General features: G+C 36.6%; 7 protein-coding genes, 1 long non-coding RNA gene and 1 pseudogene across 8 annotated transcripts in view; 4 read left to right on the top strand and 5 right to left on the bottom strand.

The window, feature by feature from the left end:
- LOC141386991 (uncharacterized) overlaps positions 1-629 on the top strand; it is a 4657-nt gene extending 4028 nt beyond the window's left edge. The window contains exon 2 of the long non-coding RNA XR_012408455.1: positions 7-629. This is a non-coding gene — a long non-coding RNA (uncharacterized lncRNA). The remainder of the gene's footprint in view (positions 1-6) is intronic.
- A 666-nt stretch (positions 630-1295) lies between these two features.
- Positions 1296-7974, bottom strand: Nup75 (nuclear pore complex protein Nup75). The gene is made up of 7 exons (XM_073955972.1): positions 7809-7974; positions 6679-7386; positions 6145-6617; positions 5742-6087; positions 5479-5669; positions 1755-1911; positions 1296-1689 (listed from the first exon to the last, which is right to left on the bottom strand). The coding sequence occupies exons 1-7, from the start codon at positions 7833-7835 to the stop codon at positions 1564-1566; spliced, it is 2028 nt and encodes a 675-aa protein (XP_073812073.1). The 5' UTR covers positions 7836-7974; the 3' UTR covers positions 1296-1563.
- A 9478-nt stretch (positions 7975-17452) lies between these two features.
- Positions 17453-19760, bottom strand: krimp (krimper). The gene has a single exon (XM_073988152.1). It carries the CDS (start codon positions 19619-19621, stop codon positions 17705-17707), a length of 1917 nt encoding a protein of 638 aa, XP_073844253.1. The 5' UTR covers positions 19622-19760; the 3' UTR covers positions 17453-17704.
- A 10014-nt stretch (positions 19761-29774) lies between these two features.
- Positions 29775-43757, bottom strand: LOC141406827 (uncharacterized). Its single transcript, XM_073992882.1, has 2 exons — positions 43304-43757; positions 29775-30667 (listed from the first exon to the last, which is right to left on the bottom strand). Exons 1-2 carry the CDS (start codon positions 43419-43421, stop codon positions 29886-29888), a joined length of 900 nt encoding a protein of 299 aa, XP_073848983.1. The 5' UTR covers positions 43422-43757; the 3' UTR covers positions 29775-29885.
- On the top strand, positions 30849-34032 carry LOC141406048 (lysozyme 2-like). Its single transcript, XM_073991060.1, has 3 exons — positions 30849-30924; positions 32531-32691; positions 33732-34032. Exons 1-3 carry the CDS (start codon positions 30849-30851, stop codon positions 33870-33872), a joined length of 378 nt encoding a protein of 125 aa, XP_073847161.1. The 3' UTR covers positions 33873-34032.
- A 21239-nt stretch (positions 43758-64996) lies between the features above and the next one.
- LOC141406829 (lysozyme 2-like) lies at positions 64997-65430 on the bottom strand. Its single transcript, XM_073992884.1, has one exon. It carries the CDS (start codon positions 65426-65428, stop codon positions 64997-64999), a length of 432 nt encoding a protein of 143 aa, XP_073848985.1. The 5' UTR covers positions 65429-65430.
- A 292-nt stretch (positions 65431-65722) lies between these two features.
- LOC141406831 (lysozyme 2) lies at positions 65723-66219 on the top strand. Its single transcript, XM_073992886.1, has one exon. The coding sequence runs from the start codon at positions 65723-65725 to the stop codon at positions 66149-66151; it is 429 nt and encodes a 142-aa protein (XP_073848987.1). The 3' UTR covers positions 66152-66219.
- A 126-nt stretch (positions 66220-66345) lies between these two features.
- LOC141406832 (uncharacterized) lies at positions 66346-67584 on the top strand. The gene is made up of 2 exons (XM_073992887.1): positions 66346-66613; positions 67249-67584. Exons 1-2 carry the CDS (start codon positions 66447-66449, stop codon positions 67493-67495), a joined length of 414 nt encoding a protein of 137 aa, XP_073848988.1. The 5' UTR covers positions 66346-66446; the 3' UTR covers positions 67496-67584.
- A 104-nt stretch (positions 67585-67688) lies between these two features.
- On the bottom strand, positions 67689-68087 carry LOC141386846 (lysozyme 2-like; annotated as a pseudogene).
- Between the last annotated feature and the right edge of the window lie 2840 nt (positions 68088-70927).

The following is a 70927-nucleotide window of genomic DNA, read 5'->3' as shown; positions in this document are numbered from 1 at the left end:
CTACAGAACTAAAAAGTTTTTACAATTTTTACCACTTTTACACATTTTGCGTTCCCGTACACAAAATTTATATGAAAATCGTTTACGACTTTTACCACTTTATAAAGTACGGGAATAGGCCATTAGTTGAATTTAATGTAGTTTTTTATTTTTGCCTAACCTCAAATTTGATAAAAATATTTTTTGATTTTTTTGCGATTTTCATCTCTTCCAAATATTATAGCCAATAAAACAGTACTAGTAGTGTGTAATTGTGTATTGTCCCTCTGTAAATTTATTGCAATTTAATTTTAGTTTTTTTTTTTTTTGTTTTTTTTTTAATTTACCCTATATTATTTTTATCATAAAACAACAACAAGGAAAAGTATATCTGTATTATGAATTGATAATTTAAAACTCCATCTTTAAGTATTATATATCTATAAATTTCTTTTTTTTTTCTTTTGGTAATATAACCTTAAAAAAAGGAAGCAGCTATGTTTTAGAATCTGTTTTTTTTTATATTAGCCATAAGCTGCCTATATGAACGCTATTATTGTGTTTTAAGTATATAGATTTGCAACTTAAGAGATAAAATATATGTTATTACAAATCAAATAAAAAAACTATGGCTTGATGACCAACCAGTACACTTTTTTGTTTTTGTTTCTTTTTTGTTAAGTTGATTTTTAAAGAAAAGAAAATTCAATACTCTTAAATGAATTATAGTAGCCACTAGTGTCCGTTATGGAATGAAATTTAATCCGTTACGTTTGCGTAAAAGGAGATGCAATCCAATCACAATGCCGTTCAGATCCCATTTTTGTTAGCTAGATACCCAGTTAAGTAAACAAAAACAAGTTATGTTTGTTTCCAATTCGTTTTTATCAATATTTTGTATTAAGCCATCAACATTACGCACAGTTTGTTTTCAAAATTTGCGTTAATTGCAATCACATTTAATACACAAAACATTAACGAAAAAAAGAGTAATAAAACAAAAAAAACGCCAATATAAATAATTTTTGACAATGATTAAATCTTCTGCTATTTCCTAAATGAAAAACAATAAACCAAAAAAAAATATATATACATATACACATTTAACATTCAATGAGAAAGACTATAAACGGAAAACAACACATACATGTATAGGATTTTATTAAGGAAAAGAATATCCTTTTAATAATGAAAAAAAGAAAAGAGTTTTCGAAGTAGAATTAAAAAACAAACACTGTTGAGGCATCAAAAGAGAAAAAAACATAACCCCCAAAAAATGTCCTTAGAAAAACACACACATAAAATGTATAACATCGTTTTGAAACCAGAATAATTATATTTGGAAACAAAGTTTTTTCTTTTCTTTAAGTAGTTGTATACAAAAAAAGAGGAACAAACTCCACGATAATATAATTCATATAAAAATGAAAAATTAAACTTGGGACAATTTATTATTATTAGCCGTAACGGAAACAAGAAGAAAAATTGAAAAAAAATACATTACTATAATGAAAAAAATACCTAAATTATAAATTAATTATAAAAAAACCTTATAATAAAAAATGAAGTAAAAAACAAACTCCATTAAGCCATCATGGTATTTTCAATAATTAGGGCCCGCGACAAATTTCGGGCACAAGCTAAACGTAATAAATTAATGATTTCCTCAATGTTTTCTATGCGATAATCCTTTAGTATGTTAACAGGTTCCTAAGAAGAAAAATTAAATATTATAAAAAATATTGAACATTTTTTTGTAAAATTAATTCACTTACATCTGGAAACTTTTCCAAACGTTTCTTTTTCTTTTCAATCAATTTCACCAGTTCCGATTCCAAATGATGTAATATGGCAGTGGTTTCTTTGGATAATATTTTTGGATCTTTGGATTCTAATAGAGGAATGGTATCTATTAGTAGTGAAGGCCAAAAGCTGGAAAGAAAAAAAAAAATAAAGATGCATGATTTTCAATTTAAAAAATAAAAAAAAGAAAAAAAATAAAAAAAGTCTGATGACTTTGCCGAAGTATTTATTGATTTGCCTAACAAAAATAATAATTCTGCAGTTATTACCACGATTTCCGCCTATTAAAAATTCAACACGATTCGAGAAATGGGCTTTAACTGATCTAAAGCGCAATATTGTTGAACTTTTGCGGAAGAGGTCCCGAAGAAAGCGATTGACTAACTCCATCTTGAAACTGTATATAATTTTGGGTGTCTTTCCTTTTGATAGCTATCGTGCCCAACAGCCATTTTAGTTGGTGATCATAGGATTTTCTTTTCAAAGGAATACCATCGGTAAATCAAAAAATCCTCCCATAGTCATTAAAAGCGAAAATTTTGAACTTTTGTAAGGGAGGTAACATAAGGAGTTGTCCAATATAATAATCTATCTTCGCACTCGTCTTAAGTTTGAGAGGAATATTAAGATGTGCATAAGTTGGATCAATGTCAGTCACTCCTTTCGATAGTTACTGTGTCCACCATTTACTTGGTCGCCGTAAACTGCACTTGAGCCAACATTTTGAACTTTAGTAAGGGGGAGGTACCGAAATTAGTTGTCGATTTAGACCACATTTGAACTTGATTTATGTTTGAGAAAAACATTAGGATATGCAAAGGTTGGACCAATGTGTGTCACACTCCTCTCGATAGTTATCGTGTCCACGAGAAATTTAAATTTTCCCCACAGCCTTTTTTACAGTTTTTGGAGCTTTATATAAAAAGGCATGGGGTTGCCCACGAAAAAAAAACTATCGGCCAGATCATGAATGTCAACTCCCCGTGAGTTTTGTTTTTCTGCCAATGCAAATTAAAGGAGAGGAGACAACTCACGGGACCAAAAGACTGAGGGTATAATGAGAAACAAGTCCAGTTTAAGATCCCTTCGCTGATCTTTCTGTCAAGTCTCTATCATTGTTAGCTTTTGGACCCTGATTACGACAGTACACATTTTTTGTTGTGGAAGTCCATACTTCCCGATATAAGCACCCTTGTTACTTACACCAACAGACTGGTGGTAACTTTAAAATATGACTCCGGTTAGCACTCTGACCTGCATGTCAAAGCTCTTGTAATTGAAAACACACACGGATTTATGAAGGAAATATTTTTAGGCAAAGGAAAAATAGGTTTTATTCGAAGTATGGTTTTTTTCAGAATGACATGTTTTTCAAATACTAAATTATATATACATATCTAATGGCTTGCTTCGATGTGCATATGCTTACTTCGATTATGTACACATCATTGTTGATTGTAACTTGTATTACAACAAAAGCTGCCCTAGACAAAGTTTTCTGTGATGGGCCAGTCGTTTCTAATGGGCCTGTCGGAGTCTTCTTTCTACCGACAGCCTTTGATTTTGAAAACCTTATGCTTAAGCTGTCATTTAAAAACGGACTCTTTAAAAGTTGACACCTGCTTTCCCTCTGGTCTTTTCAACAAAATTGCCTTAAACGCAGGGATCTGTGATGTCGTTGCCACCTTAGCTTAAGCTGTCATTTAAAAACGGACCCTTTAAAAGTGGACACCTGCTTTCCCTCTGACCTTTTCAACAAACCTGCCTTAAACGCAGGGATCTGTGATGTCGTTGCCACTGGGCATTTTATATTCCAAGAGCCAGTCGAAGCTGATTTGATATCTTTGCAGCCATGTTCTGGTGTGGTTCCGCCATCCTCGCAGCTCTCTGACATAGCTGAGGCTGAACTGGGTCCTTGAAATGGTCCCTCTAAGGACTAGTCCAAGCTGATTTGATGTCTATGTTGTTGTTATAGCAGCATGAAACCTACGTTGGGTGGGGTGCTTCCAGAGACTCTTTCTGAAAGAAAGGGTGCTTCCAGAGACTCTTTCTGAAAGAAAGGGTGCTTCTGTAGACCCTTTCTAAAAGAATAGGTGATTCTATAGACCCTTCCTGAAAGAAAGGGTGCTTCCATAGACCTTTTCTGATAGTAAGGGTGGTCCTATAGACTCTTTCTGAAAGAAAGTGTGCTTCTATAGAATCTTTCTGAAAGAAAGGGTGCTTCTATAGACTCTTTCTGAAAGAAAGGGTGCTTCTATAGACTCTTTCTGAAAGAAAGGTTGCTTCTATAGACTCTTTCTGAAAGAAAGGGTGCTTCTATAGACTCTTTCTGAAAGAAAGGGTTCTTCTATAGACTCTTTCTGAAAGAAAGGGTGCTTCTATAGACTCTTTCTGAAAGAAAGGGTGCTTCTATAGACTCTTTCTGAAAGAAAGGGTGCTTCTATAGACTCTTTCTGAAAGAAAGGGTGCTTATATAGACCCTTTCTTAAAGAAAGGGTGCTTCTATAGACTCTTTCTGAAAGAAAGGTTGCTTCTATAGACTCTTTCTGAAAGAAAGGGTGCTTCTATAGACTCTTTCTGAAAGAAAGGGTGCTTCTATAGACTCTTTCTGAAAGAAAGGTTGCTTCTATAGACTCTTTCTGAAAGAAAGGGTGCTTCTATAGACTCTTTCTGAAAGAAAGGGTGCTTCTATAGACCCTTTCTGAAATAAAGGGTGCTTCTATAGGCCCTTTCTGAAACAAAGGGTGCTTCTACAGAGCATTTCTAACACAAAGGGTACTTCTATAGAACCTTTCTGAAATAAAGGGTGCTTCCATATAACCTTTCTGAAATAAAGGGTGCTTCTATAGACCCTTTCTGAAATAAAGGATGCTTCTATAGAACCTTTCTGAAATAAAGGGTGTTTCTATAGACCCTTTCTGAAACAAAAGGTGCTTCTATAGATCCATTCTGAAACAAAGGGTGCTTCTATAAACCCTTTCTGAAACAAAGAGTGCTTCTATAGACCCTTTCTAAAATAAAGGGTGCTTCTATAGACCATTTCTGAAAGAAGGGGTACTTCTATAGACCATTTCTGAAAGAAGGGTACTTCCAAAGACCCTTTCTTAAAGAGAACGTATTTCCAAAGACCCTTTTTAAAAGAAAGGGTACTTCTAAAGACGCTTTCTGAAAGAAAGGGTACTTCTATAGACCCGTTTCTGAAAGAAAGGGTGTTTCTATAGACCCGTTTCTGAAAGAAAGGGTGTTTCTATACAACCTTTTGAAAGAAAGGGTGCCAATCTCCTCTTATCCTTGTAGACGCGTTTTCGTTCCTAAGTGACAAAATTGCTGGGCCAGCACTGTACCTCCGGTATAACGCGGAGAACGGCTATTCATTGGTGAAAAGTACACATTAAGCAACACTACTTTGGTATTGTTGTTGTTGTAGCAGCATATAATGCTGGGTTGGCAGCCGCTGGCCGAAACTCTATAGTTTCGGGTCAATCCGGTACGTTAGAACCCGCTGCCGTGGGATTGTGATGTCTTTGCAGGCATATTCTGGTCAGGTTCAATCATTCTCGCAGTTTTCACTTTTTTTCTGAGCCCGAAACGCGTCCTTGGGAGTGTATTCAGTGCACTAGTCCTGACAAGTGAAATTCGGGTCATTTTGGACAGCCGACCCCCTCTAGTATAATTACTGAAAAAGCTTGTACTTACTATTCTGGTGTTATTTTGGAATCCAGCAAATTCACAAGCAACTCTGCTGCGGGAAGGAAATCTCGTTTTCTATAAAATTGATAGAAATCGAAATATTTCACCAAGAAAACCAATCGCGGTGAAATGAACATTTTGGCACCAATATTAGCAATAATGTCCGGACAAAGCATATCACCGGTTTTGGAATAATGCTGGAAAACAAAAAAGAAAATTAAATAAACACATAAATAAATAAAATAAAATAAAAAATGTTTTTAATCTACCTTCAAGAGAAAATCAGCTATAGATGTTACATATAACGTGTCCTTTGAACGTATGGCCCATTCCAAGGCATTACCATAACGTTCATCATCTAACGATTGTTTGGCTTGCACCTTGCAAATTTCCTGCTCGGCATTGGAGAAACCCATTTTATGGCAAATTTCCAAGATTTTCATTGCTTGCTTTTCAGTTTTAATGGGAATTTTTGTAAGACATAATTCCAGTGCCGGTAAACCTTCTTCCGAACAAAATTGCAAATAATCCATGCCCAGCTGCCACAAAGAATTGCGTGTCATTAAATTACTGCCGAATTCATAGAGCAAGGAGTCGCGTAACTTTATGCAATCACTAAAAAGAGAGTTAAATTTGTAATGACTCCAACTTGTAGTGTATTTGGTTACTCACTTCATTTGATGTTCACCCACAACCTGCAGCTGACCACAATTGTATAGCAAATCAGTCAAATGGGTTACAAACCATTGATTGTCTGCCATCAGCTGGATGGCATGTATAACTTGATGCATATCATTTTCCATAAGACTTAAAATGACTTTATCCAAATGTTTCAGTTGTGGTTCTTTGCCTTGTTGAGTTTTCATGCGAGCCCAACGATCTAACCATGAATTGGCTGCCGTACCCAATTCAAAATGTTTACATGCCGGATTGGTATAGAACAAATAACCAGGTAAATATTCATACCAATACTCCGAGTTGTCTATGTGGGAATTCCAGGTTTGGGTGTCACCAATAATCAACTGAACAAGTTCTTCTAGGTTTGGTTCAATGGCCAAAATATTGGCAGACAGTTTACGTTCGGTATCGGTTAGCCAGTACTGCCATTGTGAGCGGAATTTTTGTATGGAAAAACCACCATAGACCTTAAATTTAAAAACGGAGGAATGATTAGTATTTGCATAGCAGTATAATTACCATACTCACATTAAATGTTGGCATTGCCTTCAAAATCTGCTCCGTCATCTTGAAGGCCGCACTTTCCGCCTGGGGATGTGATTGCAAAATTGCACGTGCCACATCTACTTGACCCTGAAGTATTAATCCCTTTAAAGCTGGCCAATATTCTTCACTATCGCTGGCATCACGACCCATTAACAACAGATCTGTAGCCATACGTTCCGCCGCCGGGAAATGAAAACGTACCCATTCCAATAGTTGCGGCACAATAACATTTGATGGTGTTTGATCCAGAAATAAAATCTCACTTAAATGCCAAACACATTCAATGGAATAGAATATGGAAATATATTGTTGATACATATCATTCTCTTTGGTACCCTCATCAGCTAAACCAGCAGCATCTTGTAGTTTCTCTAAACATGCTCGTATAATACTACGATATGTTCTTGAAATTTTGGTATAATCCGCCTTGGAACCTTTGCGTTTAAGGGCTTGGAGAGCAACGAATGTTGAATTTGCTTCTGCTATAAGACTGCGCAGTATGGGATCATCAAATATAAATTCTGGCTGTAGTAGGTGTATTTGCACGGGATCTTTGCCAGCATAATCTGTGGGTTTATCTCGTGTACTGGCAGTGATGGGACGATACGCATGAACAGCAATTTTACTACCACACACAAATTGTCCGCTGAGGGTGTTGCCATAACGGGTGCTAAGGGGATCAACAATACCCTGGAAGAAATGTAGAAAAATAGATTAATGGGAACGTTTTCTTCTCGTATTCCAGGATAAAATGCTCTTATTCCAAATCGTTTTTGTTTAGTAATTTATTCTTTCAAGGTATTCGTTCTAACGAAACCCTTGTAGGATATTCGACAACTGAGCATCTCTTGCTAGATGCTGGGCTAAGTTCTTTTTTTCCGAACTTTCGCACTGTGAAAATACGCCCATAATATCGGTATGACAAGCACTGGCCTTTGAAAAGCATATCAGTTTCATGGTAAAGGAGACATGAAGCAGTAATTGGTCATAACATTTTGGTGTTTTCATGACATGCTTTCTCCCGCCAAATCATAACAAAAAATATATACCGTGGAACAGCTTTAAATGATGTACCACTTATGAGGGTAGATATGTATGTGTATATTACTTACAAATACTGCTGTTTGTTCGTCTTCCATGGTGTTCTTTTTCTTATTTTTGTTAATTTATAAATATATTTATATTTGCACAACAAACTATTTCTCGTTGGCCTTTGCAAAAAACGCGACCAATCTTGTTTACCAATGCACAGGGTTTTATAGATCGAGTTGTTTAACCGGCTTATCGAAACTGTTATCGATATTCAATCAGTACATGTTACGATCTATAGATCCATCTGGGTTCCAAGCATGGTGGAATAATAAGTAGAGCTGGCAAAAAATCGATGGCACTATCGATAATATCGATTATTTTTTAAAAATACAATATCGATAGATAGTTTTGTCTATCGATATTATCGGATTAAAAACCACTAACCTAAAATTGGAACAACTCTAGTTTAGTAAAAACTCTCCGATTTTTTTGAAATTTTTACCAGAAGTAGATATTGTTGCGCTGATCACGGAAATATATAATTTTCTTGGGGGACGGAACCGGTTACCCGGTTATTGGACCCGAAAGTCCGGGTACAAAACCCAAAAACTGATTTTTGGACCCGGATTTTTCCATAAAACCCTCAAAAAATCGAAAATGGGTCCATTATGGGAGCCCGCTTAATGAATGTCAGATTATAGCTCACACTTTAACCTTTCCAAAATGGTGCTATATTTTGTAATACCTTCTCTGGATCCAGAGATATGGCCCATAGAATCTTCAGAACTCGGTTCTGTAGGGCTCATTTCTTTACATTATAGGTGTCTATGAGAAATTTTAAATTTCTAAATTGAACAAAATTTTCTTTAAACTTATAATTTTTCTTTAAATAGCCGGCCTTCGGCCGGGATTTAAGACTTTCTCCTATGGACAGGTGCAAATCTCGGGAACGGGAACAAAATTTTCTTTTAACTTATAAATGTTTCTTTACATAGCCGGCCTTCGGCCGGGGATTTAAGACTTTCTCCTATGGACTGGTGCAAATCTAGGGAACGGGAACACATTTTTCTTTTAAATTATAAATGTTTCTTTACATAGCCGGCCTTCGGCCGGGATTTAAGACTTTCTCCTATGGACAGGTGCAAATCTCGAGAACCGGAACAAAATGTATTTTTAAATTATAATTTTTTTCTATAAATAGCCACTTGGAAAAACCGGGTTTTCGAGATTCTAAGAGCCATATCTCTGGATCCAGAGAAGGTATCACAACATATAGCACCATTTTGGAAAGGTTAAAGTGGTCATATGACCACTTGTTGGATAGGTATTTCCATAAGCTTAGCAATCGGTTCAGTAGAGCCGGGTCCAACCCGGGTTTTGTACCCGGACTTTCGGGCCCAATAACCGGGTAACCGGGTCCGTCCCCCAAGAAAATTATATATTTCCGTGATCAGCGCAACAATATCTACCTCTGGTAAAAATTTCAAAAAAATCCGAGGGTTTTTACTAATGCTTTGTTCCCGTACTTTTTAATAGTAAAACTCGTAAAAGAGAGAAAGAAAGAAATTTTGTTGTCACATAAAAGTTTTTTCAAAAAGTTCGGGAACGGAAAAATGGAAAATACGTCAAAAAAACTGGAAGAAATGTCAAAGTCGGCGGATCAGCCAATCAGACGCCGGCAACCATGTTACTATTTTTTTACTCGCCCAAATTTGTCGTGTAAAAAGTTTTTAAAGAGAGCGTCATTCAGCGCCATTTTTGTTTAAAGAGAAGTGAACATTTTACAACTTTTTTGTGTACGGGAACGCTTTTTCGAGTAAAATGTGTAAAAGTCGTAAAAATTGTAAAAACTTTTTAGTTCTGGAACACAGCTTAAACTAGAGTTAAGCCCTAAAATTCACTGAAATTAATAGAAATTCGCGGCTTTTCGGTTTTGTGGATGTAAGAAAGTAAAGGCCTGCGTACATAAGCTGCTTTGCCTGATTGCCTTGCTTTGCTGCTTCAATAAAAAATAAAAGAACAAAGAAGACCGACCCAATTTCCAATTGATGGCAACCCAGTTCAAAATTTCGTCTTTATTCTATTATTTTTATTACGTCAGAAATGAAGCAGGAAAGCAAGGCAATCAGGCAGAGCGGCTTATGTACGCAGGCCTTAAGTTGATAGTCACACGTACAAATTTTTCGAAAAAGTAGAATGTATTTTTATTAAATAAAAGCAATTGTTTTTTTTTCTCCTTTTTGATTTCTGCGAACTATTTGTGCAAAATTTCAACAAAAGCGTAGACATTTCCGCCATTTTCATTTCCAAATTAATGGTGGTGACAAATTAACGATAATATCGATAGCAATCGATTTTTTAAACTATTATATCGAAAATATCTAATGTTGGGAATATCGATGGTTTGCCAGCTCTAATAATAAGGTGTTACGCCAAAAACAGCTGATCTTCATTTCAGTTGTCAAAATGCGTTATTGTGAATAAAATCATATACAAAATGTAAACAAGCAATTCACAGTAATACATTATTGTGAGCAAATTTGACTTTTGACATGATTTGATGTAACACCTTCTTATTCCACCATGCAAGCAACATTTTTCAATTCAATTTTTTTCTTCAATTTTTAAGCTGAAAACACATCCAACGTTTGAGTAATGTTTTGTGTTGGGCGTTGAGAAAAAACAACAACAACAGGGTGACGCCGACACCAAAGTCCAGCGTTGAACTGTAAACACATCCACCGTTTGGGTAAAGATTTGTGTCATTTCTGGTAGAAGAATAAAAGACAGAGCGCTGCCAAATTTCATTTGTTCTTTATTCTTATACCAGAAATGACACAAAACTTACCCAGCAAAAAGTTTGCATCCGCGGATCCAGTTGAATCACTACAAGTGTGCAGTACATTTGCCGTTGGAGTACATCTTTTCCTATGAATTCACTTATGAATTTTACAAGAGAGCGCGCAGTTAGGATGCACTCTATTTTGCTTCCATGGCACACAGCTAGGATGCACTCCGTTTTCGATCCAAATCACAGCTTTTGATGTAGCCGTTTGGATTGAATTTAAAGTCACTCTTCGGGTTGTGTTTTTAATCAATCTAAAGATACAGTAAAAATGCAAGCTATTGCGAAATATCCCAGAATAAATAAAATGCATTTATTATTTGTATAAAACAAGAATACAAAGAACTTTATTATATAAACACAAATTAAAAAAAGTTTCCATTAAATTCAATCACAATTGAGTGTACTTCCTCCGTTCTCCATTTAATCCAAGCGCAACTGATTTTGCTTCGTCATCCTAAAGGTTTTTTATGTTGCCTTCCCATCACTAGATCAGCTCTCGACTCCAACTCCACTCCATTAAAAATTTCCGTCTCGTAAACTACCACAAAAATGTTCGCAACATTAGTTTGTATTTTTTTTTATTTTATAACAAATTCTTCGAAATATATTCACACTTGTTTCTATTTTAAAGAAATTATGTCTGCAGCGACGGTTGGGGATCAACCAACTGTTTTTGTTTTGTAGGGATCTCTAAAGCAACTGCTTATAAAAGCTCTGTTCCTTTACGTGCAAGAATCTTCAAGTTTTACCACTTTTTACTCGAAAAGCCATGGTAGAATGATAAAAGGTAGTCGCATCTGTCAAATTTAGGAAAATACAGCCCTGTATGTCTGTACGGGAGCGTGTCAAATACAAAACAACAATAGTACATGACATTTCATAATATAAATAAAATACATATATTTGTTTACCATTACTTTTTGTGTTTCGAAAAAAAAAACATTGGACATTTCAACAAATATTCGTACTCTGACTGGTAAGGCGCTAAAAAACACTTTTGACAGCACCGAATTTAAACAATCCCACATTATAGATGCTATGGGACAACGATTCTTGAAACATACACCACAATAACAACAAAATCTAATGGAACAAAGAAATTACAACAAATGCGTTCCTGGATCAAAGGATCAACCCCAGGAACAACAAATGTTGCGCCATTGAAACACACAGGATTGAGTGATGATTTTATTTCTTCAGAAGCAGCAATAATCAACAGTGAAAACAGAATTCTCAATATATGAAAATTGGGTCGCAACCAACATCTCTACTACAACAACAGCAACAATTATCCGTGATTAATATTGCATGGAATCAAAAAACTTATATGTATACAAGGACAATATTCACGGTCATTCCAACAATTGGCGGGGCAAATCTACAATATTCCAAGGTTCTAGTATTACAACCAGGCCACGTAATTTCTGACAGCTGATAAATATTCTATGTAGCTGTTTCTTTCCCTATGGTAGTGGCAAATAATTCCCGACATTTGTATTGATATAACGTTTTGCAAAATTTTATTAATAAAAACGCCTTAAAATATATCATACATGTAGTTTCGCTTGATTAAATCTGTTATAATAAATCAGAATATATAATTGTAGTCCGGTCGGGTTGTTGTTGGTGGATTTGATCATGAACAGTTTAACCGTTTTATATGTGGTGTTCCCTGAAAGATTCCAAAGTCTGTTGTTGTTGTAACAATGTTATTATATGTTTGTAAGTTCCTATCTTGCATAATCTGGCTCTGGGTCAATCTCCAGTTCAAGGAATGTGGCTGTTTCGATGGAATCTACTAGTCATTTGAGCATACGTTTTGCGCGGTGTCATCGATCCATGCACTATAGGAATTCAGACGGCTGGACCATACCGAGCGTAGTCGAGCCAAAACTACTCTGGTTTGTCGTGCAGCTGACGCTCCTCGGCTGAGATAGATGTACACATATTTCGATCCAACGCTTAGATTTCTTCGCAATAATGATCGATTTTAACAGCCGTAGCCCTTAAGGTGCTTTCCTTCCTTGCCGATTTTCAACAAGCAAACATTCACCAAATTTGTTGTGGGAATCGGCATTGCTCAATAGGACTTTTTTCTTTAAGATTTCTTGCAGATCTTGATAAATATTCATAGCGCCACCAATGGTCAACAGTAATTTTTAATGTATGTATTTGTCGATTGTGTTTGACGACCGGAGAAAATTTAATTTTTAAACAAACATTTTTCGTTTTAATTTAAAAATGGAAATTAAATTTAAACTGACATTTTTACATACATACAAATGTAAATAAACACACATACATATAAGCATTCAGTGTCAATTTCTTTTTGACAATGAACGTACTTCAAATTTAAAATTTGAAAAAAAATTTAAACAGCTGTTAGCATGAAACTACCTTTCTTGTTGTACCATGTCGAAAAGCGTTCCTGGCTTAACTCTAGTTTAGTAAAAACTCTCCGATTTTTTTTGAAATTTTTACCAGAGGTAGATATTGTTGCGCTGATCACGGAAATGTATTATTTTCTTGGGGGACGGACCCGGTTACCCGGTTATTGGACCCGAAAGTCCGGGTACAAAACCCGGGTTGAACCCGGCTCTACTGAACCGATTGCTACAAAATGGGTATCATTGGAAAGCTTATGGAAATACCTATCCAAGTGGTCATATGATGGGGTTATTTCCAGATGGTCAGGTGATATAACCCAAAAACTTATTTTTGGACCCGGATTTTTCCATAAAACCCTCAAAAAGTCGAAAATGGGCCCATTATGGGTGTCCGTTTAATGTATGTCAGATTATAGCTCCCACTTTAACCCTTCCAAAATGGTGCTATATGTTGTGATACCTTCTCTGGATCCAGAGATATGGCTCTTAGAATCTCGAAAGCCCGGTTTCTCCAAGTGGCTATTTATAGAAAAAAATTATAATTTAAAAATACATTTTGTTCCCTTCTCGAGATTTGCACCTGTCCATAGGAGAAAGTCTTAAATCCCCGGCCGAAGGCCGGCTATGTAACGAAACATTTATAATTTAAAAGAAAAAGGTGTTCCGGTTCCCTAGATTTGCACCTGTCCATAGGAGAAAGTCTTAAATCCCCGGCCGAAGGCCGGCTATTTAAAGAAAAATTATAAGTTAAAAGAAAATTTTGTTCAATTTAGAAATTTAAAATTTCTCATAGACACCTATAATGTAAAGAAACGAGCCCTGCAGAACCGAGTTCTGAAGATTCTAAGGGCCATATCCCTGGATCCAGAGAAGGTATTACAACATATAGCACCATTTTGGAAAGGTTAAAGTGCGAGCTATAATCTGCCATACATTAAGCGGGCTCCCATAATGGACCCATTTTCGACTTTTTGAGGGTTTTATGGAAAAATCCGGGTCCAAAAATCAGTTTTTGGGTTATATCAACTGACCACCTAAAAATAACCCCATCATATGACCACCTGTTGGATAGGTATTTCCATAAGCTTTCCAATGATCGGTTCAGTAGAGCCGGGTCCAACCCGGGTTTTGTACCCGGACTTTCGGGTCCAATAACCGGGTAACTGGGTCCGTCCCCCAAGAAAATTATACATTTCCGTGATCAGCGCAACAATATCTATCTTGTTCCGCGTTCCTTTACTTCGGACACCATACCATTCATATGGGAGCAGTTTACAACTTCTACTACTTTTGCCGGTTTTACCATTTTCAAAAGTAAAGGAACAGACCAAAAGTGTATCGAACGGAGTGCATTTTTCATAACTTTTTTTGCTGGGAAGAGTCTCAATAAAGAATACTACTACGCGTTGACAACAACAACCACATGAAAAATGTGTGAGTGTTGCACATAAGGGCTCGGCACATACGGTCCGTTGATTGTTGCGTTACTACAACCACATGAAAGCTCTGTTCCTTTACGTGCAAGAATCTTCAAGTTTTACAACTTTTTACTCGAAAAGCGTTCCTTTACTTCAGACACCATACAATTCATATGGAACCAGATTACAACTTTTGCTACTTTTGCCGGTTTTACCACTTTCAAAAGTAAAGGAACAGACCAGAAAAGTTCAAGAACAAACCTGGCATCACTTACACATATTTCATGTGGTTGTTGTTCTTAACGCGTAACGCGACACATACAGTCCGTTGTGAGTCGCGTCGCGCGTTAAGAACAACATCAACAATGGGCCAAATACATACGGTCCGGGGCCTTTAAGGCCGCGGCACATACGGCGCGTTAAGCGTCGCGTTACAACAACCACATGAAAACTTTAAGAACAAAATTGGTATCACTTACACATTTTTCATGTGGTTGTTGTTTTCAACGCGCAACGCGTCACACAACGTACCGTATGTGCCGCGGCCTTTAGGGCTGTATACATACTATATTTTTGGTCTGTTCCTTTACTTTTGAAAATGGTAAAACCAGCAAAAGTAGTAAAATTTGTAAACTGCTCACATATGAATTGTATGGTGTCAGAAGTAAAGGAACGCTTTTCGAGTAAAAAGTGGCAAAACTTCAAGATTTTTGCATGTAAAGGAATATAGCTTTTATGTTAAAATAAATTGTATGACTTAAATATAGTAGCTTAAAAATATTAAAGACGGGATGCTAAACTACTCCAAAGCAAACAAAATAGGTACTTTGCATAGTCCTTGGTTACACTAGATGGTTTCATTGAAACAATTTCATGAAATCCAGGGTTCCTACATAGGTCGATTTCCATTCTAGAGTAAAATCATGAAGTTGCTGTAGTGAGGAACTCGATTTAAGAATCCCTAATAGTTTCAATGAAACCACTCTAGTGTGACCTACGACATAATTAGGATTAAACAGACTTTTTGAATTGTAAACCTCATTACAGAAACTTTTTGTTTTTTGAATTTAAAATGAATGAATAAAACTACTCAAGGAAGGATTGAGTGGGAGGGTTATTAAACTACTCAAAACAGAACTTACTATAGCCCTGTTCCTTTACGTGCAAGAATCTCTTCAAGTTTTATCACTTTTTACTCGAAAAGCGTTCCTTTACTCCTTACACCACACCATGGTAGAAATACACAGGTAGCCGCATCGGCAATTGTTGGTAACATAAGGTGTCAAAATTTGACATCAACACAATGCAGTTGACACATTATGTTACCATCAGCTGGCACGATAATGCTACCTGTATCATTGTACCATGCACCACACAATTCCTATTGGAGCAGTTTACAACTTTTACTACTTTTGCGGTTTTACCATTTTTATAAGTAGAGGAAGAGACCATCTCGCTCATTTACTCAAAGAGTGGCATAACTTAAAAAATGCGTTTTCTGTTTTTTCTACAATGCTGATACAAGGCTGTCGGTTGAAAGAAAACTCCGACAGGCACATTAGAAACGGCATCACAGAAGCAGCCTTTGTCTAGGGCAGCTTTGACATCTAGGTCTGAAAAAAAGGGTACTTGTAAAGACACTTTCTACACGAAAGGGTGTTTCTATAGACCCTTTCTGAAAGAAAGGGTGCTTCTATAGACCTCTTCTGACAGAAAGAGAGCTTCTATAGACCCTTTGTGAAAGAAAGGGTGCTTCTATAGACCCTTTGTGAAAGAAAGGTTGCTTCTATATACCCTTTCTGAAAGAAAGGGTGCTTCTATATACCCTTTCTGAAAGAAATAGTGCTTCTATATTCCCTTTGTGAAAGAAAGGGTGCTTCTATAAACCCTTTGTGAAAGAAAGGGTGCTTCTATAGACCCTTTGTGAAAGAAAGGGTGCTTCTATAAACCCTTTGTGAAAGAAAGGGTGCTTCTATAGACCCTTTGTGAAAGAAAGGTTGCTTCTATAAACCCTTTGTGAAAGAAAGGGTGCTTCTATATACCCTTTCTGAAAGAAATAGTGCTTCTATATTCCCTTTGTGAAAGAAAGGGTGCTTCTATAGACCCTTTGTGAAAGAAAGGGTGCTTCTATAGACCCTTTGTGAAAGAAAGGGTGCTTCTATAAACCCTTTGTGAAAGAAAGGGTGCTTCTATAGACCCTTTGTGAAAGAAAGGGTGCTTCTATATACCCTTTCTGAAAGAAATAGTGCTTCTATATTCCCTTTCTAAAAGAGAGGGTGCTTCTATATACCCTTTGTGAAAGAAAGGGTGCTTCTATAGACCCTTTGAGAAAGAAATGGTGCTTCTATATATCCTTTCTGAAAGAAATAGTGCTTCTATATTCCCTTTCTAAAAGAGAGGGTGCTTCTATATACCCTTTCTGAAAAAAAAATAGTGCTTCTATATTCCCTTTCTAAAAGCGACGGTGCTTCTATAGACCCTTTGTGAAAGAAAGGGTGCTTCTATAGACCCTTTCTAAAAGAAAGGGTGCTTCTATAGACCTCTTCTGAAAGAAAGAGAGCTTCTATAGACCCTTTGTGAAAGAAAGGGTGCTTCTATAGACCCTTTGTGAAAGAAAGGGTGCTTCTATATACCCTTTCTGAAAGAAATAGTGCTTCTATATTTCCTTTCTAAAAGAGAGGGTGCTTCTATATACCCTTTGTGAAAGAAAGGGTGCTTCCATATACCCTTTGTGAAAGAAAGGGTGCTTCCATATACCCTTTCTGAAAGAAATAGTGCTTCTATATTCCCTTTCTAAAAGAGAGCGTGCTTCTATATACCCTTTCTGAACGAAATAGTGCTTCTATATTCCCTTTCTGAAAGAAATAGTGCTTCTATATTCCCTTTCTGAACGAAAGGGTGCTTCTATATACAAATTCTGAAAGAAAGGGTGCTGCTATAAACAATTCCTGAAAGAAAGGGTGCTTCTATATACAATTTCTGAGAAAAGATCTCCTTATAAAAGACCGCATTCGCATCCATTTCTTGGGATATCGCACTTTTCTTATATAAGTTAAAAAAACACAATTACATTTCAAGTTTCGGCAGGCAGTGTATTTGGGTATACATTTTGTTGTAAAAAAACTAAACTAAATTAAAAAATACATAAATATTTCAAAAACTAAATTAAAAATTAATTCATTTATTCTTAAAAATACCTAGCAAAAATCAGTCAAAAATTAAAAAAAAATATGGAGGATGGGCAAGTTTCCCATTAGAGATACATTCAAACTTCATTTGTAAAAACAGGTCTTGATGGTTACAAAATCCTAAGTCTTCAGATTTTATTGGATACGCACAAAACCTTCAACAGCAAGCCAATCGATTAGACACAGATGTGCCTCATCCACAAAGCTGACAATTAGATCTTCATGATGGCTTATGACTTTAACATCCAGCGATTGATTCAATATGGCTGCACACAGCTTTTGAATGGCTGACTTTTTCTCTGCGGCTGGCATTTGAATTTCTTGTAAATTACCCAAACGACATAGTATGGCTTGAAATGGTCTTTGAGCCACACCGGTATCACATTTTGCTAAATTTCGTATATGGACCACTTGGAGATTTCCATAGTCAACATAGAACACCTTGAACATTTGATAATCATCATCATGGGAGATAATTTTCGCCCTATACCAATTACCATCATCATATCGTGCCAATACTAATTCATAAATCTGTGGTGGTCGTTCCATACGTTTCCATACTGGTATATCTTCATCATTCCATATCAGGGGTGTATTATTGTGATGGACATCATTTATTTGTACATAAAATGAACAAATTTGTCCAATGTGGGTGGGTGTAATGTTGATAATGGCACCCTTAGGATATACCACAACGGGGGTGCGGTTGTCAACAAACGAAACGGCGGGTATTACATCTTTAGTCCAAACTTCAGGAACTGTAGGTTCATGGTCTTGTTTACAGGTAGAACCCTTGAAACAGGCGCCGGTTTTGGGATCATAAAAACGACATAGACGTTTTTCATCTTTGGGATTGTAGCCCATAACAGCTGTGAGGGCATTACTGGTACACATCAAGGGGTCATTGTAGAGTATTTCCAGTTCTTCTTTGCTAAGTTCTTTGGGTGTGGTTTCTTTAGCTGCTGCTACTGGTTTTGCTTGACGAAAAGGATTGGTATCAATTTGTAATGCGTTTAAGTTTGTCGTAGAAGTTTCCAGCTCATTATCGGTGGTAAATTCCACCACCAGCCTATCCTCCTCGATACCAACAATTTTTAAATCACATTGTTTGTATTCCAACTGTTTAAGCTTGTCTTTCAAGTTACCTTCAATGGGAACTTTTTTCATTTCACATAAGATACCCATTGCTGGCACCTGTTGTTGTTCTTTACTTAGTCTATACTTGATATCATCCACTTTCATGTGCTCGATTTCACCAAAATCCAACAAATAACAAGGATAAACCTGTTCTTCCAGCTCTTGGTCATATAACATTTTTTTGGAGCGAACAGCCCGCAGTATTCGTTTATCCAATACCAAACCGAACACCTCATGGGCTGGCGGCAGATCATGATATTGCCTTAGATCCAAAGAATGGGCAACTTCATTTATTATACCCACATATCTCGATTGAAAATCAAAAATATAAAATTCCAAGCTGTCCACATCCTTAAGATAGGTGACAAATCCCTGAATGTTATTTCCAATACTATAATTATTACGCAAATTTTCTTTGGGATACACAAATTCAGATCCGCAGTGGTCATCAATGTTACTGACCTCTTCAGCTGGATATATTGACTTCTTGTAATTTTGTATAAAATCAATTCTTTTCATACCATTGTTTTCACTAAAATAGTCCTTGATCTCTTCTTTCACATTATTGGTGTGGTATTTTGTGGAATTAATTTCTTCCTTTGCTTGTGTTGGTTTAATGCCAAACAAATCATATATTTGATTTGTATCTTCACCTTGATTTATTTGAAGTTGAAGATTAAATTTCCTCGCTAAATTCATCACGTTTGTTATGCTGGTCAGGAAGTTGTCGTAGATCATTAAAGCCAAACTCCCACCACGCTCGACCTGTTCCCAATTGCTTTCGACTATTCGAACCATGTTCGTACTGGACTTTAGATAATCCTGAACATTGTTTTGCAATTGAAATAATTCCTGAAGACACATTTTATGTAGCTGCATCAGTTGCTCAAGTCGCTCTTCCATGCTATTGGCCATGGTTTTGAAAATTGTTTAATCTATATTTAATTTATTGGAGTCGAAACTAAAAGTTATGTTTACGAGCCGGATCGAAATAAATAAAACTAATGACAAAGCGAAATAATTGATAAAGATGAAAATCTAAAAAAAACAAAAGAACATTAAAACCATTCACAATAATGTACAATTCACAAAGGCACATAAATCAGCTGAGTTGCAAAAATTATATTTCTCAGGGATGGGAAGTCGCAATTGCTTTTTATTTCCTGAACAAACAACTTTTACCAATGCCAAGTTTATACTATGTTTACATTTACGAAACCACTCGATTTCAACTGTCAATTTCATTGCTCAAACGTCAAATGAAATCCAATCGATTACAGATGAGTTTTTTATTTGACGTATAAGCAAAGGAATTGACAGCTGAAATCGAGTGGATTTCGTAAATGTAAACATAAGCTGTGTTCCAGAACTAAAAAGTTTTTACAATTTTTACGACTTTTACACATTTTACTCCAAAAACCGTTCCCGTACACAAAAAAGTTGTAAAATGTTCACTTCTCTTTAAACAAAAATGGCGCTGAATGGCGCTCTCTTTAAAAACTTTTTACACGACAAATTTGGGCGAGTAAAAAAATAGTAACATGGTTGCCGGCGTCTGATTGGCTGATACGCCGACTTTGACATTTGTTCCAGTTTTTTTGACGTATATCCATGATGAAATTATAAGGTGGCGTAAAACGGCCAGCTGATTGGTTTCAATCTGTCAAACATTTTGCTATTGTGAATAAATTGTATGAAAACGTAAACAAACATTTTGACATATTGAAGAATTTTCGGCCAAAATAGAGTTGTTGTTGTGCTACTTACGTGACCTGTTAAATAGATCTTGCGTATATCCCATTTTTCCGTTCCCGAACTATTTCAAAAAACTTGTGTGTGACAACAAATTTTTCGCAGTTCTCTCTTTTACGAGTTTTACTATTAAAAAGTACGGGAACGAAGCTATAGTATTATACTTATTTTATTGTTGATTTCAAACATATCACAATAATCAAGGTAGATGCATATGCGCAGCTGATCAAACATGAATTTTCAAAACAAGTTGTTGTAAATTGAATTAGTCATCAAAAATATACGGCAATAAGTCCCAATTTACATTAGGCGAGTTTACTTGCGGCAATTGTCAGTTTGATGGAGAGAGAGGTGAGGTATATGGTAACCCTTTGCCTCTCAACACCCTCTCTCACCCACAAACTGACAATTGCCGCAAGTAAACTCGCCTAATGTAAATTGGGACTATAGAAATTTACAACTTTAGCTCTGTTCCTTTACGTGCAAGAATCTTAAATTTTTACAACTTTTTACTCGAAAAGCGTTCCTTAACTTCAGACACCATACAATTCATATGGGAGCCGTTTACAACTTTTGCCGGTTTTACCACTTTCAAAAGTAAAGGAACAGACCATTTATTTCGAAAATTATCTATATACCGTATTAATTGTGTATAGTACTAACAAATGAAAAAAAAAAATAAAAAATGATTTTATCGTTGAGACATCATAATAATAAATTTTGATAGATAAAAGCTGTGTTCGGAACCTGCAAAATATTACTACTTGCAGTAGTTTTCCAGTTTAGTGCTAAAAATACGTTTCCGTACTCCGAAATCTAGCAAGACTTGCACTTCTCTTTACTAGGCGTTAACACCAGACAGTTTGTCTTCAAATACAACTCTGATTTACTCACACATACATACATTTGTCGTTTGTCTCCCAGCTGTCCATCATTTTTTCACAGACAGTAAGGAAGACAAATTTTTGGCATTTTTGTAAAAATAAGTGAGATAATAATTGAAATGTGTTGAAAACAAAAGAACATGAACAAAAACAAAATATGTGAACGGAAAACAAAAAGATGTCGATGATTTTCATTCAAAATTTTACAACTGTTTTTGCAGTTGTCAGGACGCCTACGTCACACAGGCAAGTTGTGGGATTTTGACAATCAATACATGAAGTCAACTGTCCTGTCATTTGTAAACGCAGGGTTAAAAAAATAGCGCCGAATAACACCCTCATCTCCTGTTTTCTGCAATACAATTTTGGCCTAGTAGAAACTAGCAGCATGTTCTTTGGCATCTAAATACGATAGCTGATACGTTGTTTTTGACATTTCTGCTGGAGTTTTTACAATTTCCGTCATTTTTCCGTTTCCGTATTTCTTAAGAAATTTGTATGGGGAAGCAATTTTTGACAATTCGGTCTTTTTTAACATTATACCAAGTTTACACTTGCGCTCCAAAATCCACTGGATTTCACGAAATCCTGAAATACACCCCGGTGTTTACACTTATTTTTTGTTAATTTCAAACATATTAAAATAATCAAGGTAGATGCATATGCGCAGCTGATCGAACATGAACTTCCAAACAATTTCTTGTAAATTGAATTAGACATCAAAAATATACAACAATATAGAACTTTACTGCTTTATTTCGAAAATTATCGTAAAATTATCTATATATCGTATTAATTTTGTATAGTACTAACAAATGAAAAAATAATTTTATCGTTGAGACATCTTAATAATAAATTTTAATAGATAAAATTTGTGTTCAGAACTTGCAATATATTACTACTTGCAGCAGTTTTCCCGTTTAGTGCTCAAAATGCGTTCCCGTACTCCGAAATCTAGCAAGACTTGCACTTCTCTTTAAACAAAAATAGGGCCGAATAACACCCTCTTCTCCTGTTTTCTGCCATACAATTTTGGCCTAGTAGACACTTGCAGCATGTTCATTGGCATTTAATACGATAACTGATAGGTTAATTTTTATATTTCTGCTGGAGTTTTTGCAATTTCCACCATTTTTCCGTTCTCGTAATTTTTAAGAAATTTGTATTGGGAAGCAATTTTTGACAATTCGCACTTTTTTCTAACATTACCATTAAAAAAGTAAGGGAACACAATGAAAAATAGCATTGTAAAAAAATAATTTAATATTTTTCCTCATTGTTTACAAATGTTTATACTAAAATTTTTTGTTGCAGCAATTGACCATCTACCTTGTTTATTCTGACACGTGAAAAGTGTTGCAACTTTTGGTACTTTTTTAGGCAAAAACAGGGTTGTATATTATGTGTACTGTGATTTCGATGTTGATTTCGCTGAAATCACGAAATGAGATGATTTCATTTTTGTATGCAAAATCACGATAAATTTTGCTTGATTCCGCGCGAAATCACGAAACGCCTTCGAAATCACGAAATGACGCCGAATGTAAACCAAACATTACCATCAAAAAAAGTACGGGGACACAATGAAAAATATGGCCTGTTCCCGTACTTTATAAAGTGGTAAAAGTCGTAAACGATTTTCATATAAATTTTGTGTACGGGAACGCAAAATGTGTAAAAGTGGTAAAAATTGTAAAAACTTTTTAGTTTTGGAACAGAGCTATAGCATTGTAACAAAGTAATTTAATATTTTTTTACATTTGGTCTGTTCCTTTACTTTTAAAAATGGTAACAGTGGCAGAAAATGGTAAAAGTGGCAAACTGCTATCATATAAATTGTATGCTATTAAAAGTAAGGGAACACTTTACAGGTTAAAAATGGTAAGAAATGGTAACCTCAGGTAAGTAAAGGAACACAGCTATTGTTTACAAATGTTGATAATAAAATTTGTTGTTGCAGCAATTGACCATCTACCTTGTTTATTGTGATACGTGAAAAGCATGGTAGAATAAGAAAAGGTAGCAGCAATACACAGCTGACTGAACTGGGTTGTAACGTTAGTGCCAAATTTCATATGACATTTTATACATTTATTTCTATTTCGATGTACATTAGGGACATATATTTTTTGAGAAAAAAATATATCATTCGGAAAAAACCATTTCCCAGAAAGACTTCTTCATATCAATGATATGTAACCTCCTCCAAATTCGAACGATAAGCCGCGCAGTAAATCCCCGCTTGTAGAGGCGATACAACGTTTGTTAATATGTGAGGTATTTTATTAAAATTTAAAAAAATAAAGCCCTAATAAACATGTGCTTCTTTGATTTCTAAAACAAAACATTGAAACAGCTTCTCCCTTTTCTATGATTTTTCAGCGACCCCAAACTTTTCTGCAAGAATTCTACTTTCTGCGAGAATTTATGCATTTAGTGGAATGATGTGGAAACATACAAATTGAAAATGTAACGAATTTTCATTCATGTTTTCCAAAATATTCAACCAAATGTGAAAAATTATTAGTTTTTTAAATTCCAATAATTTATAGACATTTCCTTGTTTTGTTTACAAATACAACTGGCAGTAACGTTACAAACAAAAACAAATTCCTTTGTGGTTGTTGTTCGAGTTGCATTTGTTGTAGTATTAACTTTACCTTGTATTTGTTCTACCATGCGTGAAAAGTGTTGCAACTTTTGGTACTTTTTTAGGAAAAATCAGCTGAAATCACGAAATGAGATGATTTCATTTTTGTATGCGAAATCATGACAAATTTTGCTTGATTCCGCGCGAAATCACGAAATGACGCCGAATGTAAACCAAGCACAAGACATGTTGCATGAAATCAAATAAATAATTGGTCTGTTCCTTTACTTTTAAAAATGGTAACAGTGGCAAAAAATGGTAAAAGTGGTGAACTGGTCTCATATAAATTGTATGCTTTTTAAAGTAAAGGAACACTTTGCAGGTTAAAAATGTTAAGAAATGGTAACCTCAGGCACGTAAAGGAACAGAGCTAATTATAACAAGATACGGCATTTTACGGCTATCATTCATCAGTGAATGGCTTTTGAATATAATAGCTCCGTTCCTTTACATGCAAGAATCATCAAGTTTTACCACTTTTTATTCGAAAAGCGTTCCTTTACAGCTGTTTACAACTTTTACTACTCTTGCCGGTTTTACCATTTTCTAAAGTAAAGGAACAGACCAAATATAATGTAATTTTACGACATGGTAAAATAACATTTTGTTCTTTTATACCCCGGTTACACTTAACCGGATTAACCCAGTGGGTTTGGGTTTCAAATGTCAATTCCATAGCGCAAACGTCAAATAAATCCTCAGGAAGTGGGCAAACCCGGCAAAAAACTCTAATGTAACCGTACTATTATACGTTTTGTACGTAGGATCTTCTGGAATAGATCCTTGAATTCATACATTTCACTTCTGATAATATAACCACAGACTAATAAAAGTATCCCAGCAAAAAACGTTGGAAGTTGTGCATGTGGAGTTATGATATTACTACATCCTTCGATGCAGTCCACACGGAGTTATGCAAAATGCACTCCGTTGGATACATTTTATAAGCAGTTGCTTAAGTGATCCCTACAAAACAGTTGGTTGATCCCTACACGCCGCTGCCGACATCATTTCTTCAAAAGAGAAACAAGAGTGTATATATTTCGAAGAATTTGTTATACAATAAAAATACAAACTTAAGTTGCGAACATTCTTGCGGTAATTCACGAGACGGAAATTTTTAGTGGAGTGGAGTTGGAGTCCATTTCGAAAGCTGAACCAGTGATGGGAAGGCAACATAAAAACACTTTAGAATGATGAAGCAAAATCAGATGCGCTTGGATTAAATGGATAACGGAGGAAGTAACCACAATTTCGATTGAATTTAATGGAAACCTTTTTTACTTTGTGTTTATATAATAAAGTTCTTTGTAGTCTTGATTTACACTAATAATAAATGCATTTCATTTATTCTGGGATATTTCGCAATTACTTGCATTTTTGTTGCATCTTTAGACTGATTAAAAAAAAAAAAAAAAACACAATCCGAAGAATACCTTTAAATTCAATCCAAAGCACTGCATTAAGAGCCGCGATTTGGATCGAAAACGGAGTGCATACTAGCTGTGTGCTGTGGAAGCAAAATGGACTGCATATTCAACGGCACTTGTACTGATTAAACTGCATCCACGGATGCAAACTTTTTGCGTCAAAAATTGCTTTACAAATTTGTTCCCAGCAAAAAGTTTGCATCCCCGGATGCAGTTGAATCACTACAAGTGTACGGTACATTTGCCGTTGGAGTACATCTTTTCCTATGAATTCACTTATGAATTTTACAAGAGAGCGCGTAGCTAGGATGCACTCCATTTTCGATCCAAATCACAGCTTTTGATGTAGTGTTTTGGATTGAATTTAAAGCTCTGTTCCAGAACTAAAAAGTTTTTACAATTTTTACGACTTTTACACATTTTACCCGAAAACCCGTTCCCGTACACAAACAAGTTGTAAAATGTTCACTTCTCTTTAAACAAAAATGGCGCTCTCTTTAAAAACTTTTTACTCGACAAATTTGAGCGTGTAAAAATAGTATCATGGATGCCGGCGTCTGATTGGCTGGTACGCCGACTTTGACATTTGTTCCAGCTTTTTTGACGTTTTTTCCATTTTTGCGTTCCCGAACTTTATGAAATAACTTTTGTTTGACAACAAATTTTCTCTCTCCTTTTCTTTTACGAGTTTTACTATTAAAAAGTACGGGGACAAAGCTTAAATGAACTCTTCGGATTGCATTTTTAATCAGTCCAAAGATGCAATTATCCCAAAATAAATAAAATGCATTTATTATTTGTGTAAAACAAGAACACAAAGAACTTTATTAAACACAAATTAAAAAAAAAAGTTTCCTTTAAATTCAATCACATTTGAGCTTACTTCCTCCGTTCTTGATTTAATCCAAGCGCATCTGATTTTCTTTCATCATCCTACAGTTGTTTTATGTTGCCTTCGCATCACTAGCTCAGCTTTCGACATGGACTCCAACTCCACTCCATTAAAAATTTCCGTCTCGTGAATTACCGCAATAATGTTCGCAACATAAGTTGTTATTTCTTTATTTTTATTTATTTCTGTAATTTATTACAAATTCTTCGAATTGTATACACTCTCGTTTATCTTTTGAAGAAATGTGTAGATCAACCAACTGTTTTTTTCTGTAGGGATCTCTACAGCAACTGCTTATAAAATGTGTCGAACGGAGCGCATTTTTCATAACCCTGTTGGAGTACATCGAAAGATGTTGTGAATTCATAACTCCAATTGCACAACTTCCAAAATTTTTTGCTGGGATCCGTTGAGTGGTGCGTTACAACAACCACATGAAAACCTCAAGAACAAACTTGGCTTCGCATACACATTTCTCATGTGGCTGTTGTTTTCAACGCGCAACGCGTCGCACAATGTATCGTATGTGCCGCCGCCTTTAAGCGGTAATCGGTTGCTTGCCAGTGTGGCCGTTTATTTTTGTCAGTCATCAAGCAACCACAAAATATTTTGATGTTGTTGGACAGTTTGACACATATCGATATTTCCGAAAAATCTACAGTCGAAACCGATCGTGTGTACTCCGCTTTAGTATTTGGCCTGTTCCCGTACTTTATAAAGTGGTAAAAGTTGTAAAAGTCCAAAATATTTTCATATAAATTTTGTGTACGGGAACGCAAAATGTGTAAAAGTGGTAAAAATTGTAAAAACTTTTTAGTTCTGGAACAGAGCTATTAACCGGTTAATTTATGATAATTTTCAACATAAAGCATTAATGTTCTATACTTCGTATATTTTAAATGAAAAATTCCATTTACAACAACTTATTTTTTTCATTCATGTTCGATCAGTGCATATGCATTTGCCTTGTTTATTGAGATATGTTTGAAATCAACAAAAATAAGTGTAAACAACGGGGTGTATTTCAGAATTTCGCGAAATCCAGTGAATTTCGGAGCATGAGTGTAAACCAGTTATTACACCCATGAAATTTTTCAATGAAATTCATTCTAGTGTGGACCGGGACTAATGCAATAAAAAAGGTGAAACAGAAACTACAACAGCAATACTATTTTGATTGATAGTTCTTCAAGTTGTCAAAATTTTTGTATAAATTTGAATACGAATAATTCACGATAAAGATGAATTTGATAAATTGGGTGTTCCATTTTGTATATATCCACCTTTCTTTCCAAAAGGGTCTATAGAAGTCCCCTTTTTCAAAAAGGGGTATAGAAGTCCCCCTTCTTTCCAAAAGGGTCTATAGAAGCCCCGTTTTTTCAAAAGAGTCTTTACAAAGGTCTCTAGAAGCACGCCTTCTTTTAGAATGGCGCTATGGAAGCACCCTTTCTTTCTGAAATGTGCTACAGAAGCACGCTTTCTTTCAGAAAGTTGCTATGGAAGCACCCTTTCTTTCAGAAAGGTGCTAAAGAAGCACCCTTTCTTTCAGAAAGGTGCTAAAGAAGCACCCTTTCTTTCAGAAAGGTGCTAAAGAAGCACCCTTTCTTTCAGAAAGGTGCTAAAGAAGCACCCTTTCTTTCAGAAAGGTGCTAAAGAAGCACCCGTTCTTTCAGAAAGGTGCTAAAGAAGCACCCGTTCTTTCAGAAAGGTGCTAAAGAAGCACCCTTTCTTTCAGAAAGGTGCTAAAGAAGCACCCTTTCTTTCAGAAAGGTGCTAAAGAAGCACCCTTTCTTTCAGAAAGGTGCTAAAGAAGCACCCTTTCTTTCAGAAAGGTGCTAAAGAAGCACCCTTTCTTTCAGAAAGGTGCTAAAGAAGCACCCTTTCTTTCAGAAAGGTGCTAAAGAAGCACCCTTTCTTTCAGAAATGTGCTAAAGAAGCACCCTTTCTTTCAGAAAGGTGCTAAAGAAGCACCCTTTCTTTCAGAAAGGTGCTAAAGAAGCACACATTCTTTCAGAAAGGTGCTAAAGAAGCACCCTTTCTTTCAGAAAGGTGCTAAAGAAGCACCCTTTCTTTCAGAAAGGTGCTAAAGAAGCACCCTTTCTTTCAGAAAGGTGCTAAAGAAGCACCCTTTCTTTCAGAAAGGTGCTAAAGAAGCACCCTTTCTTTCAGAAAGGTGCTAAAGAAGCACCCTTTCTTTCAGAAAGGTGCTAAAGAAGCACCCTTTCTTTCAGAAAGGTGCTAAAGAAGCACCCTTTCTTTCAGAAAGGTGCTAAAGAAGCACCCTTTCTTTCAGAAAGGTGCTAAAGAAGCACCCTTTCTTTCAGAAAGGTGCTAAAGAAGCACCCTTTCTTTCAGAAAGGTGCTAAAGAAGCACCCTTTCTTTCAGAAAGGTGCTAAAGAAGCACCCTTTCTTTCAGAAAGGTGCTAAAGAAGCACCCTTTCTTTCAGAAAGGTGCTAAAGAAGCACCCTTTCTTTCAGAAAGGTGCTAAAGAAGCACCCTTTCTTTCAGAAAGGTGCTAAAGAAGCACCCTTTCTTTCAGAAAGGTGCTAAAGAAGCACCCTTTCTTTCAGAAAGGTGCTAAAGAAGCACCCTTTCTTTCAGAAAGGTGCTAAAGAAGCACCCTTTCTTTCAGAAAGGTGCTAAAGAAGCACCCTTTCTTTCAGAAAGGTGCTAAAGAAGCACCCTTTCTTTCAGAAAGGTGCTAAAGAAGCACCCTTTCTTTCAGAAAGGTGCTAAAGAAGCACCCTTTCTTTCAGAAAGGTGCTAAAGAAGCACCCTTTCTTTCAGAAAGGTGCTAAAGAAGCACCCTTTCTTTCAGAAAGGTGCTAAAGAAGCACCCTTTCTTTCAGAAAGGTGCTAAAGAAGCACCCTTTCTTTCAGAAAGGTGCTAAAGAAGCACCCTTTCTTTCAGAAAGGTGCTAAAGAAGCACCCATTCTTTCAGAAAGGTGCTAAAGAAGCACCCTTTCTTTCAGAAAGGTGCTAAAGAAGCACCCTTTCTTTCAGAAAGGTGCTAAAGAAGCACCCTTTCTTTTAGAAAGGTGCTAAAGAAGCACGCTTTCTTTCAGAAAGGTGCTATGGAAGCCCCTTTCTTTCAGAAAGGTGCTATGGAAGCCCCTTTCTTTCAGAAAAGTGCTATAGAAGCACCCTTTATTTCAGAAAGTGCTATAGAAGCACCCGTTCTTTCAGAAATGTGCTAAAGAAGCACCCTTTCTTTCAGGAATGTGCTAAAGAAGCACCTTTTCTTTCAGAAAGGTTCTAAAAAAGCATCCTTTCTTTTAGAAAGGATCTTAAGAAGCACCCTTTCTTCAGAAAGGTTCTAAAGAAGCACAGTTTCCTTAAGAAAGGTACTAAGCCAGCACCTTTCTTTCAGAAAATTGCTATAGAAGCATAGTTCAGTGCGTGGACCAAGTTCTACCCCATAGGAGAGTAACTTTATTAAAGAAATACACATACGAAATCCAATACCAAGAAAAACATTTTTATTTAATATATACAAAAAAGTTCAACAAAGTGCTTTAATAATAAAAACCACGACGATATTCCCTAAAGATTAAAAGTTGTCAAATGCCTACAGCATCCCCGCGGCATTTCCATTTACTGCAGCTGCGGCGGCTGCAGCGGCAAGTGTTGTCTGATTTAGATTATTACGACTCAGTATCTGACGCATTGTTTGTAACTCATCACGCATAGCTAAAACCTGGGCCCGTAGCAGGGAATTTTCCTGCTCCAGGAATGCTGCACGAAAAGCAATACGATCTTCACGAATTTTCCGCGCATCTCGTGACTTTTTTGCCGCTTCATTATTACGCTTACGACGTTCATAGTATTTATCGTCTTTTTGTTCTTCGGGTATGGGGCGTTTTTCACCTCGAGGTCTGCGGTGTAGAAACGAGGGGAAAATACCACCACCAACACGATTCAATTCCATTAGGGGGAAATCTACGGGACTGAGATTACGTGCCGCCGGCGTTAAATATTCAAAGGCGGGTAATGCGGGTTGTAATGAAGCAGCGGATGAGGATCCTGGTAGTGGCAAAATATTGACATTTGGTAGTGAAAGAGCACCGGGAATTGTGGATGGTTGCAGCAGATTGTTGTTGTCCTTGTGACACTCTTGTCCTTTGGAAATGTTTAGTGATTTTTCTGAACTTGTATCATTTTGTGTCAAACATGTGGCAAGGGAGTTTTCCAATTCGACCGGTATGTGTTCCAATGTCGAGTTATCGATAACATCCAATATCGGTGAAGTTGGTGGTGTCCTTGCTGTCTCATAGTTGTGATGTAAAATTGTATCCAATTGAGGATTGAGTGGTGGCCCGTCTTTCAGTAGATTGTAGTAGGGGGAGGGTTCTGCAACGAGAGGAATAAGAAAATTTGAAAAAAATGAGAACAGTATGAGCTATACAAAAGAGAATAGAAATCATAGTTCGCATTGCGAAAGGTAGATTCTGTTGGTTGAGAGTAGAAAATGTAGGGGTACAAATTTGATGAGAAATTTTTGGTTCAATCCGAAAGAGAGACAGAGAGGAAAATGTTGGAACTGCGAGTCACACCTCGCCATCATCAAGCGATCGAAAGCAAACATCTCCTACAGATGAGGGTGCCTTGTTGGTCAAAGATACAGCTACAAGCGGAGGAAACAGGAAAGCTTAAGCGGAGTACACAGGATCAGTTTTGACTGTCGATTTTTCGCAATTATCGATTGCTGTCAAACAGTCCAGCAACCACAAAATATTTTGTGGTTGCCTGATGACTGACAAAAGTGAGCGGCCACACTGACAAGCAACCGATTATTTGAGCAAAACTGACAGTCAAAACTGATCGTGTGTACCCCGCATTATGGTGATATTAAATTTGAAGCGGCGAAGAGGATAAGATCTCCTGGAGAACATGGCAAACGACAAATTGCTGGATCAATAAAATAATCAACAGCTAGCTCAAAGGTGACCTCCAAGGTATCAATTGGGCCCATACACGAACGTTGCAGCTCTCGGTAAGGTAGTCCACAAAAACTTCTGGAACTACTGAAGACTCCGAAAAGAAATCTCGTACATTCCAGAAGAGAAAGTTGCACGTGAGGACAGGGCGCAGTCGCCATCTTTAAACGCCAAGGTAGCCCAAAAAGCATTACAGGGACGAGCTTCGTTATGCGGTGCCGCCGGTAGGGGTTCTGGTAGACTACATAAATATCACTAGGAAACCATCGAGACAATTGTAAACGGCGAATTGCTGGATCAACAAAAATAATCGGCAGTGAGCTCTAAAGAGGACGTCCAATGACCAATTGGGCCCACACGCGAAACCTGCAGCTCTCGTGGTGGTTGTCAGCAGCATATCAACTAATTGGGAAGGAGGACAATTGAAGCTGGTTGGAAAGGACGAACGTGACGCTTGCATGAGGTCTTTGGAAAACAACATTAAGGCCTCGACACATAAGAAGCATGGCATTCTTGCTTAAGTCATATCTGGTAAATGACTAAAGACCAAGTTCTACCTAAAGGCCTGCGTACATAAGCTGCCTTGACTGCTTACCTTGCTTACTTCTGATAAAAGAATAAAAAAGAAAAGGGCAACCCAGTTCGAAATTTCCTCGGCCTTCTTTATTCTTTTATTTTCATTATGTCAAAAATGAAGCAAGAAAGCAAGGCAATCAGGCAGAGCAGCTTATGTACGCAGGCCTTAATAACCAGGAAGAAAGGAAATTCAAAAATATTGTTACAATTTTTAAGTTAAATTGACATTTTTGTATAAATACATTTGCATGTATACACATACATAAGCATTGCGTGTCAAATACAATTCGACAATGAACGTACTTCAAAATATATATTTTGAAAAAAATTTTAGACGTGAAATTGCACACAAATCCTGCAGCTTTTGGGGAGGTAGTCAGCAGTATAGCAACTTTTTGGAAGGTGCAAAAGCCTGGGTACATAAGCTGCCTCGCCTGGTTGCCTTGCTTTCCTGCTTCATTTCTGAAAAATAAAAGAATAAAGAAGGCCGAGCAAATTTCGAATTGGGTTACCCTTTACTTTTTATTCTTTTATCAGAAGCAAGCAAGGCATTCAGGCGAGGCAGCTTATGTACCCAGGCCTTTATATTGATGTTGGTGATAAAGGACGAAATCCACCACCTGACCAACCTGCAGCTTTCGCTTTGGTTATTTTGGCTGCTGTCCTCTTGGCTGGCCCCGCTCTGGGTGAAATCTATTAGCCCGTTGGACTTGCATTGCTCAACATGAATCTTCGTATAATACTAAGGCTGTTGGCTCCTTGAACTCTAATGGCTCTCGCGACTATGGTATTTTCCAAATCAACAACTACTACTGGTGCTCCCCACCTTCTGGTGCCTTCTCCTACAACGAATGCAAAATCAACCCAGCAAAATAAATTGGAAGTAGTGCAATGTAGACTAGTTCTTTCACGGCATGTTTTTATGCAGTTCAAACGGAGTCGTGAAAAAGGCACTCCATTCCTCACATTTTAACCGCATTTGGATGCAATCCAAAGAATCACATCCATCTGTCACATTTTAACAACATCCGGAGGCAGTTCAACGGAGTCGTGAAAAAGGCACTCCAATTCCTCACAATTTAACAGCATCCGGATGCAGTGCAAACGGAGTCGTGAAATAGGCACTCCGTTCACTACATTTTATTAGCAGTTGTTAGAGATCCCTACATGTACATAAATCAGTTTGTACATCTCTACAGGCAGCGGAATACATTTTCAAAAAGAGATAATCGTGTTAACATTTCCAAACATTTGTTAATACAAACTAAATAATATTTAGTTTGTGAACATTTTTCCGGTAACTCACGAGAAGAAAATTTTCCAATGGAGTGCTGTTGGAGTACATGTCGAAATCTTAACTGGTGATGGGAAGACAATATCAAACCCATTTAGCAGATGAAGCAAAAGCACTTAAGCTTGGATTAAATGAAGAGCGGAGGAAACACACATGTTTGCGATTGAATTCAATAGAGAATTTTCATAATTTGTGTTAATTTAATAAATTTATTAATATTTTTGTTTTACACAAGCTGTCAGTGCGTTTTGTAAACATTTTTCTCTGCAAAGAGGAAAGTGATGAAGTTAAGCCAATGGGGGAAACTCCAGACTTAAACAACAAATAATAAATGTATTTTATTTTGTTATTCAAAACATGTGCTCTGGACTGCCTCCTATTCTACCCCAAAGGGTCTGTTAAAATGCAATGCCAAAGGGTCAGTTAAAATGCAGTGCCAAAGGTTCAGTTAAAATGCAATGCCAAAGGGTCAGTTAAACAATGGAGTGCCTCTTTCCGGGGTCACTCCCTTGTAAAAATCATGAGTGAAAATGCATAATTTGATGCACTTCCAAATCACTTGTACATATCATTTAACTGCCTCTTTGGAGGCAAACTTTTCGCTGGGAAGTGTGAAGATTTCTTGGTTGATAGCATTGAACCTGCCGTCAAGTGCGCCCAATTGGTCTTGAAACAACAAGGCTGGACTGCCTGGTCCACCTGGAAATACTGTGATGGTACTTTGCCCAGCACTGATGATTGCTTCTAAAGTGAAATGAATTTGAATATATACAAATAAATGAATATGATATGAATATACAGTGGAATGGGTTTTATTTTGATGTGATTTTTTCTCGAGCCGACTCTCTTGTCATATCATCGCATAGGATATTAACACTACTAGCATATACACATAGCCCAGAAAGTCTGTGTTCACCTTACTACTTTTCAAAAATGATGCTAAAACTTTAATAAATAGGTAAATGAGATCAGTTTTTATTTCATAGATATGTTATTGGCACTCTTTACTACCAGAATAAAAAGAAAAATTCCAGAAAATATATTATTATTACGAAGATATATTATTATTACGAAGATAACGGTAAAAAAGTGTTACAACTGCTAAATTAGAACCCCAAAAAGTCTGCGTTCACTTTGTATGTTGCAATAATACCGTTAGTTTTTTTTTAAGTTTTCTCCCATTTTTAAGCAATATTGTCACAACTGGTCATTCTGTGAGGTCGCTTGCACACCTAACTTAAAAAAGTAAGTTATTTCAAGAATGGAAAACAGGGGCAAAGAAATTGGCATCGATAGGAAGGAAAATTCTAGGTAAATTATGGAAAAAGCTATCGACATAGAGTGATAATTAACTATAAACAGACCGACATTTTTACGTCAAAACCCAGATCTGGGCATATATAGGAGCCAAAACCTTACAATCTCAGCAGTATGCTTTGAAACGTTATGTTGTTGCAACCAAAATTTCGTAGCTAATCCAAGTTCTTCTGCATTTTGGTTCAAATTGCGCTTCATGATGTTTAGATAACCATACTTGTCCATTGTCGATTCAATAAATACAAGTTGGCCCACTCCAGAAGCTGCTACATATCCCCAAACCAAAACAGCACCCTCGCCATTTTTTACAGTGTAAAACAAGATTTTGTTTTTCAAGCGCTGTTTCTCCAAACAGTTTGAAGTCCTTTCATTGCAAACATATAGAACATGCTTTCGTCCGAAAATATGACTTGATTCCGTAATACTGGAGGCTTGTTTATGTTTATATTAGCAAATTCAATATGCTTCTGCCTGTTCACTAGTGATATGTACGGCTTTCGCCGTGCGAATATACCCTGATATCCAGCTTTATGCAGTATTTTTCTGGCGGTTTGTGCACAAATACTTTTTTTGGATGCCATTTTCACATTTTCAACAATTTTCGAAGTAATTATCGGACTGTTTGTTTTAACTATATTAGTTATGTTACGCTCCTTCCGTTCTCATAATATTTTTGACCGTCCAAAACAGAGCTTTGACCGTCCAGATCTGGGCTTTGACTTCAAAATTCCGATTTGTTTATACATAGTTAATTATCACTCTATGTATAGACTAATATGTTCTGCCTACAGTTTCGCCAATACTTCGATAGCTTTTTCCATTATTTACCTAGAATTTTCCTTTTATCGATTCCAATTTCTTTGACCTTGTTTTCCATTCTTGAAATACTTTACTTTTTTAAGTTAAGTGTGCAAACGACCTCACAGAATGACCAGTTGTGACAATATTGATTAAAAATTGGAGAAAACTGCAAAAAAAAATCAAAAAAACTAACGGTATTTTTGCAGCATACAAAGTGAACGCAGACTTTTTGGGGCTCTAATTTAGCAGTTGTAACACTTGTTTACCGTTATGCCAAGTTTACACTTGTGCTCCAAAATCCACTGGATTTCACGAAATCCTGAAATACACCCCGGTGTTTACACTAATATTTTTGTTGATTTCAAACATATTGCAATAATCAAGGTAGATGCATATGTACAGCTGATGAAACATGAATTTTCAAAGAAAGTTGTTGTAAATTGAATTAGTCATCAAAAATATACGACAATATAGAACTTTACAACTTGATTTCGAAAATTATTGTAAAATTACCTATATACCGTATTAATTGTGTATAGTACTAACAAATGAAAAAATATTTTATCGTTGAGACATCATAATAATAAATTTAAATAGATAAAATTGTACTACTTGCAGTAGTTTTCCCGTTTAGTGCTAAAAATGCGTTCCCGTACTCCGAAATCTAGCAAGACTTGCACTTCTCTTTAAAAAACTAGCGACGAATAACACCATCTTCTCCTGTTTTCTGCCATACAATTTTGGCCTAGTAGAAACTAGCAGCATATTTATTCGCATCTAAATACGATAGCTTATCAGGCATGTCACAGAAACCAATTCCGATCGAAAGTGGAATTGATTTCGTATTTAGCTTCTTCAGAAACCGAAAAACGAAAAATTCTTTCGGAATGAAACCACTTTAGGTTTATCAAGTGGAATTGTATTTTTTTGGTAACATGTCACTTTAAAACACTCCAAAAGCACTTAAAAATAATAAAAATATTGTTTTATTAACAAAATCACATTTAATTTCATATTTTTTTTATCATTTTATTGAAAAGATTCGCAAATTTCCATTATTTCTCAATCAACAATACCAATTATTAACAAAGTGTTGCCACATAATTTTTTTTTCGTGAAAATCACGTTTTTCTTCGAACAAAGATTTATCGTTTCTAAAAACTAAACAATCTGGCTTTACGAAAGATAACTTAAAACAAACATAAAAGAACAAAAATAGAACGAACTCAAACACGGTATTTTTTAAAAGTTATGTTAATTTTTTGCGCCTCAATTACAATAAAACTGAAATCCAATAAAAATTAACATTATTTTCGCACAAAAAAAGCTTTCTTTAAACACAATACCCACTTCTACAGTGTTTTCTAATCATATTGTTACGAATGTAACTGATAGGTTTAAGTTAGTTTAGTTTAATTTCCGTTAATTTAAAAATTTGAATTGTAACGTAAAGTTTTATTACGCAGTTACTTTATTTAAGCAACAACAATTATCATGTAGAATTATCTTCATTATTCTAGATGTTCTTTACCTTTCATTAAGGTGCTTTTGTTTTGTTTTGCCACAATCATGTAATTATTGTTTAGTTTGTTACTTCTTTATTGCACTTGTTTGTTGTTGTAGTTACGTCATTACTGTGCTTGTCGTCCAATTGTATTCCCCCATGTATGTATGTGAGTATGGTTGTTCGCTTAGTGCGAATGTGCGTCTGTGTGTTCGCTGCACAGATTCGAGATGTTGCCATATGTGTTCTGGAGGACTCTAGAACAGGGAGACTTTGGGGTATAAATACCGGGGAAATGGCAATGACGGAGTAGTTGTGTTTTAAGCGTTGAACTGAACAGATCGGTTAAAGAATAGCTGCGTGCTAACTAGAGACTTGCTGTGTGCTTAGTAATTGAAGTCGGTTCCGAATAAGTGTAATAAAGTAAATAAAGCATTGTAGAAACGTAACCTAAAACGAACCCTGTTTTATTTGGTACAAATCGTATCGGGGAATAAAACAACGTCTACACGGACATTAGTTAAATCTAATTCCGTAACAATATGTTTTTGTTTTGTTTCTTTTGTTTCCTTTAATGTTGCCATATTTATACTAAAAAATAAGATTTTCGGAATTCACCAAATCGATCGGATTCTGGAGAAGCTAAAACAAAAACGATCGAAATGAAATTACGGAATTGAAACCATTCCGATCGGAATCTGTGACATGCCTGTATATGTTGATTTTGACATTTCTGCTGGAGTTTTTGCAATTTCCGTTATTTTTCTGTTCTCGTATTTTTTAAGAAATTTGTATGGGGAAACAATTTTTGACAATTCGCTCTTTTTTCTAACATTGTCATTAAAAAAGTACGGGAACACAATGAAAATAGCATTGTAACGAAGTAATTTAATATTTTTTTTCACATTGTTTACAAATTTTGATACTAAATTTTTTTGTGGCAGCAATTGGCCATCTACCTTGTTTATTGTGATACGTGAAAAGTGTTGCAACTTTTGGTACTTTTTTAGGCAAAAACAGGGTTGTATATCATGTGTACTGTGATTTCGATGATGATTTCGCTGAAATCACGAAATGAGATGATTTCATTTTTGTATGCAAAATCATGATAAATTTTGCTTGATTCCGCGCAAAATCACGAAACGCCTTCGAAATCACGAAACGACGCCGACTGTAAACCAAACATTACCGTTATCTTCGTAATAATAATGCAATATTTTCTGGAATTTTTCTTTTTATTCTGGTAGTAAAGAGTGCCAATAACATATTTATGAAATAAAAACTGATCTCATTTACCTATTTATTAAATTTTTAGCATCGTTTTTGAAAAGTAGTAAGGTGAACGCAGACTTTCTGGGCTATGTGTACATATACGATTTGATACGATCAAAAATAGCAAATTTCATATTTTTATTGAACGTCGAATATGCGTGAAAGATGTCAAGTTACTTCATCCTATCCGATATTCAAAGATTTGGATTTTGCCTACTGTCGCATAATTTTCATGATATTCAAGGGAAACTAGACGAATTAGACGCATTGGCAGCGAAAGCAGAAAAGACTATAGCGATGTGAATTAGCAACAGCACAGATGCACCGTTCAAAACCTGCAACAAATATATAAAATACGTTGAAAGCTTCTGTTATTTGGGCTGTATAATATGTGTGTTCGTTTACTCAAAATTTGTACAAATTGTTACTGGATGTTGTTCGTCAGTAAAGAATGGAATAGAAGACAATTGGTCTGTTCCTATACTTCTGAAAATGGTAAAACCGGCAAAAGTAGCAAAAGTTGTAAACTGCTCCCATATGAATTGTATGGTGTCTGAAGTAAAGGAACGCTTTCCGAGAAAAAGTGTTAAAACTTGAAGTTACTCTTGTGCCAGACACTGAAAATAACACATGAAAATATTTTAGCTTTTAGGAGAGAGCGGAGGTGAAGGAGCTCCCTTTCTCCCTTCTTACCCATAAGCTCAAAACATTTTCATGAACGTAAAGGAATAGAGCTAATGCCTGTAACAGACTAAAGAAGGCAAGATCTGCATGAGGACGCCTAAAGGCCTCGACACATACGAAGCATGGCATTCTTGCTCAAGTCATATCTGGTAAATGACTAAAGGCCAAGTTCGACCTAATTCAAATGTGATTCTGAAGTCGTTTTATTAGGTCGAACTTGGTCTTTAGTCTTTTATTAGATATGACTTCAGCAAGAATTCCATGCTTCTTATGTGTCGAGGCCTTAAGTCAAAGCTGGCGCTCAACACAAATCTCCAAAAACTCAAAGCTACGAATTTTCAATTCTTGCGTAAAATCTACCCTGATGTATGAAACGTGAATTATGAACAAACCGCATAACACAGCTGGTCCCTGTAATGCCTTTTGACTACTTTGGCGCTCCTCTCTCCACGACCAACTATCTCTTCTGGAAGGTCCATAATTTTTTTCGGAATTTCCATTAGTTCCAGAAGATTCAGTTGTCGTGCTCAACCTCTTCATGTCCGAGCTCATTTAGCCGCCCTCTGTAAAGGGATACTCTGGACAGTATCCTCTGCGTGTGTCTTGACGAGGTTTGCTCGGCACATTTGAAGGTTAGAAGCTTTTTTCTTCTTTAATGGTTTTGCAGTATTCTGTTCTACAGGAGTTGTTATCCTCTTCGCCGCTTTTGAAGGGAGTATTATTGATTTTCTTATACCTAGGCCTTTAAAGGCAAGTTCGGCCTAAAGGCCTGCGTACATAAGCTGCCTTGCCTGCTTACCTTGCTTACTTCTGATAAAAGAATAAAAAATAAAAGGGCAACCCAGTTCGAAATTTCCTCGGCCTTCTTTATTCTTTTATTTTTATTATGTCAAAAATGAAGCAGGAAAGCAAGCCAATCAGGCAGAGCAGCCTATGTAAGCAGGCCTTAATTCAAATGTGATTCAGAAATCTATTTATTAGGTCGAACTTGGTCTTTAGTCTTTTATCAGATATGACTTCAGCAAGAATGTCATGCTTCTTATGTGTCGAGGCCTTAAAGGCCTGCGTACATAAGCTGCCTTGCCTGATTGCCTTGCTTTCCTGCTTCATTTCTGACATAATAAAAATAAAAGAATAAAGGAGGCCGAGCAAATTTCGAACTGGCTTGCCCTTTTCTTTTTTATTCTTTTATCAGAAGCAAGCAAGGTAAGTAGGCGAGGCAGCTTATGTACGCAGGGCTTAAGGCCCCTACAAATAAGAAGTATGGCATTCTTGCTGAAGTCATATCTGATAAAAGACTAAAGACCAAGTTCGACCTATTCAAATGTGATTCTGAAATCTTTTTATTAGGTCGAACTTGGTCTTTAAGCCCTCGGCACATACGGTCCGTTTAGTGACACGTTGAGACACGCGTTGTCCGAAAACAGTTAAATTATGTTTAACTTTAATGCGTCAGCCATATTGTTGTTTTTCAAAAAACTTGGCTTCACTTACACTTTTTTCATGTGGTTGTTGTAGCGCAACGCTGAACGCACCGTATGTGCCGAGCGCTTTAGTCTTTTATCAGATATGAATTCAGGAAGAATGCCATGCTTCTTATGTAACGAGGCCTTAAAGGCCTGGGTACATAAGCTGCCTCGGCTGGTTGCCTTGCTTTCCTACTTCATTTCTGACATAATAAAAATAAAAGAATAAAGAAGGTCGAGCAAATTTCGGACTGGGTTGCCCTTTTCTTCTTTATTCTTTTATCAGAAGCAAGCATGGTAAGCAGATGAGGCAGCTTATGTACCCAGGCCTTTAAGGCCCAAACTCAATGGATGTTTCTTGCTTTCGTCGTTTCGTTTCTGATAAAAGAAAAAAGAACGGCCGAGACAAATTCGAATTAGGTTGCCTTTTTCATCATTCTTTTACTAGAGCACAGCGAAGAAAGCAAACAACTTTACTTAACCCTGCGTTTACAAATGACAGGACAGTTGAGTTCATGTATTGATTGTCAAAAGCCCAAAACTTCCCTTTGTGACGTAGGCGTCCAGACAACTGCAAAAACAGTTGTAAAATTATGAATGAAAATCATCGATTTCTTTTCGTTTTCCGTTCACACATTTTGTTTTTATACATATTCTTTTGTTTTTAGCACATTTGAATTATCATCTCACTTCTTTTTCACAAAAATGTCAAAAATTTGTTAACCCGACTGTCTGTGAAAGAATGATGGACAGCTGGGAGACAAACGGCAAATGTATGTATGTGTTAGTAAATCAGAGTTGTATTTGAAGACAAACTGTCTGGTGTCAAGTCAAGTTTACTTGCGGCAAGTCCCTTTTGTAGGAGAGACACGCAAGGGGAATGGAAATGGAAAAAATTGCTCGTACCGGCAATTTTCAGACAATTCCTTTTTTATATTTTTCGTAATTGACATTATTTGCATTGCTTTGAAAAGAAAACTTGTCGAAAAAGGAACAAGAAAAATTGACGCAAGTAAACTCGCCTAATGTAAATCGGGACTAAAGGCCTCGACACATACGAAACATGGCATTCTTGCCGAAGTCATATCTGATAAAAGACTAAAGACCAAGTTCTACCTGGTTGCCTTGCTTTCCTGCTTCATTTTTGACATAATAAAAATAAAAGAATAAAGAAGGCCGAGCAAATTTCGAACTGGGTTGCCCTTTTCTTTTTTATTCTTTTATCAGAAGTAAGCAAGGTAAGCAGGCAAGGCAGGCCTTTAAGGCCTGCGTACATAAGCTGCCTTGCCTGCTTACCTTGCTTACTTCTGATAAAAGAATAAAAAAGAAAAGGGCAACCCAGTTCGAAATTTCCTCGGCCTTCTTTATTCTTTTATTTTTATTATGTCAAAAATGAAGAAGGAAAGCAAGGCAATCAGGCAGAGCAGCTTATGTACGCAGGCCTTAAAGGTGAAAACACAATGAGAAATTCATGCTTACCCAAGCCTAAATTTATGTAAAAGAATAAAGAAATGAAGGATCGCATTTTAGTTAGGTAGCACCTGGCTTTATTCATTTACATAAAGGTGAGAACACAGGCTTCGTTCCAGAACTAAAAAGTTTTTACACATTTAACACATTTGGCACAATTTTGCCCAAAACGTGTTCCCGTACACCAAAAAAAGTTGCAAAATGTTCACTTCTCTTTGAACAAAAATGGCGCTGAATAGCTTTCTCTTTAGAAACTTTTTACACGACAAACGGTTTTCTCTTTTGACACTTTTACCATTAAAAAGTTACTGGAACAAATCTACAGTCAGCTCTTAAGTTAATTTTACTGCTTACCCTGCGTTTACACATGACAGGACAGTTGAGTACATGTATTGATTGTCAAAAACCCAAAACTTGCCTGTGTGAGGTAGGCGTCCAGACAACTGCAAAAACAGTTGTAAAATTATGAATGAAAATCGACGATTTCTTTTTGTTTTCCGTTCACATAATTTATTTTTGTTTTGTTGCATCCCAGTCCTGTTGTCTTTTTTGTTATTTGAAATAGTTTTGTTTTCATTTGTTCAAAAATGTCCATGTTTACTGTCTACGAAAATTACCAGACAGTGCCAAGGCAACTAGCCAAATGTTTGTATGTATTAGTAAATCAGAGTTGTATTTGCAGACAGTCTGTCTTGTGTAAGCGCTAAGTTAGCTTAAGGCCTAGGTACATAGGCTGCCTTCCCTGCTTACCTTGCTTGCTTCTGATAAAAGAATAAAAAAGAAAAGGGCAACCCAGTTAGCAATTTGCTCGGCCTTCTTTATTCTTTAATTTTTATTATGTCAGAAATGAAATAGGAAAGCAAGGCAACCAAGCGATGCAGCTTATGTACGCAGGCCTTTAAAGCCTCGTCACATAAGAAGCGTAGCATTCTTGCTTAAGTCATATCTGGTAAATGACTAAAGACCAACTTCGACCTAAAGGCCTGCGTACATAAGCTGCCTTGCCTTCATTTTAACATAATAAAAATAAAAGAATAAAGAAGGCCGAGGAAATTTCGAACTTGGTTGCCCTTTTCTTTTTTTATTCTTTTATCAGAAGCAAGCAAGGTAAGCAGGCAAGGCAGCTTATGTAGGCAGGCCTTTATTTCCTCACTAGGCCGCTTATTTCTTGGTATCACATATAGAAGCGTAAAATTCATGGGCGCTATAAACATAATTACTTCAATATATCAAATAAAATTAAATTTTTTAATATGAGTTTTTCGTAATAATTAGTACCGAATATAAAAATTACATCCAAATTCAATTTTTCAGATTGAACAAGTGTTTATATCAAATTGAATGTCGAAACGAAATGTCAAAAATGAAACCAGGCGAAGAATTCAAATATTCAACAATTTTCAACTTTGTGGCCTGAAGCCTCGCTTCGTTGTGTTCTGTCCTATTGAAAACAGTACAATTTACTTTTGCGCTTTGAAGCGAGGCTGAAAGAATAGGCAACATAAATCCATTGTGTTATCGCCTTAAGGCACGATTTTCTTTGAGCACAAAGTGCATATGTCGAACGCTATTCAATCCTCAAAGCGGATATCAGGAATCTCATGTTATAATCACGGAATTTTTTATATTGCACCAGTTCTCCGCAAAATTCTTCTTTCTTTTTACCTGCATTCGGTGGCATCATTAAACGATTTCGGGTTCTCAAAAAGTGAAATGTTGAAAAGGAAAATGGTTCCACCAAATTATTAAAATTTCTCTGATGTAAAGATGATGTATTGCACATTGTGTTGCGGAATTTCTTTCCAAATCACTTCTTTCACTTTGAAATAAAACCGTTATAATTCAAAATTCAATTGATATTCAACGTCAAAAAACCCGCTCCGTTACCGTTACAAATCACGTCTCAATCATAACTGTTAATATTTTGAAAAATTAGGAAACCGAGAAAAATACTTCTGTACGCAGCCAACCATTAGAAATCCTCCACCATTTTGGGATTTGTGGGTGGGTTATAGATTGCGTAGTTGTACAGAGTTTTTGCTGCCACCTCCCTTACAAACGGAGTCAGCCCTGACAGCCAGTCATTCAGTTACCATTTACTTTCTAACTTTGATTCAACCAATCACGCAATGTTGACTGGTAATTACCACGTAAATTGCATGACACTTTACATATGTCCTTTCAAAAACACACACACATACATATATAAACAGATTTATATAAGAGTGTATGTGTGTGTTTTATATCTGTCCTATAAGTTATAGGTAATGTCATAGTGGATTATAAGGACTTCATATAACTGGTTACAACAAAATGTGAAAGGGGACATTATCATTTGTGGCACACAACAACAGGACTTCGACAAACAAAAGGAGACACCCTTACGCTGTTTTTGTTGTTGTTCGGGTTTTGGGGCCACACATGCATTTATGTGTGTGTCTTTTTAATAATTGTAACTTTTTAGGGTTGCTGGCTGTCTGTTGGTTCTGGTCAGAACGTGTGCTGGTCATAAAAGACAAACAGAGCGTAATAATGGTAATAACGATAAAGGCCATGTCGCCGCGGCATGTAAAGGAATTTTTAATTACAGCTATTGGACATGGACAGAGATTCAAATGATTTTGTGTTGTCAGGTGGTTAGAAAAATGAGTTACGAATAAAAAAATCGATAACCTAAGGATATGTATGTTACTACAATGGGAAAATCATTCAGTGGCCACTTCTTGCGAACGCCTCATAACACTCCGGTATCCTACGATTAATCGACGACTTTAAAGCATAAGGTACATAAGAAGCCTCTCTTTCTGGCTTAAGCCATTGACAGGTGTAATGGGTAACATAGTACCGACATTTTCGAACTATATTACCCATTTCCTTTTATTCATGTACGAATACGCCAGCGAATGACTAAAGACCTCGACACATGAGAAGCATGGCATTCTTGCTGAAGTCATATCTGATAAAAGACTAAAGACCAAGTTCTACCTAATAAAAAGATTTCAGAATCATATTTGAATTAGGTCAAACTTGGTCTTTAGTCATTTACCAGATATGGCTTAAGCAAGAATGCCATGCTTCTTATGTGTCGAGGCCTTTAGGCGTTCTTAAGGCCTGCGTACATAAGCTGCTCTGCCTGATTGCCTTGCTTTCCTGCTTCATTTTTGACATAATAAAAATAAAAGAATAAAGAAGGCCGAGGAAATTTCGAACTGGGTTGCCCTTTTCTTTTTTATTCTTTTATCAGAAGTAAGCAAGGTAAGCAGGCAAGGCAGCTTATGTACGCAGGCCTTTAAAGCCTGAGTACATAAGCTGCCTTGCCTTGCTTTCCTGCTTCATTTTTAACATAATAAAAATAAAAGATCAAAGAAGGCCGGGGAAATTTCGAACTGGGTTTCCCTTTTCTTTTTTATTCTTTTATCAGAAGTAGCAAGGTAAGCAGGCAAGGCAGCTTATGTATTTAGCCCTTTACATCGAGTTCCGTACTAAAGTAATTTTATGAAATTGCGGTAGTGAAGAACTCGACCTAAGAACGCCTAATTTCATTAAATTATTTCATTGAAATCGCTCTAGTGTGGACCTGGGCTTATGTACCCAGACCTTTAGGGTATGTGGATTGTCTCAGTTCTGTCTTCAGAAGAGCCATTAAGGTCTGCGTACATAAGCTGCCTTGCCTGCTTACCTTGCTTACTTCTGATAAAAGAATAAAAAAGAAAAGGGCAACCCAGTTCGAAATTTCCTCGGCCTTCTTTATTCTTTTATTTTAATTATGTCAGAAATGAAGCAGGAAAGCAAGGCAATCAGGCAGAGCAGCTTATGTACGCAGGCCTTAAGAGACAAAAGCTTTGTTCCTTTACTTTTTTAATAGTAAAAGTAGCAAAAGAGAGAAGTTTTCTCAACTGTGAAAATTGCTCTCACGTAACAAGTTTTGCACAAAAGTAAAGAAACGGAAAAATAATAGATCTGGCAGCAATGTCAAAAAACAAACATGGGTGCATGGCAGAACTACCAGGTAGTGGCATCATAAAAAAATAAAGGCAGAGCAGCTTATGTACGCAGGCCTTAAAGGCCTGGGTACATACGCTGCCTCGCCTGGTTGCCTTGCTTTCCTGCCTTATTTCTGACATAACATAAAATAAAAGAATAAAGAAGGCCGAGGAAATTTCGAACTGGGTTGCCCTTTTCTTTTTTATTCTTTTATCAGAAGCAAGCAAGGCAAGCAGGCAAGGCAGCCTATGTACCTAGGCCTTAAGGTGCAACTTCCTGGGTGTCAACAAATATCAATATCGTCATCGCATAAAAAATCTATGCAACATATAAAACCTCGAGGATGACCCAAATATTGGAAAAATAAAAATAAAAAAAATAAAACAAAAACACTTGTTTTTAATTTTTAGTTTGACCTCAGCCCAAATTAAACCCAGAGAACATACAAAATCTTCATACCAGTAGTGCGATTCTCAAACTCATTTTTTGAGTTACCGACAAAAATCGGCAAAATTAAAACGCAAAATTATGAATGAAAACTTCAAGTAAAAGTTGACAACACTCTTGCTGTCGATAGGACTTTAGTCCGTGTTTAGACACACAATTTTCTCGGGAAAGTAAATTCAGTTTTTAGGCAATAGGGGGTAGGAAAGAGTATTGAGGAGCTCTTTCCTCTCCGCTCTCTCCAAAAAAACTCAATTTACTTTCCCGAGAAATTTGTGTGTCTAAACACAGACTTACGAGTGCTTTTTATTCGTCGGTAACTTACCGAAAAATATCGTTAATTACCGAAATTGTAAGCATTTTAATTTTACCGACATTTGTCGGTAACTCAAAAAATGAGTTAGAGAATCGCACTACAGGTAAGGATCCTGGACGCTATCTAATAGTGAAAGCGGATATCAGGAATATCAGTGTTATAATCAAGGCATTGCTTACTCTGAACGAGCGGGACCGCCAAAATTAGATAGACTGTTGGCGATATCGTTATCTAAGATTTGTTAATTTCAAAAGAAACTGCGATCGATTGTTGACGAAATTCATCTGTCTTCAGAAGAATCATGGCAGAAAATGTTACGAGAAACACATATTCCGAGCGCTGCCCAATTTGAGTGTTATAAGGAATTGATTGTACGCTTCTGGAGGGCACCAAAATCCTACGGAAAATAATACCCCGTTTATATATAACGGGATTTAACAAACCGACTGGGTTTTAAATGTCAATTCCATTGCTTATATTTCAAACAAACCCTCTCAAAGAAGGATAACCCTGCAAAAAGCTCTAATATAAACAGCATATAAAAATAAGTGAAGAAATAAAGCCATGTTTATATTATAGCCTTAACCAGGGTTAACCATCCTAATCTGAAAACACATCCAACTTTTGGGTAAAGTTTTGTGTCGTTTTGGCCGTTTTTACACTGTTCGGCATGATACCGAAAAATTCAATTTCATTTGAAATATATGCCGGCAAACATATCAACGCTGGACTTTAATGTCGGCGTCGCCCTGTTGTTGTTTTTTTCTCAACGTACAACACAAAACTTTACTCAAACGTTGGATGTGTTTTCAGCTTTAATGAGGATTTATTTGACGTATACGCAAAGGAATTGACATTTGAAACCCAGTGGGTTTGTTAAATCCGTTTATATATAAACGTACTATAAGGCGAAATACCCTGGGTAAAGATATTCATCGCTGAATCTTGAACGCTATTCAATCCTCAAAACTGATATCAGGAATCTCAGTGTCATAATCAAGGAATTAATTTCACTCCACGAGAGGAATGGCTTCAAATCACATCTGGAAATCATCCAATTGTAATCCAAACTTTACGGACAAATAAAAGGGACAGCTTATCTCTTCTTTAGACAGTCAATTGGTCGGCTGGTTATATAAAAAGAAGAAAAAAAAAACGATTACAAACAGATCGACTGTTGATCGAAATACCACTTTGGTTGAAGTGGATGAGAGTGTGAATCGACTCATTTCTATCTTCTGAAAAATCATAGTGAAAATGTTCCGAGACAAACGTTGAGGCGAAATTTCCTTGATTATCTTCCACCGATAATCAAGATATCAGGAATCTCAGTGTTATAATCAAAAGATTGATTATACTTCATGAGCGGGATCGCTTCAAGTCATATCTGAAAAATCACCCAAGTGAAAGTGGGTGCCACCGTGGTGCAATGGTATGCACGCCCGCCTTGCACGCAGAAGGTCGGTGGTTCGATTCCCCGGCCAGGCAACACCAAACATTTTTCAACGGTGTCAAAATACCCCTCAGTAATGTTGGCTCCATTTCCTGAGTATTTCAGCCTTGAAAAACTTCTCTACAAGTGGTGTCTTATGCTAAGTTTACATTTACGAAATCCACTCGATTTCAACTGTCAATTCCATAGCTCAAACGTGAAATGAAATCTCATCTGGATTTCATTTGACGTTTAACCTATGGATTTGACAGTTGAAATCGAATGGATTTCGTAAATGTAAACCAAGCATTAGGACACGCCGTTCGGACTCGGCGATAAACAGTAGGTCCCATATCATTGAGCTAAATATGAATCGGGGTGCACTCATTGATATGAGTTGTGGAACAATGTTTTAGTGTGTGTTTGAAATTCAAAACCTGCGGAAAAGTAAAAAAGGAATTGACATAGTTCCACGAGCGGGAGCACTTCAAGTCATACCAGTCGATTTCCAAAAAAACTACGGTGAAGTAATCAAAGCAGCTGGGGCTCAATTCTGTTTCTATGAAAATGTGAAATGAAAATTTTTATAAAGGAAAAAAACTGCCAAATTAAAAAAATATAAAGGAAATATTTTTCATTTAAAATTTTCATAGAACAAGAATTGAGCCCCCGGTCTCTTCTTCATATAACATACATACATATTTGTCGGCTAGAGTCGATGGCAATGAAACTACGATCACTAGCATTACCCGAAATGCAGAAATCCTCGTAGATCACATTCAGTATATCCATTAAACGGAAGAATCTATGGACAATGCCATTCGCAACATTTCAGTAAAGTTGGGTGCCATTTCTGATAAATTAATAAAGAAAAATTTGATCTACATATGTTGCCCTTGCTCTTTTATTCTTTTATCAGAAATGACGCCCAGCCATGGCATATTGACTAGGTAGATGCTTAAAGCCTGCGTACATAAGCTGCCTTGCTTACTTCTGATAAAAGGAAAAAAAGAAAAGGGCAACCCAGTTCGAAATTCCCTCGGCCTTCTTTATTCTTTTATTTTTATTATGTCAAAAATGAAGCAGGAAAGCAAGGCAATCAGGCAGAGCAGCTTATGTACGCAGGCCTTTACAGCTGTCCAAGAGGGTATCTTGCCTTGTAAGACTTTTCAACTTTCTTAGTGAATTTGTTAGTAGATTGTCGTAACAGGGAATGAGAGCATGGTGAGCTTGATCAAATGACTCGAATTGGCTTACTCGAAAGCTGGGAGCTTCCTCAGATGGCTCCAATTGTGTGTGTAGCTTCATTGGAAGGCCACTGCTCTTTTGAGATTATTCGCATTTCTGACTGCTTGCTCGTCTACTTGTCCGTCTGTCTGTTACTTTTCATTTAACGTATTACTTACTTAGCTGGCCCATTACAGAACATTTGTTCCATAGACCGAACTAAGAAAAGATCTCCAATTCTGTCTGTTTAGTGCTTTGCTTTCTGGAAAACCGCGTTTTGTAATCTCTTCATCCACTTGTTTGCGCCATCTATTCTTTGGCCTGCCAATTCTGCGTGCACCGCCATGTGGCTCGAATTTATACGCCTTTTTAGCGGGTTCATCATCGCTCATTCTTATCATATGGCCTAGCCAACGCAATCGCTGCATCTCGATACGTTTAACTATATTGATGTCGTTGTATAGCAGATACAGCTCGTGGTTCATACGACGTCGATATTCGAAGAATTTTTCTCTCAAACACGCCAAGCACTGCCTTATCTGCTTGCGCAAGTACCCAGGGTTCGGAACCATACATCAGCACGGGTAGTATCAGTGTTTTGTAAAGCGTTATTTTTGTTTGGCTAGTTGTGGCTTTGTTTTTGAAGTGCTTACTTAAGCCAAAGAAGCATCTGTTGGCCAATACAATTCTTCTTTTTATTTCACAACTGATGTCGTTTGTTGTGTTTACGGCGGTGCCGAGGTATACGAAGTCTTTTACTACCTCAAAATTATAGGAACCAACTTCAACAGTTGGTCCGATCTCAATGGACGCATTGCGCGTCGACACCATCAACGCGGTCTTCTCGCCGTTTACCGCCAGACCTTCGACCTTCATAAAGGTATCGGTTACTTCTGTTACTGATCGTCCCATGATGTCTATATCATCAGCATAAGCAAGTAACATGTGGCTATTGGTGTAGATTGTGCCACTTCCTTTGACGTTTGCCTCTCGTATAACCTTAGCAGGATGTTAAAAAGATCACACGATCACACAAAACTCTTCCAAGAGGTTCTTTCCTATTTTAACTGAAGATCTTGTGTCAGTTACAGTCATTTTACAAAGCCGAATGAGCTTTGCGGGGATACCAAATTCAGACATTGCTTGGAATACCTTTGAACGTAGCGGGCTGTCGTAGGCTGCTTTATTATCGACAAAAAGGTGGTATGCGTCGATCTGCATCTCTTGGGTCTTCTCCAGGATTTGGCACAGGGTAAATATCTGGTCAATGTTGGACTTGCCAGGTCTAAAGCCGCATTGGTATGATCAAATTATTTCGTTGTCCATGGGCTTTAGTCGTTCGCACAATATCCCTGACACTATCTTGTAGGCGATAGGGAGAAGACATATGCCCCTATAGTTGGAGCATAAAGTATTATCTCCTTTCTTATGTACGGGACACAGGATGTTCAGGTTCCAATCGTCTAGTACGTGTTCTTCCTGCCAGATGGAGCTAACTAGCTGATGCATGTCGCCTCCGGTTTTAAACAGCTCGGCTGGTAGGCCATCAGCTCCTGCTGCCTTATTATTCTTCAGCCGGTTTATTGCTGTCTTTACCTCATCTTGGCCGGGTGGTATACATTCAATACCATCTTTTGGGATTGGATCTGTGGTATCCTCGTCGACTTCGCTACTATTGGATACCAACAGTTTGGAAAAATGCTCTTTCCATATCCTTAGCACACTATCTGTATCAGTTACCAAATTACCTTGCTGGTCTCTACAGAAGGATGTGCCTGTACAAAAGCCATCAGTTTGATGTTTCACTCTTTGGTAGAACTTTCGGACTTCATTCTGGCTCCTGTACATCTAGATTTTTTCACACTCCCGTCTTTCCATTTCTCTCTTTTTCCTGCGGAAAATACGTTTCTCCTCTCTCCTTTTCTCACGATACCTCTCTCGTGCGCTACGCGTTGATACTGATTGGAAAGTAGCCCTATATGCCGCATTTTTCTCTTCGGTAGCAGCACGACACTCCTGTTCATACCATGGATTCCTTGGTGGAGGTCTCTGGTATCCAAGTACTGATTTGCCGCTGTTTGCATGGAGTGGGCAATGTTTTGGCATTGTCCTGATATGTTACCGGGACGAGGAGTGCTTTGATTAAGCAGTTGGGCCAGTTGAGTGGAATATGCTGTGGCTATCTGTTGTGATTGCAGCTTACCGATGCCCAACTTCCGTGTTGTGTCTGTTCTCCACTTTGTTTGCTACGTTTAAGCGGGTGCGTACCTTTGCTGCAACAAGGTAGTGGTCCGAATCAATGTTTGCGCCTCGGAACGATCTTACATCCAACACGCTCGATGAATGTCTTCCATCTATCACAACATGATCAATTTCATTTCTTGTTTTCTGATCTGCAGACAGCCAGGTGCCCTTATGAATATCGAGATGCTTAAATCTGGTACTGCTAACTATCATGTTTTTCGCAGCTGCAAAGTCTATCAGCTTCATACCATTGTCAGATGTTCACTGTGGAGACTGAATTTCCCGACTGTTGGGCCAAAGATATTCTAAAATCGCCTGGTATAATTTAAAGTCATGGGCAGGGCAACGGTCATAAGGTTCTTCTAAGCGCTCGTAAAATATATCTTTGGTCTGTTCGTCCTTGTCTTCAGTGGGAGCAAGCTGATGTTGAAGAATTTTGCTTTTAATCGAATTGCAGCGAGTCTTTTATTCACAGGGGTGAAACTGGAGACCAGATGTTTTAACCTCCGACCAACTACAAATCCACAACCAAACTCATGCTTTGTGTCAGTGCGTCACCTTTAGGTGTTGTTGTGACGCCTTTCCCGTTCCATCGTATTTCCTGTATGGCAGTAATGTCGGCCTTGTACTTTTCAAGTACATCTGCCAATGCGTAAACTACAACTTCTCTATAAAGAGTGCGAACATTCCAGGTTCAGATTCGCAGATCATGGTCCTTAAAACGTTTGCGGGGTTCATCAACTTTAGAGGGGTTTGTTTTTCTTTTCTATAGTGTTTTCATAGTAGGCTGTTTTTTTCTAGGGGAGGATTACTAACCCGACGCCCAAACCGAAGTTTTTAACGTTCTTATGGGGAACGCGCGGCACATGTTAGCTCACTACCTTAAACGGCTGTTAAAGGCAGTTCCCCAGGTGACACCACGGGGAGGTCAGTGTCCACTTGAGATGAAAGAGGGACCAAGATAAATCCTGGGCTTTGCCATGTTAAAGCCGGTCAGGACCGTTCCTTGGTATCTTCCATCCCCTACGTCACCCATTTAACGTATACGCAAAGGAATTGACAGTTGCAATCCATTCGATTTCGTAAATATAAAGGTACTACTTATGGCTATATTACACCATAAGCTTTTTCACATGTATGACATCAGCTGGTCTGCATATTAGAATACCGAAAGGGACAACATACATGTGAAAAAGCATATGGTATAATATAGCCATAAGGAGGGAAATAACTGATTCCAGTTTTCCGATAACGTTTGCTTTAGAAGACTTCGTCATTGTTACACTCGTCTTATAGCCTATTTGCATTATAGCTTTTTTCCGGGTTAACCTTCTTTATGACCATTTTTTGACGTAGACGCAATGGAATTGACATTTGAAAGCCTGTGTGTTTATTAAATCCGGTTATATGTGAACGTATTAATGTAATAATAATTGTTCCACAAACATCCCAGATGGGACAAGGGAGACTTCTCTCATATCAATGAGTGCACCCCGATTCATATTAGCTCAATGATATGGGACCTACTGTTTATTGCCGAGTCCGAACGGCGTGTCCTAAGACACCACTTGTAGAGAAGTTTTACAAGGCTGAAATACTCAGGAAATGTCGCCAACATCACTGAGGGGTATTTTGCCACCGTTGAAAATTTGATGTTGTTTGGCCTGGCAATCGAACCCACGACCTTTAGCGTGCAAGGCGGGTGTGCATACCATTGCACCACGGTGGCACCCATGTGAACGTATTATTACTCCAAAATTCTTATGAAGATTTATAGTATTGAATATAGGATACCTCCTACAGGTTTTGACTTCTGTGAGGTCTTGGATCAAATATTGCGGTTTCTAGACTTAGCTCTCATTAATCCCAATTACCTGTGAGTGGAGTTTCCCAAGCAACTCCAGTTGCTTTTTTCCCCCTCCTCACTAGTATTAATGCTCCACCCTATTGAACTCCATTTAGAACAAAAACCAACAACAAAATATCATGTCATTTTACTTTCATGTGGCGGGTTTGGTGGATGGTTGGTGTGGGGTTATTATTACAGATTGCGTTACTGTTGCACTAATCAAAATGTGGGAGTTACTCTATTGCTTGTACCGTTAGTAATTTTTTTTTTTATTATTACTACTACACACAGTAAAAGAGGAAAGGAGAGAGAGAGCGACAGCAAAGAGAGTGCTCAAGAAACTATAATTTATTACAACCATTAAAATATTAGAACAACGTTATCGCGTTTACAAAATCACAACGTTTTTTTTTTCTTGTAGAAAAAATCTGAGGGGGAGGGATTTCGTACCCAACCATAGAGTCAGAGTCATTGTGGGGTGGCAATAGCCGGCCAATCAGAATTTAGTAGAACCATGGTTTAATAAGAAAGGTTAGCCAAAGCTTTATGCCAATTTAATTTTTTTTCATTCGAGTATGCCTAAAACTTCAAAACAATATAAACAAACTGTGTATGTGTGTGTGGTGTTTGAATAATATGCCAAACAATTTTAAAAACAATCGAATTCCATGATTTTTAAAATTGTTTTTAGACCATTTGTATGGAAGAAATTGGTGAGATTTGCATGGAAACAATCAGTTTATCGTATTCACAACTCGATTATGTGGAGAAAACTTAACGCTTCATTCATTTTTCGCGTCTTTTATAAAATGCTCAAAAATGCATTGTAAACAAACCCACTTGTTGCTTTTATTTTGAAGTTTTAGGAATTCAAGAAAAACAAGGGTTCCATAGATTTTTTTCATTTAAATCTACCTCTTTACTTATACCATGAGTAGAACAATGTGTGACATAAGCCCAACGACGATAATGTTGATTGTTACGAGACTTTTAGAAGGGGTAATAGTTTGAAAGTTGAATATGTTATTCGATTTGAAGTCGTCGTCATTGAGTTATGAAAAGCAATGATTTTGCGAAAACAAAAGTTTGTGAACATGAAATGCTATTGATGAATTGGCAAAAAAGGAAATAATAAAATTAGAATTTTAGGAAGAGGAATAGAAGGGTTATAACCACATTTATGCTGGTGCTTAAAATAGGAGTTTTGGACAAATACGGCAAAGCAGTGAAAAAGTTCTTCTATTTTAAGTGAAATAAATAAAAAAGTAATTAATAGATTAATAAATTAATTAGTAATTACAACTGAATCGCAATATTTGTTTGTAGTATTTTTCCACAAAAAAAAAAAAAATAAATAAATAAATAAACATTGAACAGCTGACTAGAGTTGGGCAATCTCGTTCAATTGAACGATCCGGATCACTATCTCGTTCAATGGACACCGGTAATTTCTTTGGCAAAACTGCGTTTACTTATAGTGTGTTCCTTTACTTTTGAAAATCGTAAAACCGGCAAAAGTGGTAAAAGTTGTAAACTTCCATATAAATTGTATAGTGTCCGAAGTAAAGGAACGCTTTTCGAGTAAAAAGTGGTAAAACTTGAAGATTCTTGATCGTAAAGGAACAGAGCTTTAATTTCACACGTTGGTTTTTATGATGTTACTCATTCGTCTTTGAACTCTACAGCTGACCCATTAACAAATGATTGAAAACCAGCTGATCAAAACTTGGTAAATTTTGCTGGAAAAATTGTTCCAGCTACCTTTAGCAATTTCTCAGCAAACAACTGTCAAGAATTGTTCTCTCATTTCGCTTTTTTACGAATTATCATGCAAAAATACACAACTATTTTGAATTAATTGAATGAAAGGCGGACTTCCGAAACGTCAGTTGCTTTGTAGTCATGCATGAAACTAGGGGTTCTTAGATCGAGTTCCCCACTACTGCGATTTCATAAAATTACTCTAGTATGGAACTCGACCTAAGAACCCCTAGTTTCATGCACGACTACAAAGCAGCTACAAAGGAAGTCAGCCAAACATTTTGACAGCTTGAAGTATTTTCCTGATGATGTTGTATTCTTTACGTGTCCTGTTAAACTTGACCTTATTTAAGTCATTTCTGATAAAAGAATAAAGAATGACCGAGCCAAGTCCTTGGTACATAAGCTGCTGGCTCACTTGCTTAAGTTATTTCTGGTAAAAGTAATGTGCAACCTAATTCGAACATGGGTCTGCCGTTCTTTATTCAATTTATCAGGAAGGACTTATGCAAGAATGTCATGCATCTTATTACCGAGGCCTTCAAGTAAGTCACGTACATAGTTTCGCATAATCTAAAGAACTTTTATTTATTTTTATATATGTTTTATATGATAGATTGCTTACATTTTTAAAAATTGCCTATGTTTATCTTATTTTTACAGTGTTTTATTTAACTTGCCTTGGTGTGTGTTTAGTTCAAATCTGGTAACTCATTTTTAACACGGTTGCAGTTGACCAATCGAACTAAAACTTTGCACACTTCTCAGATTTGGATGACAATACACGAATATGAAATCAAAACCAATATAGGTCCATTTTTACACTGTTTTACAGTGTTTTATCTAATTTGCTTTTCAAATCTGGTAACTCATTTTTCACATAGTTGCAGTTTACCAATCGAACTTAAAATTTGCACACTTTTTAGATTTGGATGACAATACATGAATATGAAATCAAAATTAATATTGGTCCATTCTTACAGTGTTTTTACGGTGTCTAACTTAACCCCCTTTTAAAATCTGGTAACTGATTTTAACCACGGTTGCAGTTGACCAATCGAACTAAAACTTTGCACACTTTTCAGATTTGGATGACAATTAATGAATATGAAACCAAAACAAATATGGGTCCATTGTTTCCTATAGCCCCCATATAACGGTACCACCCGATTTCCGGTATTTTGCTTTTCAAATCTGGTAACTCGTTTTTCACGCAGTTGCAGTTGATCAATCGTACTTAAACTTTGCACACTTTTCAGATTTATAGCTCATTTAGACTAGCCATAAATCCTCGACTGGATTTAATAAATCCAGTACAAATCTCATTGCATTTAGATATACATTTTGGAGGATTTAAATGGCAGTCAGCTGATTTTTGTTCATAGCACAATTACCAAGGTAGATGCATCAGCCCATCTGAACGAATGTGAAACGTCAAAAGAAGTTTTTGTAAATTGAATTCGTCTCAAAAAACATACGTCAAATTACAAATGTATTGTTTAATACTGAAAATGTTAGCACATTATGCTACTATTGCTAATTAAAGAGCAAATAAATTATTATTTTATCGCAGTTTGCCCATCTAAAATAAATAAACGAATTATTTTATTGTTTAGACATCAAAAATATTAGTCTTGGTTAATTAAAATCAACTTTGTACATCAAAACAAATTTAATTTTTCCGCCATGTTTACAAATTTTTACATTTTATATTATTTTTAGTGTAGCAATTCACCGATGCATCTACCTTGTTTCTTGTGCCAGTTTGCAACTTTTTGTATTTTCTAGCAACATGTTGCTAAAAACAGAGTTGTATACGAGGATTTATGCCAGATTTAAAACAAATCCACTCAATAGGAGGATTTATTTTTGTATGGGAAATCTGGTAGTTTTTGGCTGGATTTAGCAAATAAAACCTGATAATGCGCTAAATCCGGCTAATGGTGTCATATCTAAATTACATATTAGATGACAATACATGAATATGAAACCAAAACCAATATGGGTCAATTTTTTCCTATAGCCTCCATATAACGGTACCACCCGACTTCTGGTATTTTGAGGATTTTGTCTTCATTTTTAGTCCGAATTTGCTGTAACTTGGCATTTGGAGTTCTGAATAGTCCAGGAACTTCCCCACTAAAAATTGTGGACGTAGGTCAAGGTTTAATATAGCATCCATATAACTGTACCACCCAATTTCAAGCATCTTAATCTACATTTTCTGCACAAATGGACTGTAATTCGGCATTTGGGGATCTCAGTGGTCAAAAAATGTATTTACTAAAAAGATAAAAATAAAAAATAATTTAAAAAAATTAAGTTTCAGTGTTTTATTTAGAAATGCACTTAAAACTAAAAAATAATTTGTCGCATAGCCTCAATATATATATTCTTTCTCATGATAGAATCTCTCAAATAAAACGCTTGCCGTTTAATTTTGCCACCATTCATAATTTGAATGCAAGCGTTTTATTTGAGAGATTCTATCATGAGAAAGAATATATATATTGAGGCTAAGCGACAAATTATTTTTTAGTTTTAAGTGCATTTCTAAATAAAACACTGAAACTTAATTTTTTTAAATTATTTTTTTTATTTATTTAATTATTTTTTTTTTTTTGCAAATATTAGCCCCTTTTTAATAATAAACATAATTAATAGTTTATATTTTGCGAACAAAGTTAAGTTTTTTCATTATCTTTCATGCTCAATTTCACGATTTCAACGGAAAATATGCTCAAACTTATGAAGCCTAAATGTGTGCCACCAGCTCTTATATCGAAAACTATTTCGTTTTTTAAGTTCTTATCAGTTTATATTTAAAGTGATAATGTTCGTGTGGGATCTCCATATCTGGAATATAAATGACATTAAAACTATTAGTGTTTTTTCTAGAATTATCAACTGTATTATTAATTTAATTGATTCAACATTTGCATCTATCACTTGTATACGATCGCAGGTTTTAAGTTGTCAATTCCATTGAATAACTATCTGTCAAATAAATGACGGATTTGACCCAAAAACATGTACTTGTTTTAGGTGCAAGTGTATTTTAGCTTCAGATGTTTATGTGTACATCGATCAATAAACAATTAAATTTTCAACTTCTTATCAATATTTTATTTTAAAATAAATAAAAAACGTATGAAAAATTATAAACAACAATATATTTTTTAGATAGAGTAATGTAATAAAAAGGGTGACGTAGGGGAAACACCTAAAGGTGACGCACTGTATTATAGCTGCCATGACACAAAGCATGAGTTTGGTTGCGGATTTGTAGTTGGTCGGAGGTTAAAACATCTGATCTCCAGCTTCACCCCAGTAAATGAAAGACTCGCTGCAATTCGATTAAAAGCAAAATTCTTCATCATCAGCTTTATTTGCGCTTCATCATCAGCTTATGACCGTTGCCCTGCCCATGACAAGAAACATGGTAGTTAGCAGTACCAGATTTAAGCATCTCGATATTCATAAGGGCACCTGGCTGTCGCCAGATCAAAAAACAAGAAATCAAATTGATCACGTTGTGATAGATGGAAGACATGCATCAAGCGTGTTGGATGTACGATCGTTCCGAGGTGCAAACATAGACTCGGACCACTACCTTGTCGTAGCAAAGGTACGTACCAGATTAAACGTAGCAAACACAACACGAAAGTTGGACATCGGTAAGCTGCAATCACAACAGGTAGCCACAGCATATTCCACTAAACTGGCCCAACTGCTTAATCCTCGTCCCGATAACATATCAGGACAATGGCGATACATTGCCCACTCCATGCAAATCGAGATGTACAGGAGACAGAATGAAGTCCGAAAATTCTACCAAAGAGTGAAACATCAAACTGATGGCTTTGGAACTGGCACTTCCTCCTGTAGAGACCAGCAAGGTAATCTGGTAACTGATACAGATAGTGTGCTAAGGATATGGAAAGAGCATTTTTCCAAACTGTTGGTATCCAATAGTAGCGAAGTCGACGAATATACCACAGATCCAATCCCAGAAGAGGTATTGAATGTATACCACCCGGCCAAGATGAGGTAAATACAGCAATAAACCGACTGAAGAATAATAAGACAGCAGGAGCTGATGGCCTACCAGCCGAGCTGTTTAAAACCGGAGGCGACACGCTGATAAGGTGTATGCATCAGTTAGTTAGCTCCATCTGGCACGAAGAACGCGTACCCGACGATTGGAACCTGAGCATCCTGTGTCCCGTCCATAAGAAAGGAGATAAGACTTTATGATCCAACTATAGGGGCATAAGTCTTCTCCATATCGCCTACAAGATAGTGTCAGGGATATTGTGCGAACGACTAAAGCCCATGGTCAACGAATTAATTGGACCCTACCAATGCGGCTTTAGATCTGGCAAGTCTACCATTGACCAGATATTTACCCTGCGGCAAATCCTGGAGAAGACCCAAGAGATGCAGATCGACACATACCACCTTTTTGTCGATTATAAAGCAGCCTTGGACAGCCCGCTACGTTCAAAGGTATTCCAAGCAATGTCTGAATTTGGTATCCCCGCAAAGCTCATTCGGCTTTTTTTAAAATGACTCTAACTGACACAAGATCTTCGGTTAAAATAGGAAAGAACCTCTCCGAAGAGTTTTGTACCAATAGAGGTTTCAGACAAGGAGACAGCCTTTCGTGTGATCTTTTTAACATCCTGCTAGAAAAGGTTATACGAGAAGTGGCACAATCTACACCAATAGCCACATGTTACTTGCTTATGCTGATGATATGATGGGACGATCAGTAAAAGAAGTAACCGATACCTTTATGAAGGTCGAAGGAGAATCTGCTAAAGTGGCTCTGGCGGTAAACGGCGAGAAGACCAAGCTGATGGTGTCGACGCGCAATGCGTCCATTGAGATAGGACCAACTGTTGAAGTTGGTTCCTATAATTTTGAGGTAGTAAAAGACTTCGTATACCTCGGCACCGCCGTAAACACAAAAACGACATCAGTTGTGAAATAAAAAGAAGAAATGTATTGGTCAACAGATGCTACTTTGGTTTAATTAAGCACTTCAAAAACAAAGCCACAACTCGTCAAACAAAAATAACGCTTTACCAAACACTGATACTACCCGTGCTGATGTATGGTTCCGAAGACTGGGTACTTGCGCAAGCAGATAAGACAGTGCTTGGCGTGTTTGAGAGAAAAATTATTCGAAAGATCTACGGACCGATCTGCATTGACGGTGAATATCGACGTCGTATGAACCACGATCTGTATCTGCTATACAACGACATCAATATAGTTAAACGTATCGAGATGCAGCGATTGCGTTGGCTAGGCCATATAATAAGAATGAGCGATGATGAACCCGCTGAAAAGGCGTATAAATTCGAGCCACATGGCGGTGCAGAATTGTCAAGCCAAAGAATAGATGGCGCAAACAAGTGGATGAAGAGATGACAAGGCGCTGTATTCCAAAAAGCGAAGCACGAAACAGAGAGTATTGGAGATCTTTTCTTAGTTCGGTCTATGGAACAAATGTTCTGTAATGGGCCAGCTAAGTAAGTAAGTAATGTAATAAAAAAGGATGCTGTTAATTGGGACATGAAATGTTCCAGGCCTTAATGTAACTAGGAAACTAAACAATACCATCAGTGAACTGAAACGTTGAAAACATGCATATTAGAAAAACTCCCAAAGGGGTCTTCTATTAGTAGAAGTCCTCCTAAGGATTCTTCTTTAAGGTAGAAGGACTCATATGAGGTCTTCTATAGGTTTACGAACTAATGAAAGAGTTTCTATACGTTAAAAACCTCCTAAAGTCTTCTTCTATAACCGATTTAACTTAACCGATTTAACTGTTCACTTTTGTTATTGGTTCCCTATATTTAGGATTATCAGAAGTATTATGCAGTTGTCTGAAGTAAAGCAAAGAGCGACTTTTAGAAGTGATGGGTAAAATTTAACTGTCTGCAGATGGGAACAGTTTTATGAAAAAGTTACTTTCAGTTCACTAAAGTGGCAAACTCTCCGATGTCAGGTCAATTACCTTTCCCATGATAGAGTAATTTCAGGCGTTCAGAGTCGATGAAATTTAAAGGTCGGGCGATGGGATTGATTTTAAGAAAGAACAAAAAATGGGTTATTTGGTGAAATAAGCATTTTCCCAATTTTATTGGTGTAGACGCACAGTAATTCATCATGCAAAGCGTGTGGTTGGCATTCTACTCTGGCACTTCTTGAGATCATAGTTTAAAAAAAAATCCTATGGTGGCTAACTAAAATGTTTGATGGGCACAATAACTATCGCATATCTTAATATTTCTCTTGAACTTAAATCAATTTCGAAGATGTAATATAGGGGACAACTCCTTCCGGAACCCATACCTCACAATAGTTCAAACATTTTTTGAATAATATTCAGTTTAAATGCAATTTGAGGATTGCTTTTTGATGTGATTCTGACTACAACAATATACACTTTTCGTGGACAAGTTCATGCTTCCAAAAGGAAACCCTACCGTAAAAAACTAAATTAGCTGGTTGGCACAATAACTATGGAAAAAATGATTCCCAAAATTAGATCCAGTTCCAAAATGAGGTAAAGGTGAGAACACAATGAGAAATTCATGCTTATCCAAGCCTGAATTTGTGAAAAGGAATAAAGCAATCCAAAATCGTATTTGAATTAGGTAGTACCTGGCCTTTATTCATTTACATAAAATTGAGCGTGAAACAAGCAAAAAAACTCATTGTGTTTCTACCTTAGGTCGGTCCAATCCCCGGGATCCCTGCTCCGTAAAAGTTCAATTCTTTTGCGATTTAATCAGCCAAGATCACCCATATACTTTAACATAACAGCAACAACAACATACAGTGAGTCCCAATTTACATTAGGCGAGTTTACTTGCGGCAATTGTCAGTTTGATGGAGAGAGAGGTGAGGCATATGGTAACCCTTTGCCTCTCAGCCCCCTCTCTCATCAACAAACTGACAATTGCCGCAAGTAAACTCGCTTAATGTAAATTGGGACTGACTGTCACTGAAAATGATGCTACCTGAAATAAAAAATGTAAACGTTGATAACTTGGAAACGAGTTGAGATTTTTTAACAATTCCAAATATAATTTTGTAGGTTGAAAAGTTGTCTTTAAGATGGTATAGAAAAATATTTCATTCATAGTACCGTTATACTAAAATTTTGCAGGAAAACAAAAAATGGGCATTTTTAAATTGAAAATTTAATATGATGCACCTCAATAATTGATTAATAATTTCCAAATTGTTGGCTTTTTGCCATTTTAGTAATCAGAATGGTGAAATATTTGGTTCCCTATCGTTTTCAGTACTTTTGTCATTGTTTGCGACAGAAAGAATGATGTTCCTGACGTAATTTTGTCATGATCGTAATAAGTATCCCTTTGTAGGCAATTTGACTAGAAATTTCTAGTGTTTGAAGTTATTTTCCAACAAATGACTATGAAAAATCATTCAGAGTACGTACAAACAATATAATGACATATGGAAAGTCCCGTATTAGCCAGGCTTGCCCTATATTATACTAGTCTTTAACGGCGTTTCCCCTGATAGAGGTAAAAATCAGGACATAGAATAAATTTGTTTGCACTTTTCTTTGAAAATAGTTTTTAGAAATATCGTTAACAAAAGCTCTGTTCCTTTACTTGCAAGAATCTTCAAGTTTTACCACTTTATACTCGAAAAGCGTTCCTTTACATCAGACACCATACAATTCATATGGGAGCCGTTTACAACTTTTACTACTTTTGCCGGTTTTACCATTTTGAAAAGTAAAGGAACAGACCAAAAGTCTTGACCATGCTTGCTTTTAAGGGGTGAGTACATAAGCTGCCTTACCTGCTTACCTTGCTTCCTTCTGATAAAAGAATTAAAATGGAAAATGGCAACCCAGTTCGAAATTTGTTCGGCCTTCTTTATTCTTTTATTTTTATTATGTCAGAAACATGGCAGAACTACCAGGTAGTGGTATCACACCAGCTGATCGAATATAAAAAGTCAAATCCCTTTATAAAAAAATATTTTTGTTGTAATTTCCCCAACAACATAAAGAAAGTTTTGACATAACATATTCAAAATTTTACGATGCCACTACCTGGGTAATTGTGACATGGTCAGAAATGAAGCAGGAAAGCAAGGCAATCAGGCAAGGCAGCTTATGTACGCAGGCCTTTATAAAAACAAAAATTTCAACACCCTTTGTTGCCATTCAAGCCCAAACAATAGGTGTGTCTGGTTACTTTTCCAGCAAGAGTTGTCCAGCAAGAACATTCTCAGAGAGTAAGGAGTTTTTATTCACTTTTGCAAGAAAATTTTAAAAAGTAAACAGACATTTTTCCAGGAAAAACCAGCAAGCAATCACCTGACTTGCCAAAACAGAACAATTTGTCCGCCAATGAATGAACCAAAGGAGGCAATAATGTTGTATTTTATTAAACATAAAAAAGAACATTACCCAAAAAAGTATTTTTTTCCACTTTGAAAACTTTGTTCCCTTGCTCAAAATTGCTCTATCATGAGCATTTGTACCAGAAAAGTAAAGGAACGGAAAAATGGTAGATCTGGCAGCAATATGTGTGTACGATAACCCAATAATTTGTACAAATTCGTACAAATTTTTACTGAATGCTGTTCGATAACAAAATTATCCAGCAAAAGACAGCGAGTTTGGAGAGATTTTTGGAGAGTTTTGTGACTGAGAACTTGCAAATTTTTGCTGGGAAAATTTGTCCCGCAAAAATTTGCAAGTCTGATCAGCTAACTTTTAATCACCTGCTCAATGTAAACAAATCGAAATGTTAACATTTTTGACCAAGAAAATTTCACAATTGCAAATTTTTTTTAGATTCTAAATCGTTGTGGATTGTATTAAAGCATTAAATAAGTAAAGTGCAACTTTAAAATTTATGTTTTTGTTCCGTTTGGTTTAAAATATCAAAAGAAACAAAAACAAATTTCATACATTTTCGGAAACAGCTGACTTTCCTGCAAGTTTTTGCAAAATGCTGTTCGATAACTTTCTGCAATTTTTCTTGCTTGAGAGAGTAAAATTCACTGAGAGAGGTTGCTGGAACTGACTGAGTAATTATTGCTGGGAAAGTTATCGTACACACCTAATGTCAAAAAGAAACATAAAAAAATCAATTTTCGTCTTTTATTTCACAGTTTTTAATTTAGTTTTGTCAGCGTTCGACTTTTTCTTCTTCATTGTGAAATAATCGTCAAACAAAAGTCGAAAAATCAGTTCTGCCATTTTTTACCTGCAGAAATTTTGCTGGTAGCCTGTGGTAGAAGAGAAAGCGATTTCCGCTCTCTCTCCTTTCTCACTCTCTTAAAAATTGCTTCCAGTTTTGCCACTTTTCGGGGTTAAGGAACGCTTTGCAGGTTAAAAATGGTAAAAATGGTTACCTCAGGTAAGTAAAGGAACACAGCTCAAATTATACCAAACGTCAAATTTGATCACAACAATGCTGTGCTGTGAATTGCTTGTTTACATTTTGTATGAGATTTTATTCACAATAATGCATTTTGACAACTAGTCTGAAAATCAGCTGTTTATGGCGCTGTAACTTCTTATTGTGCCATGGATTTGATGCAACACCTTCTTATTCCACCATGGTTACAACTGCTTGCTAGAAGAAATTTGTCCAGCAAGACTTTGCAAACTCTCAGTAAAAGAAGTGTCAAAATGTATCTCTTGAATCGCTCTCTTTTGCTGACTTTTTGTGTTAACAGACGACTTCCAGCAACAATTGGTATAAATTGTTACAAATTTTTGGGTAACCAGACATACCTAATAATTCTTCTTAGGAAGCGTTTTGGTAGCGACAGTTTATTTTTTTAAACTCTGGCGTGTGTTGGCTTCTTCCACAAGTAAAATAATAATTTTACGCCAGTTATACTGATTTTCATCCGAACTAAGAATTTTACTCCACACAATTTTTCACCAATACTTCCCGAGATGCGGGTCACGAAATGTCCCAATATTTAGGGACAATCATTTATACACCTCTCGCACTTAAAAAACACTAAAATGCACATTATTTGTATACACTTTTATTTTTATTCATTCAAATTCACTTCACTTTAGAAACAATCATCAATGCTGGGCAAAGTACCATCACAGTATTTCCAGGTGGACCAGGCAGTCCAGCCCTGTTGTTTCAATACCAATTGGGCGCACTTGACGGCAGGTTCAATGCTATCAACCAAGAAATCTTCACACTTGATTTTGCATTCGTTGTAGGAGAAGGCACCAGAGGGTGGGGAGCACCAGTAGTAGTTGTTGATTTGGAAGATACCATAGTCGCGAGAGCCGTTCGAGTTCAAGGAGCCAACAGCCTTGGTGTTATAGGAAGATTCATGTTGAGCAATGCAAGTCCAGCGGGCCAATTGATCCTTAGGTACACCCAAGTTGTACATGGCCTTGGCCAAAGAACAGCGGGTGTAGACTTCGCCCAAGGCTGAGGGGGTGACCAAGAAGACAATAGCCAAAAAAGCGAAAGTGAATTTGAACATTTTGCTTTGGTTTCGGAAAACAAACTTTGCTTTTCACCAAAAATTCGTAGGCTTTTATAAAAATTCTCTGTGGGGGTTCAAAATATAGATAAACACAATAATGATTGATGATCATAACGATAAATTAAACTTTACCAAAGTGAAAAATTCTATTGTGTATGGTTAGTGTATAGATAAATATTAAAATAATATTGATAACAAATAGGTAGTTTCCAATTTAAGTGAAAAAACTGACTATAAAAAGCCACGGGTGATTGCAAATTTCCACAGTTTTGTTTTGCGAATTAAAGCAAAATGTTCAAATTCACTTTGGTAATTTTGGCTGCTGTCCTCTTGGCTGGCCCCGCTCTGGGTGAAGTCTACACCCGCTGTTCTTTGGCCAAGGCCATGTACAACTTGGGTGTACCAAAGGATCAATTGGCCCGTTGGACTTGCATTGCTCAACATGAATCTTCCTATAACACCAAGGCTGTTGGCTCCTTGAACTCTAATGGCTCTCGCGACTATGGTATCTTCCAAATCAACAACTACTACTGGTGCTCCCCACCCTCTGGTGCCTTCTCCTACAATGAGTGTAAGATTAAGTGTGAAGATTTCTTGGTTGATAGCATTGAACCAGCCGTTAAGTGTGCCCAATTGGTATTGAAACAACAAGGCTGGACTGCCTGGTCTACCTGGAAATACTGTGATGGTACTTTGCCCAGCATTGATGATTGTTTCTAAGCTTGTCAGTTTTTTTAATTGTTGACTGATGTAGAAAATGAATAAAAGTATTCAAATGATAAAAATGACTGTTATTTTTTACATATTTTCAAAATCATTTCCTATTGGAAACTTTATTCAGAAAGACTGCAGTGGGCCTCCCACTAATGAATTATTTTCTCAGTGTATTATTTTAAACTTTTGTCATTAAACAGGAATATATTTATTATTATTTCAAGAATTTTATTAACAATAATTCTGCAGACATTTTTTTTCGAAATTTTCTAATAATTATTACGTAAAACGTAAGAAAGTAATGCTCAATATTCGTGATACGGAACCCACAACTTCTGGCATTAGATGGAATGTTTATCATTTACATATCCCCTTATATGTTTTGGATGTTATACGGCTGTTTCAGGATCATCCCAAATATGTGAAGGGTCTTCAAGAAACGGATATTGTGGCTATGTTGGAGAAAGAGTAAGTTGGAGGAATATTTGAAGAATTTATAACATGCTAGTGATCAGCTGTTCATGATATTGTGTCATGGACTATCATGGTACAATTACCAAGGTAGATGCATCGCGAAACAAAAGGTAGGCTAATGAATCTACCTTGGCAGTTGTGCCATGATGAAGTACAGAATTTAATGATGTCTCTGGCTTCCAATTCAACAACTACCAATGACTGCAAAGTAGGACATATTTGGTTTGTTCCTTTACTTTTGAAAATGGTAAAACCGGCAAAAGTAACAAAAGTTATAAAATGCTCCAATATCAATTGTATTGTGTCTGAAGTAAAGGAACGCTTTTCGATTAAAAAATGGTAAAACTTAGAACAGAGCTATTGTTTGTGTTTCTGCCTTTAAACTGTACTTAGCTTAAGCTACGTTTACATTAGTGCTAATGGTAATAATAAAAGCCATATCCATCTTTAGTTGGCTTACAAACAGGCTATGGTAAAATAAATTTAGATGGAACAGTTTATCATGATAATTAGCATTAGTATAAACGCACTGCAACTGAGTTACAAGGTCACTCACTGCCAAAGGAATAACACGCCCCCTTTATCCATCCCTTCCTAATCAAAAATTCCTTTCTTATATGTTTTTTCAGACCCTTTGCATGTGGTGACATTGCGGCACAAGTAAAAACGGCACTCAGCGAATTAACCACAACCGGTTTTGTTCGCTACGTTTCTCAGAAAGGCTATCGTACATTGGGACCCTTTGCTAGATTGAGTCAGGCTCGCACAAAACGCCAACAGGACAAAGCATGGAAACATTTGCATGACATGCATAAAACAAGTTTAAGCAATTTAACTACATTATCGAATCTAAGGAGTTGTGCTAATAACGTTTAACCACAAACCACCACAAACAATTAAAATGCAATGTGTTTGGACTAGACAATTTCGAAATAATCCCCCTAATACATAATAATAAAACAAAACATTTGATGACAGGCAAAATTACCGCAGCATAATTGAAATGAGGTTTTGAAAATTGATTAAGAGTTTAAGCACGTTTTAGCATTTTCTATTGTGGTTTACATTAAGTGACCATGACTATATAGAATTATTTAAAACAATTTAAAAAAATTACTGTAATTTTTATCTTTAAATACTTTTATTCATTTTCCATTTTAAGTAACATAAAAATGCTTGGAAACAATTATCAATGCTGGGCAAAGTAGCATCACAGTATTTCTAGGTGGACGAGGCAGTCCAGCCTTGTTGTTTCAATACCAATTGGGCGCACTTGACGGCAGGTTCAATACTATCAACCAAAAAATCTTCACACTTGATTTTGCATTCGTTGTAGGAGAAGGCACCGGAGGGTGGGGAGCACCAGTAATAGTTGTTGATTTGGAAGATACCATAGTCGCGAGAGCCATTAGCCATTCAAGGAGCCAGCGGCCTTGGTGTTATAGGAAGATTCATGTTGAGCAATGCAAATTCACTTTCGTTATATTGGCTGAATCTCTAATCTAATGGTTCTCGTGACAATGGTATCTTCCAAATCAACAACTACTACTGGTGCTCTCCCCCCTCCGGTGTCTTCTCCTACAACGAATGCAAAATTAAGTGTGAAGATTTTTTGGTTGATAGCATTGAACCTGCCGTCAAGTGCGCCCAATTGGTATTGCAACAACAAGGCTGGACTGCATGGTCCACTTGGAAGTATTGTGATGGTACTTTGGCCAGCATTAACGATTGCTTTTAAAGTTAAATGGATTTGAATGGATAAAAATAAATGAATATAAATGCATATACATTTGTTTTATTTGTCCTGTCTTTTAGGACTGTCCTTCTTCATGTCATTCGTGGTTTACTAGTACTTTAACTGTCCTAGAAAGGGTGGTTTTATAGACCTTTTTGAAAGAAAGGGTTCTTCCATGGTACAATAATTCATAGGTAGGCCAGGTATGAGAATCGCCAAAAAAATACAACCCTGTCGCTATGGCTTAAAACGTCAAAATTCTTTTGATGAATGCTAACGGATGAGTAAACAAAGAAGAAGAAGAACGAAATGTTGAAATGAAAACAAAACAGAGTTGAATTTTTTGATCAATAATAAATATCAACTCTGCATGTTAACACGGTTTTGAGAGATTAAGCCATAACAAAAAAAAAAAAAAAAAAATTGTAATCAGCTGTTAGCTGTGGCCTACCTATGAATTATTGTACCATGGGTTCTTCCATAGCCACATTCAGAAATAAAAGGTGCTTCCATAGTGTCTTTCGGAAAGAAAGGGTTCTCTATATACCTTTTCTGAAGGAAAGGGTACTTCTTTATACTTTTTCTGAAGGAAAGGGTGCTTCTATAGTCCCTTTCTGAAAGAAAGGGTGCTTCTTTAGTCCCTTTCTGAAAGAAATGGTGCTTCTATAGCCCCTTTCTGAAAGAAAGGGTGCTGCTATAGACCCTTTCTGAAAAAAGGGGTGCTTCTGTAGATCCTTTCTGAAGGAAATGCTGCTTCTATAGTCCCTTTCTGAAACAAAGGGTGCTTCTTTAGTCCCTTTCTGAAAGAAAGGGTGCTTCTATAATCCCTTTCTGAAAGAAAGGGTGCTCCTATAATCCCTTTCTGAAAGAAAGGGTGCTTCCATAAACAATTTCTGAATGAAAGGGTGCTTCCATAAGCAATTTCTGAAAGAAAGGGTGCTTCTATAATCCCTTTCCGAAAGAAAGGGTGCTTCCATAAACAATTTCTGAAAGAAAGGGTGCTTCCATAAACAATTTCTGAAAGAAAGGGTGCTTCCATAAACAATTTCTGAAAGAAAGGGTGCTTCCATAAACAATTTCTGAAAGAAAGGGTGCTTCCATAAACAATTTCTGAAAGAAAGGGTGCTTCCATAAACAATTTCTGAAAGAAAGGGTGCTTCCATAAACAATTTCTGAAAGAAAGGGTGCTTCCATAAACAATTTCTGAAAGAAAGGGTGCTTCTATAATCCCTTTCCGAAAGAAAGGGTGCTTCCATAAACAATTTCTGAAAGAAAGGGTGCTTCCATAAACAATTTCTGAAAGAAAGGTGCATCCATAAACAATTTCTGAAAGAAAGGGTGCTTCCATAAACAATTTCTGAAAGAAAGGGTGCTTCCATAAACAATTTCTGAAAGAAAGGGTGCTTCCATAAACAATTTCTGAAAGAAAGGGTGCTTCCATAAACAATTTCTGAAAGAAAGGGTGCTTCCATAAACAATTTCTGAAAGAAAGGGTGCTTCCATAAACAATTTCTGAAAGAAAGGGTGCTTCCATAAACAATTTCTGAAAGAAAGGGTGTTTCCATAAACAATTTCTGAAAGAAAGGGTGCTTCCATAAACAATTTCTGAAAGAAAGGGTGCTTCCATAAACAATTTCTGAAAGAAAGGGTGCTTCTATAATCCCTTTCTGAAAGAAAGGGTGCTTCCATAAACAATTTCTGAAAGAAAGGGTGCTTCCATAAACAATTTCTGAAAGAAAGGGTGCTTCCATAAACAATTTCTGAAAGAAGGGGTGCTTCCATAAACAATTTCTGAAAGAAGGGGTGCTTCCATAAACAATTTCTGAAAGAAGGGGTGCTTCCATAAACAATTTCTGAAAGAAAGGGTGCTTCCATAAACAATTTCTGAAAGAAAGGGTGCTTCCATAAACATTTTCTGAAAAAAAGGGTGCTTCCATAAACAATTTCTGAAAGAAAGGGTGCTTCCATAAACAATTTCTGAAAGAAAGGGTGCTTCCATAAACAATTTCTGAAAGAAAGGGTGCTTCTATAATCCCTTTCTGAAAGAAAGGGTGCTTTCATAAACAATTTCTGAAAGAAAGGGTGCTTCCATAAACAATTTCTGAAAGAAAGGGTGCTTCCATAAACAATTTCTGAAAGAAAGGGTGCTTCCATAAACATTTTCTGAAAGAAAGGGTGCTTCCATAAACAATTTCTGAAAGAAAGGGTGCTTCCATAAACAATTTCTGAAAGAAAGGGTGCTTCCATAAACAATTTCTGAAAGAAAGGGTGCTTCCATAAACAATTTCTGAAAGAAAGGGTGCTTCCATAAACAATTTCTGAAAGAAAGGGTGCTTCCATAAACAATTTCTGAAAGAAAGGGTGCTTCCATAAACAATTTCTGAAAGAAAGGGTGCTTCCATAAACAATTTCTGAAAGAAAGGGTGCTTCCATAAATAATTTCTGAAAGAAAGGGTGCTTCCATAAACAATTTCTGAAAGAAAGGGTGCTTCCACAAACAATTTCTGAAAGAAAGGGTGCTTCCATAAACAATTTCTGAAAGAAAGGGTGCTTCCACAAACAATTTCTGAAAG

The sequence above is a fragment of the Musca autumnalis genome, unplaced genomic scaffold (genome assembly GCF_047663935.1).
Source record: "Musca autumnalis isolate F117 unplaced genomic scaffold, ASM4766393v1 scaffold_5, whole genome shotgun sequence".
In the NCBI taxonomy this organism is placed as follows: domain Eukaryota; kingdom Metazoa; phylum Arthropoda; class Insecta; order Diptera; family Muscidae; genus Musca; species Musca autumnalis.
Note: the sequence above shows the minus strand (reverse complement) of the source record. Positions and strands in the feature narration are given on the sequence as shown.

What these genes read in the sequence shown, in the direction of transcription:
- Nup75 (XM_073955972.1), bottom strand. Translation starts at nt 7,835, where the DNA reads ATGGAAGACGAACAAACAGCAGTATTT. An exon ending in TCCAAAATAACACCAGAATA is followed by an intron (nt 1,912 to 5,478) that starts GTAAGTACAAGC and finishes TTTTCTTTCCAG; the next exon opens with CTTTTGGCCTTCACTACTAA. An exon ending in GTTTGGAAAAGTTTCCAGAT is followed by an intron (nt 1,690 to 1,754) that starts GTAAGTGAATTA and finishes TTTTCTTCTTAG; the next exon opens with GAACCTGTTAACATACTAAA.
- krimp (XM_073988152.1), bottom strand. Translation starts at nt 19,621, where the DNA reads ATGGCCAATAGCATGGAAGAGCGACTTGAGCAACTGATGCAGCTACAT.
- LOC141406048 (XM_073991060.1), top strand. Translation starts at nt 30,849, where the DNA reads ATGTTGGAACTGCGAGTCACACCTCGCCATCATCAAGCGATCGAAAGC. An exon ending in CCTACAGATGAGGGTGCCTT is followed by an intron (nt 30,925 to 32,530) that starts GTTGGTCAAAGA and finishes GAAATCTATTAG; the next exon opens with CCCGTTGGACTTGCATTGCT. An exon ending in CCTACAACGAATGCAAAATC is followed by an intron (nt 32,692 to 33,731) that starts AACCCAGCAAAA and finishes CTTTTCGCTGGG; the next exon opens with AAGTGTGAAGATTTCTTGGT.
- LOC141406827 (XM_073992882.1), bottom strand. Translation starts at nt 43,421, where the DNA reads ATGTGCAATACATCATCTTTACATCAGAGAAATTTTAATAATTTGGTG. An exon ending in AATGATGCCACCGAATGCAG is followed by an intron (nt 30,668 to 43,303) that starts GTAAAAAGAAAG and finishes CTCTCGTTGCAG; the next exon opens with AACCCTCCCCCTACTACAAT.
- LOC141406829 (XM_073992884.1), bottom strand. Translation starts at nt 65,428, where the DNA reads ATGTTCAAATTCACTTTCGCTTTTTTGGCTATTGTCTTCTTGGTCACC.
- LOC141406831 (XM_073992886.1), top strand. Translation starts at nt 65,723, where the DNA reads ATGTTCAAATTCACTTTGGTAATTTTGGCTGCTGTCCTCTTGGCTGGC.
- LOC141406832 (XM_073992887.1), top strand. Translation starts at nt 66,447, where the DNA reads ATGCTCAATATTCGTGATACGGAACCCACAACTTCTGGCATTAGATGG. An exon ending in GTGGCTATGTTGGAGAAAGA is followed by an intron (nt 66,614 to 67,248) that starts GTAAGTTGGAGG and finishes ATGTTTTTTCAG; the next exon opens with ACCCTTTGCATGTGGTGACA.